The sequence below is a fragment of the Theropithecus gelada genome, chromosome 14 (assembly GCF_003255815.1).
Source record: "Theropithecus gelada isolate Dixy chromosome 14, Tgel_1.0, whole genome shotgun sequence".
NCBI classification, from domain to species: Eukaryota; Metazoa; Chordata; class Mammalia; order Primates; family Cercopithecidae; genus Theropithecus; species Theropithecus gelada.
The window spans coordinates 64,062,519-64,131,555 of record NC_037682.1 but is presented as its reverse complement, the minus strand read 5'-3'; the positions used below and the strand labels follow the sequence as shown (position 1 = coordinate 64,131,555).

At 49.2% G+C, this 69,037-nt stretch overlaps 4 protein-coding genes and 1 pseudogene across 12 annotated transcripts; 2 read left to right on the top strand and 3 right to left on the bottom strand.

The window, feature by feature from the left end:
- Positions 1-18,790: 18,790 nt before the first annotated feature.
- LOC112606180 lies at positions 18,791-20,673 on the top strand (annotated as a pseudogene). The gene has a single exon (XR_003115607.1). The product of XR_003115607.1 is annotated as a docking protein 1 pseudogene (transcript).
- Positions 20,674-25,910: 5,237 nt separating this feature from the next.
- On the top strand, positions 25,911-30,886 carry PHOX2A (paired like homeobox 2a). Its single transcript, XM_025356319.1, has 3 exons — positions 25,911-26,299; positions 28,792-28,979; positions 29,762-30,886. Exons 1-3 carry the CDS (start codon positions 26,083-26,085, stop codon positions 30,209-30,211), a joined length of 855 nt encoding a protein of 284 aa, XP_025212104.1. The 5' UTR covers positions 25,911-26,082; the 3' UTR covers positions 30,212-30,886.
- Positions 30,848-46,041, bottom strand: INPPL1 (inositol polyphosphate phosphatase like 1). Of its 4 annotated transcripts, XM_025356318.1 has the most exons (29): positions 45,960-46,041; positions 44,786-45,172; positions 41,615-41,678; positions 41,370-41,520; positions 41,021-41,141; positions 40,644-40,784; positions 40,316-40,409; positions 40,120-40,209; positions 39,854-39,949; positions 39,602-39,752; positions 39,405-39,511; positions 39,013-39,115; positions 38,722-38,918; positions 38,295-38,412; positions 37,580-37,676; positions 37,152-37,290; positions 36,942-37,041; positions 36,753-36,841; positions 36,394-36,475; positions 36,172-36,261; positions 35,546-35,659; positions 35,326-35,414; positions 34,751-34,838; positions 34,504-34,659; positions 34,197-34,275; positions 33,961-34,101; positions 32,151-32,823; positions 31,767-31,900; positions 30,848-31,679 (listed from the first exon to the last, which is right to left on the bottom strand). In XM_025356318.1, the coding sequence occupies exons 2-29, from the start codon at positions 44,965-44,967 to the stop codon at positions 31,589-31,591; spliced, it is 3,777 nt and encodes a 1,258-aa protein (XP_025212103.1). In that variant the 5' UTR covers positions 44,968-45,172; positions 45,960-46,041; the 3' UTR covers positions 30,848-31,588. The 4 variants fall into 4 exon arrangements, with proteins under 4 accessions (XP_025212103.1, XP_025212101.1, XP_025212102.1 ...); XM_025356316.1 differs by having other exon boundaries at positions 36,172-36,475; XM_025356317.1 differs by having other exon boundaries at positions 30,848-31,900.
- A 1,922-nt stretch (positions 46,042-47,963) lies between these two features.
- On the bottom strand, positions 47,964-53,364 carry FOLR2 (folate receptor beta). 5 transcript variants are annotated; one of them, XM_025357221.1, is made up of 5 exons: positions 53,208-53,364; positions 51,150-51,323; positions 48,840-49,028; positions 48,587-48,722; positions 47,964-48,428 (listed from the first exon to the last, which is right to left on the bottom strand). In XM_025357221.1, the coding sequence occupies exons 1-5, from the start codon at positions 53,232-53,234 to the stop codon at positions 48,136-48,138; spliced, it is 819 nt and encodes a 272-aa protein (XP_025213006.1). In that variant the 5' UTR covers positions 53,235-53,364; the 3' UTR covers positions 47,964-48,135. The 5 variants fall into 5 exon arrangements, with proteins under 5 accessions (XP_025213006.1, XP_025213010.1, XP_025213008.1 ...); XM_025357225.1 differs by having other exon boundaries at positions 47,964-48,365; XM_025357223.1 differs by having other exon boundaries at positions 51,150-51,311; positions 53,208-53,352.
- A 3,051-nt stretch (positions 53,365-56,415) lies between these two features.
- Positions 56,416-57,603, bottom strand: LOC112606582 (heterogeneous nuclear ribonucleoprotein A1-like). The gene has a single exon (XM_025357220.1). The coding sequence runs from the start codon at positions 57,601-57,603 to the stop codon at positions 56,641-56,643; it is 963 nt and encodes a 320-aa protein (XP_025213005.1). The 3' UTR covers positions 56,416-56,640.
- Between the last annotated feature and the right edge of the window lie 11,434 nt (positions 57,604-69,037).

Below are 69,037 nucleotides of genomic sequence, written 5' to 3'. Positions count from 1 at the left end.
TTTTTTTTTTTTTAATTTCTAGAAGAAATTAAACAAGGGTCAGGTACAGTGGCTCACGCCTGTATTCAGAGCACTTTGGTAAGACCAGGCAGGCAGATCCCTTGTGCCCAGGAGTTTGAGATCAGCCAGGGCAACATGGCGAAAACCCGTCTCTACTAAAAATACAAAAATTAGCTGGGCATGGTGGTATGCACCTGTTGTCCCAGCTACTCAGGAGGCTGAAGTGAGAGGATTACTTAAGCCCAGGAGGTCGAGGCCGTGGTGAGCTGTGATAGCACCACTGTGCTCCAGCCTAGGCGACAGAGCAAACATCCTGTCTCAAAAACACAAAAAAGAAATTAAACAAGGAAATTGTGAACAAGGAAATGTTGAACAAGGAAATGTTCACGAAGATTTCCTTTTGAGAGAGGGACTAGGGAAAGGAATACTTCTCACTTTTCATTTCAACTTTTTATTTCTTTATTTATTTTTAATTATCTGGCCAGTGCATGTAATTGGGAATTATCTAGTCAGTGAAATTATAAGCTGTCTTTTCTCTCTAATATGCTTCCATGCTCTTAAAAATGGAAAATATGAAAAATGAATAGAGAAGTCAGCAGAACTAAGAAAGGTGCATACCCAATAACTACAGAGGGGATGTCAAAAAGAAAGAATCAAATTCATAACACAGAACCCAAGAAGAGTTCAGGAATGCAAAGCACCAGGTGCTCTGAGAATGTGGGATGCAACATAGGGCTGAAAATAGGGGCAAGGATTGAACGTTTATTTTTATTTTTTTATTTTTATTTTTTGAGATAGGGTCTCACTCTGTTGTCCAGGCTGGAGTGCAGTGGTGCAATCCCGGCTCACTGCAATCTCCGCCTCCTGGGTTCAAGCGATTCTCCTGCCTCACCCTCCGGAGTAGGCACACGCCACCATGCCAGGCTAATTTTTGTATTTTGGGTAGAGATGGGGTTTCACCATGTTGGCCAGGCTGGTCTCAAGCTCCTGGCCCCAAGTTAAGTCACCTGCCTCGGCCTCCCAAAGTTCTGGGATTACAGGCATGAGCCAGCAAGCCTGACCAGAGCATTTATTTTTAAAACACTCTAAGATTTCCATGTCTCTTCCTCCACTCTGGTCAGCTGATGATGCCTTCTCCACAGGCACAGGAGTCTAAAGCTTTAGCCTGTGGATGAATCTACCCTGAAAGCCTCCAGGCTCAGGACCTAGGAACAGCAAAAGGCAAGAGCTGTGCCAAAAACAGAGAACTGAAAACAAGCCTACTATAACACCCTAGCCCTTCTGGCACAAGCTCCAAGCACAGTGGCAGCCAGGCATATTTCCTTCCTGGGCAGAACACTGAAAATTTGTCTCTGAAGACATTGAATGATCCTAGAGAAAAGAGCTATAGATAGGACATTTTACATCCTCCAGCAAAATGGCTGAGTCCCTATCCCATCACCATACATTAACTACATTTCAGAAACTCGGCACACCCACACAGAACTTCTGAGAAACTTTGTGGTACCACACTCTTAAATGAGAAAGGAAAAGAGAGTCACCAGACATGTAAGGAAAGGTTGAACATGAAAGACCAAAAATATAACCAGGAAAAAGAAAACTGACAGGAAGCAGAAACAACACAGGAAACCTTCCCCTGAAATCTATACTACCGAGAGAGAGAAAAGAAAAAATAATATGACCATCAAACAAAAACAATATGCTTTTTTTTTTTTTCTTGACAGAGTCTAGCTCTGTCGCCCAGGCTGGAGTGCAGTGGCACGATCTCAGCTCACTGCAACCTCTGCCTCCTGGGTACAAGCAATTCTCCTGCCTCAGCTTCCCCAGTAGCTGGGATTGGAGGCATGTGCCACCACACCCGCCTAATTTTTGTATTTTTAGTAGAGATGGCATTTCGCCATATTGGCCGGGCTGGTCTTGAACTCCTGACCTCAAGCAATCCACCCACCTTGGCCTCCCAAAGTGCTGGGATTACAGACGTAAGCCGCTGCACCTGGCCAATATGCCCTTTTTTTTTTTTTTTTTTTTTTTTTTTTTTTTTAAGGAACACTAACAGAATCGAATAACTTTTAGAATTTTAAGACATGTTAGCTAAATTTTTTTAATCCATAAAACAACTGGAGCTGGACAAGGTGACTCACACCTGTAATCCCAGCGCTCTGGGAGGCCGAGGTGGGCAGATCACGAGGTCAAGAGATCGAGACCATCCTGGCCAACATGGTGAAACCTCGTCTCTACTAAAAATACAAAAATTAGCTGGGTGTAGTGGAGCGCGCCTGTAGTCCCAGTTACTGGGGAGGGTGAGGCAGGAAAATCACTTGAACCCAGGAGGTGGAAGTTGCAGTAAGCTGAGATCTCACCACTGTACTTCAGCCTGGTGACAGGGTGAGACTCCATCTCAAAACAAAACAAAACAAAATTGGAAGATAAACTTAAGAAAATCTCCCAAGATGCAGAACCAAAATAAACAGAAAATGTAAGAGAACATATAAAGTTAGAAAAGTAATTAAGGATGACCAACATCCACATGATAGGCGCTTCAAAAAGAAGAGATTAAGTGAGCGAGGGAATATTATCAAATAAATAGCACAATAAATGTTTTCATCACTAAAAGACATCAGTTTTCAGATCCACTGAATGTCCAGTGGTTGAAAATAGATTCTGAGCCAGCCATATCATGAGGAAATATCAGAATACGCAGGACATAAAGAAGATTCTAAAAACTCCCAAAGGAAAAATAAGTATATTAGTTGGTTTTCGCACTGCTATAAAGAATTACCCAAGACTGGGTAATTTATAAAGGAAAGAGGTTGAATTGACTCACAGTTCCACATGGCTGAGGAGCCTCAGGAAACTTACAATCATGGCAGAAGGAGAAGGGGAAACATGCACCTTCTTCACAAGGCAGCAGGAAAGAGAAGGAACACAGGAGAAATGACCAAACACTTACAAATCCACCAGATCTCCTAAGAACTCACTCATTTTCACAAGACCAGCAAGGGGGAAACTACCCCCATGATCCAATTACCTTCACCTGGACCCTCCCTTGACACATGGGGATTACAATTTGAGATGAGATTTGGGTGGGAACACAGAGCCAAACCATATCAAGAAATCACATGCAAAGATTAGGAAATCATAATGCATTCCTAAAAAACAACAAGCAAGTTGAAAGACAACATAGGAATGCCTTCAAAATCCTGAGAGAAAATTACTTTCAACCTAGAAATCCACACCTAGCCAAATTATGAATTAAATGTGATAATAAAGTGAACACGTTTAGATATTTGGCATCTCAAAAAATATTCCTACCATTGCACTAATTCTCAGGAAGCTATTTGAAGATGGGCTTCATCAAAACGAGGAAATAAACTGAGAAGAAGGAAGTCACAGAATTCAATAAATGGGGGACCCAACCCAAGAGATAAGCAAAGAGATATCCCAGAACAACAGCTCTGCAGAGCAACTGCTAGTCCAGATTGGTGCAGGAAGGCAGAAGCTATATCGGTTTATTAGTCTGTTTTCACACTGCTATAAAGAAATACTTGAGACTTGGTAATTTATAAAGGAAAGAAGCTTAATTGACTTACAGTTCCACAGGGCCGGAAGGCCTCAGGAAACTTACAATCATGGCAGAACGTGAAGGGGAAGCAAGGCACCTTCTTCACAAGGCAGCAGGAGGGAGTGAGGGAGGGCAGAGGAAAATTCTACTTATAAAACCATCGGATCTCATGAGACTCACTATCATGAGAACAGCATGGGGGAAAACCTCCCCCATATCCAATTGCTTCCCTCCCTTGACACCTGGGGATTACAGATGAGATTTGGGTGGGGACACAGAGCCAAACCCTATCAATTGGTCAGTGTTTTCTTTTCTTTTCTTTTTTTTAAATATTATCATTTTCTTTTTTTTATTTTTTTATTTTTTATTTTTTTATTATACTTTAAGTTCTAGGGTACATGTGCACAACGTGCAGGTTTGTTACATATGTATACCTGTGCCATGTTGGTGTGCTGCACCCATCAACTCGTCAGCACCCATCAGCTCGTCATTTACATCAGGTATAACTCCCAATGCCATCCCTTCCCCCTCCCCCCTCCCCATAATAGGCCCCGGTGTGTGATGTTCCCCTTCCCGAGTCCAAGTGATCTCATTGTTCAATTCCCATCTGTGAGTGAGAACGTGCAGTGTTTGGTTTTCTGTTCTTGTGATAGTTTGCTGAGAATGATGGTTTCCAGCTGCATCCATGTCCCTACAAAGGACACAAACTCATCCTTTTTTATGGCTGCATAGTATTCCATGGTGTATATGTGCCACATTTTCTTAATCCAGTCTGTCACTGATGGACATTGGGGTTGATTCCAAGTCTTTGCTATTGTGAATAGTGCCTCAATAAATACATGTGTGCATGTGTCTTTATAGCAGCATGATTTATATTCCTTTGGGTATATACCCAGAAATGGGATGGCTGGGTCATACGGTATTTCTAGTTCTAGATCCTTGAGGAATCACCATACTGTTTTCCACAATGGTTGAACTAGTTTACAATCCCACCAACAGTGTAAAAGTGTTCCTATTTCTCCACATCCTCTCCAGCACCTGTTGTTTCCCGACTTTTTAATGATTGCCATTCTAACTGGTGTGAGATGGTATCTCATTGTGGTTTTGATTTGCATTTCTCTGATGGCCAGTGATGGCGAGCGTAGTAAAAGGAAACCTCAAGATCTCGGTGGCTTAAGACAACAAAGATGATTCATGTTCTTGACTCTGCATTCTGACGAGGGTTCAGTCAATACAGCTGGACCCAGTTGGGCTTGGCTCTAGAATGAGGTTCCTGTTAAGGTCTTTTCCCCATGTTTTCTCATTCTCCTTGAACCAACATCTACCCAGGCCTTGTACTTGTCATAGTGAACTGCAGAACCTCAAGAAGCAAGCCAGGTTACACAGGCACATTTTAATCCTCTGCTCCTCTCGTGTCTATTACCATTCTTGGCCCAAAGCAAGTCACAGGGCCATGCTCACCATCAGTGGAGCAGGGAAATATACTCCCCCTACTCTAATGGGAGATACTGCAAAGTTCATGGCAAAAAGCATGGGCGTATCATTCTGTAATAGAGAGGAAGTGAAGAACTGGGAATAATAATCCAGCTGACCTCAGAAAGCTCCAGAAGAGAAGTCTCCAGGAAAAAAAAGGGGACTGATAGAAGACCTAATACGTCTGACTGTGTGGAAAAGAGTATCTCTAAGGGTTTACAATTCCTTAGAAGAGTGATAATGATAGCAACTTAGAAAACTAAGCAAATTTTTAAAAGACAACTATTAATTCCAGGAAAAGCAAAAATTGGTACAAAGAAGTTAAAATAATCATGGTAAATATATGATACATATATTTAAGACATAAATATTATTAAGACATAAAGTACAACTAAATTTTGATAAAACTGGTATACGACTACTGTTTGTTTCATGGATCCCAAGACACATGTGTTATCAAAACTGAAATCTGAACATCTGAAATCGAGAACCATCAGAATCACTGTTAGCCAGGAAGTGGCCATGGCAGAGATGCCACTGCCACGCCTACATGGGATTGTTATTCCTGGTGGCATGACTGGATAACTGCCACTCCTGAGCATTTTAGTCCACTTAAGGACCATTCGAGGAAAGAATATGAGTGTTGTTTATTGTCTAGAAAGTTTTCACACATACCTTCTGATAAAATCAAGAAAGTGCCAGAATCAGAACTTGTAGAATGAATATTAGTTGTTTGGGAGAAAATCTCACTGTTAATAGTGGATCTCTCTTTTTCAAGAGCATCACCAATAGTCTTGAAATTATGAAGTAGGATATTGTGTTTTAAAAAGTATGGCTAGGTGCAGTGGCTCATGCCTGTAATCCCAGCACTTTGGGAAGGTGAGGCAGGTGGATCACCTGAGGTCAACAGTTCGAGACTAGCCTAGCCTGGCCAACATGGTGAAACCCCATCTCCACTAAAAATGTAAAAAAATTAGCTGGGCATGGTGGTGTATGCCTATAATCCCAGCTACTCAGGAGGCTGAGGCAGGAGAATTGCTTGAGCCCAGGAGGAGGAGGTTGTAGTAAGCAGAGATCGCGCCACGGCACTCCAGCCTGAGTGACAGAGTGAGACCTTGTTTCAAAAGGAAAAAAAAAAGCATGGGCAACAACATTTTGGAGATTAAAAAATGATTAAAAAGAATGGGACTCTGGGCCGGGCATGGTGGCACACGCCTGTAATCCTAACACTTTGGGAGGCTGAGGCAGTAGGATCACTTGAGCCCAGGAGTTTGATACCAGCCTGGGCAACAGAGTGAGACCCCCATTTCTATTTTATTTAAAATTAAAAAAAAAAATTTTAATAACAATTTTTAAAAATGGGACACGAGGAGCGGTGGCTCACGCCTGTAATCCTGGCACTTTGGGAGGCCGAGGCAGGCGGATCACCTGAGGTCGGGAGTTCGAGACCAGCCTGACCAACATGGAGAAACCCCATCTCTACTAAAAATACAAAATTAGCCAGGCCTGGTGGCGCATGCCTGTAATCCCAGTTACTCAGGAGGCTGAGGCAGGAGAATCACTTGAACCCAGGAGGCAGAGGTTGTGGTGAGCTGAGATCTCACCACTGCACTCCAGCCTGGGTGACAGCACGAGATTCCGTCTCAAAAAATAAAATAAAAATTAAAAAATAATAAAAATTAAAAAATAAAATTTTTATTTTATTTTATGCAAAGGAGTTTTAGAAATACTTTTACCAATTAATTTGCTTTTATTTTTATTGCATGCATGCATAAGAGTGATATATAACAAATTATACATCTAAAGTCTAAAAGAATTCTTTCAATAAATGTAAGACAAAAATTCTAAATGATAAGAAAGTATTGTGCTTTTTTGTAATTTTTATCTTTCTTAGTGGTATATAAAGGTGTGTCTTATAATCCATGATGTCTTAGACTTAGTGAAATATGGCATATTGGGATACTAGAGGGAGAAAAACTTATGGCTTGGGTGATGTGAGTGAAAAACATTCATAATTGGAAGTCAATATATAGAATAAATTTACATATCAAGATGTATCTTTCCTCATACTGAAAGAACATGCTGCGTGGGATTAAATCCCAGTTCTGCCATTTGCTAGCCCCTAAGACATTATGTAAATCACCTAACCTCTCTACAACTCAATTGTTCTCATCCCTAAAATGGGAATAGAAATAATACCTGCAAGACTGGATGCTGTGGTTCATTCACGCCTGTTAATCCCAGCATTGTGGGTGGGAGACCAAGGTGGGCAGATCACTTGAGGCCAGGAGTTCAAGACCAGCCTGGGCAACATGGTGAAACCCCATCTCTACTAAAAATACAAATATTAGCCAGATGTGGTGGCACACACCTGTAATCCAGCTACTTGGGAGGCTGAGGCACGAGAATCGCTTGAACCTGGGAGGCGGAGCTTGCAGTGAGCCGAGATCACACCGCTGCACTCCATTCTGGGCAACAGATGAGACTCTGTCTCAAAAACAAAAAGAAAAAGAAAAAGAAAAGAATAATATATGTAAATGGACCAGACCTAAAAATAGAATGCAGGCCGGGCGAGGTGGCTCACACCTGTAATCCCAGCACTTTGGGAGGCCGAGGTGGGAGGATCATGGAGTCAAGAGATTGAGACCATCCTGGCCAACTTGGTGAAACCCCGTCTCTACTCAAAATACAAAAATTAGCTGGGTGTGGTGGCATGCAACTGTAGTCCCAGTTACTCAGATGGCTGAGGCAGGAGAATTGCTTGAATCCGGCAGGTGAAGGCTGCAGTGAGCCGAGATCACACCACTGCACCCCAGCCTGGAGACAGGGCAAGAGTCCATCTCAAGAAAAAAAAAATGCAAAATTATAGAACTCCTAGAAGATAACATAAGATAAAATCTAGATGACCTTGGGTTTGGTGATGATTTTCTAGGTATTTATTTATTTATTTATTTTACTATTTTTAAAGTTTACTTACTACTATACAAATGAAGATGTTGATGATTTTTTTAATACAACACCAAAAGCACAATTCATGAAAGAAGAAGTATATGTTAGACTTTACTAAAATAGAAGCTTCTATTCTGCAAAAGATGCTTTTGAGAGAATGAAGACAAGCCACAAACTGGGATAAAATCTTTGTAAAACACATATAAAGGACTAGTGTCCAAAATATACAAGAACCTTTCAAACTCGACAATAAAGAAGCAATCACCTGATTTAAAAATCAGCAAAACATAGAAACAGACACCTCACCAAAGGATACGTGCAGACAGCAAATAAATACATGAAAAGATGCTCAACATTATATGTCATCAGGGAATTGCAAATTAAAACAATAAATGAGCTATCACTATGCACCTACTAGAATGGCTTAAATCCAAAACACTGACAACAACAACTCACTAAGGCATTCAGGGTACCCAGTACTTTCTGATATTTAGGATTTATCAGCACTTTATCATAATCATAGCTCACCAGTGTAATGTGCTATGAGACTTTAAGATTATCAAAGTCCCTGTGTACTAAATTGTGGCACAGAGGCAGACAGCTGACATAGTTCTTGAAGCAAAATAGTGGAAATGTACTTCTGCCCCTGCCAAGATAAACAAAATTACCTCTGGTCTTCTTTGCTTCTTGAAATAGGGAAAAAAACATTTGCAAGTTAATAACTTTATTGCAGGTGGCAGAGGCGCTGTTGATTTGCTCTAGTGGAGAAACTACATCTACAAGAGCAATGCAACTGGAGTCATCACCTGCCTTAACCTTTCAATCATCCACCGTCATTCTCTTTGTTTTTTTTTGTTTTTTTTGTTTTTTTGTTTTTTTTTTTGAGACGGAGTCTCGCTCTGTCGCCCAGGCTGGAGTGCTGTGGCCGGATCTCAGCTCACTGCAAGCTCCGCCTCCCGGGTTCACGCCATTCTCCTGCCTCAGCCTCCGGAGTAGCTGGGACTACAGGCGCCCGCCACCTCGCCCGGCTAGTTTTTTTTTTTGTATTTTTTTAGTAGAGACGGGGTTTCACCGTGTTAGCCAGGATGGTCTCCATCTCCCGACCTCGTGATCCGCCCGTCTCGGCCTCCCAAAGTGCTGGGATTACAAGCTTGAGCCACCGCGCCCGGCCCATCCACCGTCATTCTCAAAGGCCCTTCCGACTTCTTCATGAGCCAAACAGGTAAATTAAATGGGTAAGTAACAAGAATTTTCACTTCTAAATTTTCAGATCTTTGATGGTTGCACTAATCTCGCATTTCCCCCAGCAAGACATTATTCCTCTTTGTTTATAATTTCAATAGGGAGGAAGGTTTAGTGCTTTTGCTTGGCCCTTTCAACCATAGTGGCCATATTCCATGGACTGAAGAAACATGGGGATTCTGCTGTTTGCTGAATATATCTAGTCTAACTATACACTCGGGAACTAAAGAAATCATGGGAAAATGGGTTTAAGAACTGGGGTGACAGTAAGGTAGACTAAAATCAAAATTTGCAGCTGGGCACAGTGGCTCACACCTGTAATCCTAGCACTTTGGGAGGCCAAGGCAGGAGGATCACTTGAGCCCAGGAGTTTGAGACCAGAATAGACAACATGGTGAGACCCCATCTTTAGAGAAACTGAAAAAAAATAAAAAACAGTAGCTAGCCATGGTGGCACACACCTGTAGTTCCAGCTAATCAGGAGGCTGAGGCAAGAGGATGGCTTCAGTACAGGAGTTCAAGGCTGTAGTGGACTATGATCATGCCACTGCACTCCACCCTGGGCAACGTAGCAAGACCCTGTCTCAGAAAAAAATCAAAAGTCAATTTATCACTTGACTCCATAAGTCTTCATTCACTCTGAGTGATTCATTAATCACTGTGCCAACTACAACTCCAAAGATTAGCATTAGAGCCAATGTCCAACACTCCCAAGGTCACAGTTACTGGATCCATTTCCTAGGGCTACCATAACAAAATACTATACACTACGTAGCCTGAAACAACAGAAATTTATTCTCCATCTTCACATGGTGTTCCCTCTGTGTCCAAATTTCTCCCTTCTTATAAGGTTAAAAACAACAACAACAACAACAAAAAACTTCTAAGGAGACTGTCATTGGATTAGGGCTAAACCAGTATGACCTCACCTTAACCTGACTGCATCTGTAAATAAACTATTTCCAAATAAGTTCACCTATTTCATAGGTACTGGGGACCAGAACTTCAATATATCTTTTGGGGAGACACAATTAAACCCACAATAGTTATCCTGGAAAATGACCAGAGGCCTTTCTGAGGATGCCTATAAGGAATACAAAGGGGGCCAGGCGCCCTGGCTCACACCTGTAATCCCGGCACTTTGGGAGATCAAGGCAGGCAGATCACTTGAGGTCAGGATTTCTAAACCAGCCTGGCCAACATGGTGAAGCCCCGTTTCTACTAAAAACACAAAAATTAGCTGGGCGTGGTGGCGGGCACCTGTAATGCCAGCTACTCAGGAGGCTGAGGCAGGAGAATTGCTTGAACCCGGGAGGCGGAGGTTGTTGCAGTGAGCTGGAATTCATGCCACTGCACTCCAGCCTGGATGACAGAGTGAGACTCTGTCTTTAAAAAAAAAAAAAGGAATATACATGGAGGTATTTATAAATCCTTCTTGCTTCACCCCATTCATGAGGCTCTAAGTCTGTGAACTAACCCAGGACAGGAAATTCAGTGAGAGATCATAACTCCATTATTCCCCACTCTATTGTCTTAAGTGAGTCCTCTTCACCAGTTCCAGAGAGTTTTGGGTTTTACAAGTCAGTTAGAATCTTAGTGAACTGCCCATATTCTTTAGTCCTAGGGACTCAGTGATCTCAAAATGATCAACCAGCAAAGATCTCTGCAGGTCAGACCACTCAGAGCAGCTGGCAATCAGAGTAACCACACCCAGCTTGCCCCTGGCAGTGAAGGACCCTACCCCACCCTCACAACCCTAGGGTGCCATCATGCTGGTGGAAATGAGGACGCCTACGCAGTGAGTGGTGGCTCATGCCTGCAATCTCAGCACTTTGAGAGGCTGAGGCAGGAAGATAGCTTAAAACCAGGAGCTCAAGGAAAGCCTGGGCAACATAGCAAGACCCTGTCTCTAAAAAATATATATATGTTTAATTAGCTGGGCATGGTGGTATGCACCTGCAGTCCCAGCTACTTGGGAGGCTGAGGTAGGAGGATCGCTCAAGCCCAGGAGGCAGAGGTTGCAGTGAGCCATGATCATGCCATTGCACTTACAGCCTGGACAACAGAGCAAGATCCTGTCTCAAAAAAAAAAAAAGAAAAGAAAAGAAAGAAATCAGGGAGGCCGTTTCATCTGTAGTGTCTTCCCCCAATATCCCTGACCTACAGAAACTGGTTATTACAGCACTTTCTGAAGATACCATCACTCTCACAAATATATTTCTCAATGCCTTGGTGAAGAGAATGTCCCCTGGGCCCTCCCAAGGGACAGAGCTAGGAGTAAATGAGTTACACTTATAAACCCACACCAAATTCCCATCTCCCTAATTCTTTGGATTCTTTCTTCCACATTTTACCAAAGGATTCTTGGCATCTCAATTTCATTTAACTTCATCATGGAATTCGGGTTTCAGTCAACCAACTGAAAAAGCAATTAAATCCACTATACATATCCATCAGAATGAATAAAATTAAAAAGACTGACACTATTTAATGTTCAAGAGGATATGAAACAAGAATTCACATACATCATTGGTAGAAGTGTAAAATGGCACAACCCTTTAGGAAAAGGTCTAACACTTTCTTAAAGCCAACAATTTTTCAACATAATAATATGCACACTGAAGTATTTAGAGGCCAAGCACATGGATGTCTGAAACTTACTCTGAAATGCATTCAAAAAATACAGTGGATTGACAGAAGAATAGGTGGATGAATATGTGATAAAGTAAATAATAAAATGTTATTATAGGCTCTAGAAAACAATTAACTCATCCTTTTTTAAAAAGTCATTAGACCGGGTGTGGCGGCTCACGCCTGTAATCCCAGCACGGGAAGCCAAGGCGAGTGGATCTCTTGAGGTCAAGAATTTGACACCAGCCTGGCAAACACGGTGAAACCCCATCTCCACTAAAAATACAAAAAATATTAGCCGGGCATGGTGGTGCACACCTGTAATCCCAGCTACTACTTGGGAGGCTGAGGCAAGAAAATCACTTGAACCTGGGAGGCGGAGGTTGCAGTGAGCCTAGATCGCACCACTGCACACCAGCCTGAGTGACAGAATGATACTCTGTCTCTAAATAAATAAATAAATAAATGTTATTAAGACTACCCCCAGCTATTAGAACTGACACATGGAATCCAGACTCTTCGGTAAGTGCACCCAGTTGCAATAGTGTGATCATAGCTCACTAGCAGCCTGGAACTACTGGGCTCAAGCGATCCTCCTGCCCCAGCCTCCTGCATAGCTGGGACTACAGGTGCATGCCACCATGCCTGGCTAATTTTTATACTTTCTGTTGAGATGGTGTCTTGCTATGTTACTCAGGACCTCAAACTCCTGAGCTCAAGTAATCCTCCTGCCTCAGCTTCCCAAAGTGCTGGGATTATAGATGTGAGCTGCTGCACCTGGCTAGTAATTTACTTCTAAGGAGCAGAATATGGCAAAAATGACAGGATGTGATTTCCAAGATTAGGTTACAAAAGGCCGCCTTCTGTCTTGCTGGCATTCCCTCTGACCCTTCTAACATGCTTGTCCTGATGGGGAGGTCCACAGTGCAAGAAACTGAGGGTGACCTCTGGCCAACATTTGATAAGAAACAGAGCCATTCAGTCCAATTGGTCTTGAGGCACTGAGCCCTAAAAAGAGCCATGTGCATGAGCTTAGAAGCAGACCTGGCCTTAGCCAAGCCCTCATTTGAGACTGCAGATCTGACACCTTGATTGTAGCCTTGGAAGAGACCCTGAAGAAGGGTACTCAGGTAAGCTGTTCCTAAATTCCAGATGCACAGAAACTATTACATAATAAATGTGTATTGTTTTACACTAGTAAGTTGTGGGGTAATTGTTATGCAGCAATGGGTAACATCCCTGCCTGATAACCATTCTCTCCTTATTCCTCAGCAATGAAGACCCTATTTCATTTGGGATACTAATGTGCCCAGTTAAAAATCATGCCTTTTTCTAGTCTCCCTTTCATTTTGATATGCTCATACGACTAAATTCAGGCAAATACGAAGTAAACATTAGTGCTGCACGGAGCCTCTAAGAGCTTCCTTATGGGGATATGTCTGACTGAGAGATGTACTTTTTGCTTGCTTTCTTCTTCATTCTGGCTTCCTAGAATGTGGATGTAATGGCTGGAACTCCAACAGCTATCGTAGAACATTAGGTAAGCTTGAGGATAGAAACTACACTCTAGGAAGAGAAAACAAAAAGAAGGAAGGAGTAGGAGGCGCTAATGCCCATGGAATAGCCACACCAGCACTGGAATCCCTACCCACAGATTTATTTTTAATGAAGAAGAAGAATCTATTATTTTGTTCATACCATTGTTATTTTGGATTTTCCCTTAGGTGGTATCCAACCTAGCCCTAGCTCATAGAAGCTCAGAGCTCTCAGTCATCCAAATTCTCCCATACATAACCACCCCATCATGTCCCTCTTCCAAACAACGCTCTAGTTCTCACACAGGACAGAGTGAGAGCAAACTTTGATGTTTTCATTCTCGCTTTAAGCTGTCCACACCACCTCACAATCCATTTGTTCCTCATTCCCTTCAGACTCATGTCAGACAGTCCCCCAAGTCTGTATTCTCAATGGACACTTCATTCCAGGTAACCACTAGTAATAAGTGGATGAGCTATTTTGCCACCAAGTGCCACCCCATCTCTGGATTTTCATTACCTTTAGTCCCCATCAGGCCACACAACCATTCCTAGATTCCAGCTATTTCTCTGAAAGTCCGATGCCTTCAATCAATCTAGTACCAATTTATATATTAGTCAGAGTCATTAGTTACAAGCAACAAAACCAACTCCATCTTATTTAAGCAAAAAAAAAATTTATTAACTGTATAAAAGATATTAGGTAGCTCAGAGAATTACAGGAACTAGAACCAGATAGAGAGCCACACATGAAACCAGAACAATGCCTTAAATTAAGCGCAGGGTTTTCTCCAGGAGGACAATGCTGCCACCACTGCCCCTTCCTGCTGCCAAGAGCAAGCGCTGTAGGGTCCCTGCTGCCTCTAGAACTAGGTCTTACTACAAGCCCATTGTCCCTGGAGGGAGTTTTGAGGGTCTCTGAATCCTCACTTCCTTAGCTACAGATTTCTTAGCTTAGTCTGTGATCTGTGTATGGGACCGGCTGAGAAAAGGTCAAATGTCTACACCCTGGTTGTGAGGGAAGTTCAGAAAACAAGTATCTGGTATCTATTAGATGGGGAATTTCCCTACCTTAGAAGTGGTTTCAGATGCCAGATGCCAAAAAAAGAAAAACAAATGTTGACCCGTACTGTCAGGCCAGGGTGCCAAGCGGGAACTGGGAGAGTCACAGGTCCCTGATTCCTCTAGCTTATCCCAGATATCCCCATTTCAGACAGTCCCCCTTTCTTATTCAATGCATTCACTTTAGGGTGTGCACGGAATCTGCCTGCAGCCAGTCTGCAAAGCACATGATTATTCTCCTGCAGCCACGTTGGATTGCCGGCCCCAGGCAGAGGAGGCCTCACCAGAGTTACAAATTGTCATGCTGCTAGTCATGTGCTTGTCCCTCCCTGGAAGCATCTTCCTGGGGTTGCCAAGTGTAGACAATGTGCTCCAATATTTTGCCATGTTCCTACTGAATCCTCTGAAGCTGCAACCACAGGGTAGAGACAAGGGAGGTTGTTCTAAAAGACACCATGCAGTCATTTCCCCAGCTGCTTCAGTCGTCACTTAACAAACAGCTCACTTCCAGACTCGGGATGGAGGGACTCTTACTGGATCCCACCCTCAATATCAACAGGGCCAGTTCCATATTTTAGGTTCTGCCATGTGCACCACTCCATACCTTGTACCGATTTTTAAATTGGGATTCCTTTGCTTGGAAGTGACAGAAATCCAACGTGAACTAGATTAAACATAAAGAAAACTGTATTAGGTAATAAAATCCAATAAAGGGCTGAACAACTAATTTGCAAAAAAAAAGCAAGGATGTCTCAGGAATAACTGGAACTAGGGACTTAAATCCTAATAGAATTGTCTTTATCTTTTGCTTCAACTTTTTATTTCTGCTTTCTTCACTGCAGAGCACCTTTCTTCTCTTCATGATGGAGAATATGCTTGCAGACAGTTCCTGTTTTTCATATTTATAGCTTTCACCATTCAAAAAAGAATGGCTTGGGCTAGGCATGATGGTCCACACCTATAATCCCAGGGAACTGGGAGACCAAGGCGGGAGGATCACTTGAGCCCAGAAGTTTGAGACCAGCCTGGACAATATAGCACAACTCTACAGAAAAAAAAATTTTTTTTTAATTAGCTGGCTGTGGTGGCACATACCTATAGTCCCAGCCACTTGAGAGGCTGAGGTGGGAGGATCCCTTGAACACAGGAAGTCAAGGCTGCAATGAGCTATGATTGCACCACTGAACTTCAGCCTGTGAAGTCTTAAAGACTTCAGTCTTTAAGAAAGACTCTATTTCTTAAAAAGCAAAAACAAAGAAACAAACAAAAAACAAAAGAATGACTTGTTTCTAAGTTCAAATAAGAAAAAATGGTAAGGAAAGGTTTTATTGACCCATCTTTGAAAAGGGTCCACACCTAGGCCAATTATGACTGAGGGAAGGATTATGTAAAAGCAATGGTCCCTGGGGAGCCATCTAGATGGACGTAACAGTTTCCAAGAAGGAAGAATGGTGCTGGATAACCACTCCATAATTGTTCACTATGGCAGCCCATTGGCAGGTTCCTTCCCATGTACAATAACTTGGTGTATTAGTCTGTTCTCACACTGCTGATAAAGACATATCTGAGCCTGGATAATTTATAAAAGAAAAAAAACTTTTTTTTTTTTTCTTTTGAGATGGAGTCTGACTCTGTCACCCAGGCTGGAGTGCAGTGCCATGATCTCAGCTCGCTGCAACCTCCGCCTCCTAGGTTCCAGCGATTCTCCTGCCTCAGGCTCCAGAGTAGCCGGGACTACAGGCAGGGCACCTTCATGCCGGCTAATTTTTGTATATTTAGTAGAGATGGGGTTTCACTACGTTGGCCAAGCTGGTCTGGAACTCCTGACCTCAGGTGATCCACCCGCCTCAGCCTCCCAAAGTGCTGGGATTACAGGCATGAGCCACCGCACCCAGCCAGGAAAGAGGTTTAATGGACTCACAGTTCCACATGGCTGGGGAGTCCTCACAATCATGGCAGAAGGCAAATAAGGGACAAAGTCACATCTCACATTGCGGTAGACAGGAGTGCTTGCGCAGGGGAAACTCCCATTTATAAAACCATCAGATCTCGTGAGACTATTCAAGAGACCTATTCACCACAAGAACAACACAGGAAATACCTGCCCCTGTGATTCAATTACCTCCAGTCGGGTCCCTCTACAACACGTGGGAATTATGGGAGCTACAATTCAAGATGAGATTTGGGTGGGGACACAGCCAAACTATGTCACCTGGATAAGCTTGTCAGAGCATGGCAAGGTTGGTAGGGTTAAACTTTTTCTCTTTCCCCTTTTTAAAGGAATCAACAAAACTTCTCTGTACCATTCTCTTACACCAACAACTAAGACATTCTGAAGAGAAATCCCCCCTCTCCCCAGATAAGTTCCCATGTGCCCAACAGACTGGGAAATCCTTAAAGAAAGCATCCCGCCAGCATGGTGGTTCATGCCTATAATCCCAGCACTTTGGGAGGCTGAGGCGGGTGTATCACCTGAGGTCAGGAGTTCAAGACCAGCCTGGGCAACACGGTGAAACCCCGTCTCTACAAAAAATACACAAATTAGCTAGGCACGGTGGCGCGTGCCTATAATTCCGGCTACTCAGGAGGCTGAGGTAGGAGAATCGCTTGAGCCAGGGAGGCAGAGGTTGCAGTGAGCCGAGATTGTACCATTGCACTCCAGCCTAGGTGACAGAGCTAGACTCCATCTCAAAAAAAAAAAAAAAAAAAAAAGAAAAAAAGAAAGAAAAAGGTAAGAAAGAAAGAAAGCATCCAAGATGAACATATTCCCATGTGTCCAGTGCCTCATGAGGGTCCATCATGGATTGGACACTCAAAAAAATGTTTGTAGAACTGGATTAAGGTCTTTCCTCATTCTTCAGGGATCCCTGATGGCTGGCCATTTGGGGGCCTGGAAAGCCCTGATGCTAGAAGCTAGAAGCTAAGAACAAAAAGGAAGACTGTGTGACCTAAGGTACTGGTAGGGAGAATGGTCAGCAAGTGTTGTCCTCATAACAGAGGGATGAGCAAAAGACTATGGATTCTGATAGAAAGGTCAGGATCATACACAATAGATGTGTTTGCTTCTCACCCTCCCTGGACCAGATAGTCCCAGCAGCAGAGAATAGAGACTTGAAATATGGCTGCTTATGAAGTTGGTAGATAGATGGGGGGGGGGGTAAAAGTTCTTGTCCTTAAGCAGGACCAGACAATGTGTTAACTTTTCACTGATAGAGAAGTTTCATGACTTGGCCGGGTGCAGTGGCTCATGCCTGTAATCCTAGCACTTTGGAAGGCCGAGGTGGGCGGATCACCCAAGGTCAGGAGTTTGAGACCAGCCTGATCAACATGGAGAAACCCCATGGAGAAACCCCATCTCTACTAAAAATACAAAATTAGCTTGGCATGGAGGAGCATGTCTGTAATCCCAGCTACTCGGGAGGCTGAGGCAGAAGAATCGCTTGAACCCGGGAGGCAGAGGTTGCAGTGAGCCGAGATCGCACCATTGCAGCCTGGGCAGCAAGAGCAAAACTCCGTCTCAAAAAAAAAAAAAAAAAGGAGTTTCATGACTTAATAGAAGTTAGATTGAACGTCTGATCAAGCTCGGCTTCTGATCATAATTGAATAACAATGACACTGAAGACATCATTTTGGAGGGTACAAAGATGCATTTCGGTGGTAGGGAAGAGCTGCTACTCTGTGTGCTCCCCCAGAGGGCTGACAGGAGTGCACTGGAGTAAGAAGCCAGCGCGGTGGCCACACTCTGAGCCCAGGACATTCTTGCTCAGAGTTCTGAGGGGAGGCTAAGATCAGTGTTGCTGGCAGAAGTAAGAATAAGGTGGTGGCACCTGGGAATCCCCAGGATACCACTCTCCAAATGAACACTGGCAGAAAGAGTTCTCCAGGACAGGGGTCCTTCCTCATCTGCTTCCACTGCCTGAGCTCACAGACTAAGTTAATGTCATAGCAGGGACCAAAGCAGAAGATCCAGGGCCGTCCCCACTGTATCTGTCCCCAAGAATCCTCTTACGTGCCGTTCCTGCTGTGGGGGACTCCTCCTCTGACACATGCTCATTGGTTTTACTTTTACTCTTTCTATGGGATCCCTCGCTGGGCCTTGGTCTCTTCGTCTGCAAAAATGAAGGCATCAGGCTGGGTAATTCTGCAGGGCCCTGATGCCTTCTGAACTCTTTCAGGTAAAGGTGATGCTGTGGTGCATCGTGTCTGGGTTATATATGCAAGCGTCAGGAGTAACAGATCAGAGGGAGCCTGGCCAGAGTCTGGTGTGGATCTGTCAGTGCCATAGTACTCAGTCACTTGATAAGAGGGAGAAGCGGGGAAGGAACCGCTGGGGGCCATGGATGGAGCTGTGATGGAAGGGCCACTCTTTTTGCAGAGTGAGCACTTTGGGACCAAGAGGTGGAGGAAGACCTGGGCTGTGCTCTACCTGGCCAGTCCCCGTGGCGTAGCGTGGCTCAAGTTCTTTGACCATAAGGGGTCGAGCTCTGGGAGCAGCTGAGGGAGCTCGTGCTGCCTGTACTGCAAGGTGATCCATCTGGTGAAGTGTGTGAGTTTGGCCCCCGTGGCTGTGGAGAGCCCCCCTGAGCCCAGCGCCACTGCCTTCCTCCTGGACACTGCACAGCACTAGCACCTGCTGGCTGTTGATGTGCTGTCCAGTGCAGCCTGGATGCAGACACTGCCAAAACCCCTTTCGGAAAGGCAGCTGGATTCTGGAACCTATCAACAACCCACCTGAGCTTTCTGCCCTGGAGATGCTGGAGAACTCCTTGTGCAGCCACACCTGGGAAGGATCCCAATTCTGGGTAATGGTGCAGAGGACTGAGGCGGCTGAGCACTGTGGCCTGCATGCCTCTATTTGCTGAGGGTTGGAGGCTGAGAGGGTGACTCTCCCAACCATGGGGGCCCAGAGTCAGATACTGGAGCTGTCCTGTCCTGGCCCTACACTCTGTTGCATTGCTATGGCCGGGACAAGGTCATGTTCTCTTTTGAGGCCAGCGCCACTGCCTCCTGGGCCCTGGAACCTTCACCTTCCAGACAGCACAGGGAAATGACATCTTCCAGGCAGGTGAGACTGCCATCCACTGGCAGAAGACCCAGGGAAAGGCCAGACAGGGTCAGAATGTTCTCAGAGCTGACTCCCAAGAAGGGGAGGTGGCAAAGGGGAAATTCCCTTCCCTACCTGGCCCCCAAGGGCTTCTTGACAGCCCCCCAGCCCTGTATGCTGAGCCCTTAGACTCCCTGTGCATCGCTTTAGGCCCATCCCAGCACTCCCTATACTCAGACCTCTTGGACAGCACCCTTGCTCGGGCAGGAGAGGGAGTACAATGGAAGAAACCTCTCTATTGGGACTTGTACGGACATGAGCAGCAGCAGTTGCTGAAGGCCAAGCTGATGGACTCCAAACAGGATCCCATCTATGTTGAACCTGAGGGCCTGGTCCCAGCCCTTCCCCAGAGCCTTTATGATCTGCCTTAGGAGCCCAAGGATGTGTGGGGATGCCAAGCTCAGGTGAAGTAGGAGAGCTATGAGCTCCCCTACAACCCTGCCTGATGACTATGCTGTGCCACCCACCCAGAGCACAAAGACCCTCCCTGCTCCCAAGTCCCAGGGCCCAGCCTTCCCTGAACCTAGTACTGCAACTGGCAGTAGCAGCAAAAGCCACAACTCAGCTCTGTACAGCCAGGTCCTGGAGAGTGGGGCTTCAGGGAGCTGGGACTGTGGGCTCTCTAGAGTAGGGACTGACAGGACTGGGGTCAAGTCAGAGGTCCCTACCTGAGAAGGAGGGCGAGGCTGAAGTTGCTGAGGAGGACCATGGGGAGGTGGCACTAGGGATCAGAGAAAATGGTTAGAACCAGCAGAAGCCAGAGGGTGGGAGGGGCCATGCCATGTGAGACCAGGGGACCAGAGGGATGGGGGAGTCAAGGGAAGGACAGTCAATCCCAGGAAGTCCTAAGAAGTGGGGCAGATGGCATGGCTGAGGGATGGACTCTGCATCCCCCTAAAGCCATCCCTTCCCCACTTCCCCAAAGGAAGGGACAGCTGCGGGACCAGGTCTGTGGAAGGTGGTGCATGGTCAGAGTGGGTACAGTTTGAGGGGCCTGTGTGGAGGCCTCAGAGAGATGTTAGACTGTGCCTAGATCCTTACCCCTGCATTATTCTTTGCCAGAGATATATTTAAAAATTTTTAAATTCCTATTAAAGTCAGCTTGGGTTTAAAAATAAAAATTTTTTTAAAAATTTAAAAAGAGGGAGAAGGGGTTGTCGTGGTGGTGGTGGTTAAATAACTGATTTATTTAATGTGCCAGGCACTATTCCAACACTTTATGTACTTTAATTCATCTAATCATAAAATAAACTAATTTAAGCTGGGCATGGTGGCCTATGCCTGTAGTCCTAGCTACTGGAGAGACTGAGGCAGGAGGATCACTTGAGCCCAGAAGTTCGAGGATGCAGTGATCATGCCACTGCACTCCTGGGCAACAAAGAGACATCCTGTCTCTTAAAAACAAACAAAAACTAGTTTACAGATGAGAAAACTGAGGCACAGAGAGGTTGAATAACTTACCCTAAGTCACACAGCTCATCAATGGTGGAACCAGAGTTGGAACCCAGCAACCAGGCTCCAGAATTTGTCATCATTCTTGGAAGTGAAGCTGTCCTGCTCTGCAAGGAGGCTTCGCAGCAAGATTGCAGTGACAATGTTTCATGCCAGAGCATTTTTAGCTCCCCCAGGAGTACACACATTTTGGGGGTGGAGGCCTTAGTCAGGATGAGCTCCCCATATCAGACTCTCAACCACCAGTCGCTCTGGTATGAGGCCCTTGCAGAGTCCTTCCCACTCTGCCTGTCTCCTTCTTCTCTGATGGTGAGTTCTCAGGAAGCCCCTTTGCCTACCCCTATCTCACACACACACACACACACACGCACACACGCACACACGTGCACATGTGTGTAGGCTGGCTTCTAAAGTTCCCTCACCTCTGCCATCTGAAAGACCTGTCTATATAGGTCTGAACCCAATAGCGGACATGGTTTAAAACACTTCTTTGGAATGCTTCTCAGCTCCTATGCCGATCAGCAGATGCAAACGGATGCCTGCAGGGACAGAAACCCCAACTCCACATCCTGAGGCCTGGAAAGGTCAGTTCCTGCCCAGCTGACCCTGTAGCATTTTACAATAAAGCTTCTAATCACCACTACCGTTTGTTTGATTACCTATAAATGTGTTAAGTCTTTAAAGATTGTATTGATCAGAACTATTGGTAGCAAGTGTCAGAAGCCCAACTAAAAGTAGTTTAGATAGAAGGGAATTTATTGAGTCAAGGACCAAACTGTAGAAATGACAGGGCTTAAGCCGGGCATGGTGGCTCATGCTTGTAATCCCAGCACTTTGGGAGGCTGAGATGGGTAGACCACTTGAGGTCAGGAGTTCGAGACCAGCCTGGCCAACATGGTGAAACCCCATCTCTACTAAAAACACAAAAATTAGTTGGACATGGTGGCAGGCGCCTGTAATCCCAGCTACTCGGGAGACTGAGACAGGAGAATCATTTGAACCTGGGAGGCAGGGGTTGCAGTGAGCCAAGATCATGCCTCTGTACTCCAGCCTGGGCAACAGAGCAAGACTCTGTCTCAAAAAAAAAAAGAGAGGAAAGAAAGAAAGAGAGAAAGAAAGAAAGAAGGAAAGAAAGAAAGAAAAGAAAAGAAAAGAGAGAAAAGAAAAAAGGGGGGGGAAAAAAAAAACAAATGACAGGGTTAGATCATGGTCTCTGAGACAGTTGGAGTCAGGGCCTTAGGCAGCACTGGGACTCTGCCTCCCCTCATATCTCTGCTTGTCCCTGAATGCAAGCTTCAGTTGCTCCTAGTGCTGGTCAGCTTCACTGGGGAAGGAGTATGGCCACCTGCAGGTTCCTCAGATGAGGAAGGACTTTCTTCCAGGCAGTGGTTGGAAGAAACCTCTACCCACAAGGGAAAAAGTTTCCCGTCCCTGGAGAGAGGGGAAATGAAGAGGGCAGGATGATCCCTCTTCAGAGAGTGCAAAGTGGAGTCAGGGGATGAGAATTTCTTCCCTGGAAGCGAGGACAGAATTTTCCAACACAAAGATTTCAGAGTAGCCTATTCCATTCATTTGACAAACAGATAAGAGAGGACCTATGACATGCAGAGTGACGGGCTAGGCACCACGGTAGGGCTGGGGAGTGAGTGAGAAACAAGATGACATAGTTCTGCCCTAAGACCTTGCACTGTATTGCAAACACTTCAACAAGGTCATTTGAGTGACCAAAAGAGAGGAAGTACTACTGTGGGACATGGCAAGGATGCCCAACCTAGTCTAGCGGCATCAGGGAAGGCTTCCAGGAAGCAGTGATATCCAAATTGAGACCCAATGGATAAACAGGAGTCAACCAGGCTTGGGTTTGTTTGTTTTTGCTTGTTTTGCATGGGAGGGCAGGGAATGAAGTGGGCATTCCAGCCAGAGAGAACAGCTCTGAACTAAAAGATTAGTGTGTGACAGCTGCAAAGAAAGCCAAGATGAGGGGGAGGCAGGCTGGAGCGCTAGCATCGAGGACATGGCCGGCCAGCAAGAGCTTGAACTTGATCATGAGGGCAATGGAGAGCCATGGGAGGGTCTGAGAGCAGTTACCCCATCTGATTTCCCAATTCTGAGATCCCTCGTACTCCCTGTAGAGGATCTATTGAGGGGGAGAGGTGCACCTCTCACACCAGGAGGGAGAATCTTTTGAAGCAGCTGAGCTGGCAGGTCTCAATCTCTACAAGTTTAGACCCAAAAAGTCATTTGAGAAAAACAGAAATTAACAAGTGTTGGCAAGGATGTGTCGAAATCAGAATACTGGTGCATTGCTGGTGAGAATGGAAAATGGAAAAGCCTCTGTGGAAAACATTGTGGCAGTTCCTTGAAAAACAAAAAGAGAATTACTGTATGATCCAGCAATTCCACCTCTGGGTATATATTGAAAAGATTTGAAAGCAGATACAAACATCTTAAGCAGATATGTGTACACCCATGTTCACAGCAGCATTATTCACAACAGCTAAAATGTGGAAGCAACCCAAATGTCCATGGATGGATGGATAAGGAAAGGGGGTATATAAAAGGAGTATAAGTCAAAAAGACAAATACTGGGCTGGGTGTGGAGGCTCACTCCTGCAATCTCAATACTCCGGGAGGCTGAGGCGGGAGAATCGCTTGAGCCCAGAAGGTCAAGGCAGCAGTGAGCTGTGATCCCACCTCTGCACTGCAGCCATGGTGACAGAGTAAGACTATCTCAAAAATAAATAAGTAAACAGACAAATACTGTGTGATTCCACTTATACGAGGTCCCTAGTCAAAATAACAGAGACCAGCCTGGGCAACATAGTGAGACCTCCAACTCTACAAAAGATTTAAAAATTAACTAGGCATGGTGGTGTGCACGTGTAGTCCCAGCTACTCAGGAAGCTGAGGTGGGAGGATCGCTTGAGCCAAGGAAGGCAAGACTGCACCATGATCTCGCTGCTGCACTCCAGCCTGAGTGACGGAGTGAAAGACTCTGTCTGAAAAAAAAAACACAAAATCATAGAGACAGAAAGAGGAATGGCGGTTTGCAGGAAGGATGGGGAAATGGAAGGTATTGTTTAACGGGTACAGAGTTTTGATTTTACAAGATTCGAAGAGTTATGGAGATGGATGTATTAATACATAAATATGAATGTATTTACTACCACAGAACTATAGCTTAAAGTGGCTAAGATGGTAAATTTTATGTTATGTGTATTTTGTCACAATAAAAACATTTGAAAGGAGGTAATCTGAGAAACCTCGAAGAAATCCCCTGGCATGGAGTGGTTCCAGAGATTGGGGATGGAGAGGCCTCCTGCGAAGCCCAGAAGGGATGATGGGGGAGGGATTACCTGAGGAAAGATGCACTCCTCTCTGACCTGACAAACCTGGGGAGAATTCCAGGAGTCCTTATATCAACCCCCAAGGACTTCAGCTGGAACCAAAGACACACCCTTCCCGCGGCTTCTCCATGGGTCTCAGACTCCCCATCTACAGGACCTGCCAAGATCGGTGGAGGAAGCTGGGGGTTGAGTGGACGAGCTCCCCAACGGTAAGGATTCTGAACGTGTCCCGCTGTCCCACAGCATGGGAGAGCTGGTGACTGAATCTGTGTAGGGATGTCGGGGCCAGGTGCAGACTGAGTCTAGGTGGTTTCCCTGGAGAAAAAAAGGGGGGGCCGTGGAGAACAGGGGTAAGAGACTGAAGAACAATAAAGAGGTCACGGGGTACGCTCCCTTCCTGACATCCATCACATCCTGAGCCCAAGGTCACAGGAGAGGGTCGCATACCGCAGATGGAGCTGAGGGAACTGGGGGAGGGAGAGGCAGGCGGGCCCTGAAGGTGCAGGGTCGTGTGGGCCTCAGGACAAGTCAGGGTAGAAGGACCTGGCTCCCACGACCCTCCCTCCCCGCAGCACCCCAGAGCCTCCAGCACCATCCCTGGGCCCCCTCTGCGTTCCAGCCCTCGTGTCTAAGCTCCCCGGAGGCGTTTTCTCTCCGCCCTCAGCCCCTGCTCTCGCGCTTATGGCTGTCCCTGGCCCTGTCTCTCTGAGACTGTCCCTGGGCATATGTGTCTGTCTCACGATTCCTGCCTCTGTTTTGTCTCATCCCTCCCCTGCTCTCCACCGCAGTCCTGGTTGCCGTCCATGTCTCATCCTGACCCCTTCTGTCTCCATGCCTACCTCACTCTCTTTCTCGTCCTCCTCTGTCCCTGTCTCCTCCTGTCTCTCTCTTACCCTCATCTCCTGTCTCTGCCCTGTCCCCGCTCCATCCCGTCTTTCGCTGTGTATGTCCCGTTCTTGTCTCCCTCTGTTTACCTGTATCTCTTGTCCCTGTCTCCATCACTGTTTCTGCCCCTTTTTCTCCCGGTCTCTGTTTCCTCTGTCTACCCACGTCCCCTCCCTGTCCCCATCCCAGGCTCCGTCTCTTCCCGGTCTCCATCCCCCTTCCTGGGCCGCCTCCGCAGTCTCCGCCGGGATGGGACCTCGCTGGGGGCGGGGCTGAGGGGCCAGATCGGAATAACTCGGTTATCAGAACGAATTGAATTAACTTCTTCACACGAGCGCCGCCAGGCCTGCATCCCCGCCCTTCCGCGGGGCCGCAGGTGGGGAGGCCCGGGAAAAGGGTCAGTACCCTCTGGCTTCGGACGCTGTGTAGAGACCGAAGGTCTGGTCCGGATTGGGGCAGGATAGGCACTCCTGGGATAGGGTCCCGCGCATCCCAGCTCCACACCTCTAGAGCCCTAAGAGGGCGGCTGGGACCCTTCGGGGTGGGGGTCGGGGCGGCTGGGGGCGGGGTCTGTGCGTCCCAGGCCCCGCCCCGCCGGAGCTAGCCCCGCCTCGCCCCCCCTCCGCGGGGTCCTGCGCGTTAAAAGGCGCGCGGGCCGGGCCGGCTGCACTTGCGTAGCACCCGGGCTGAGTGCGGCCGCGACGGGGCGGGCGGGCTCTCGGGCGCTCAGAGCTGGCCTCGGGTCCTCGGAGCCTGGCGCTCGAACCTCCCTTCCGACCACGACCCGGACCCAGACCCCGACCCGGCCTGGCCCGGCCCCCGCCCCCGCCCCCCGGGCCGATGGACTACTCCTACCTCAATTCGTACGACTCGTGCGTGGCGGCCATGGAGGCGTCCGCCTACGGCGACTTTGGCGCCTGCAGCCAGCCCGGCGGCTTCCAATACAGCCCCTTGCGGCCCGCCTTCCCCGCGGCAGGGCCGCCCTGCCCCGCGCTCGGCTCCTCCAACTGCGCGCTTGGCGCCCTACGCGACCACCAGCCCGCGCCCTACTCGGCAGGTGAGCGCAGCCCCGGCCCAACCCTCCCTCCAATTCCTGCAGAATCCCCGGGCCCGCTCGCCAAGTGAATGCGACTGTCTCCCTCAGCCGCCCCCATTCCTGCCTTGGCCAGACCCTCTAATGCCCCGAGAGACCCCCAGAATACGAGAGGTTCTCCTCCGCAGGAATGAGCCTCACCCTCTCATCTCTCCTGTTCCTTTTTCTCGTTGCCAAATCTCTGTCTCGTGCCCTTCAGGTCAAGGAAATGGATCCCCATCCAGCTCTGGGCCCCTTACCAGGCCTTCCCCTCACCACCTGCAAAGACTGACCGCTAAACCTTCCCCTCACCACCTGCAGAGACTGACCACTAAACCTCTACAAGCCCTGGATCTTTGAAAAAGGCTCCCAGCTCAGCCCTGTCACCACTTATCACCCCACGCCGTCACCCCTGCCCCACAAGATGCATGACCCCCAGCAAGGACCTCTGCAGGCAGCTGAGCTGCCCAGACGGGAAGCTTCCTAGAGCCCCCCGTGGCCATCAGGCCCTTCCTGCCCTGTCTTGGACCCATGCTGCCTGGGCCCGAACCCTTCTGTAGCCACCAAAACCAGATCCCGTAGCCCGCAATAAAGGGGCCCGGGTTTTTAAGCCACTTGTATTTCCCCATTCCCCCACAAACTCTCCCAGCTAGAGTCCTGTAGAACATGGAAGCAGCTCCTGCTCCCCAAGCCTTTTGATCCAAGTCCCTGTCCAAACCCTCAACCTCACTGAGCTTCTCAGTCATCTCATCCCTCTGATTACAGTCCCAGCCTGCCTCATGGAATTTTATCTCCTTCCCTCCTGGGAAGACCACTGGGGACCGAAGTAGAAGACTGGGGCCTAAGGGCCAGGCACAGTGGCTCACGCCTGTAATCCCAGCATTTTGGGAGGCCAAGGCGGGTGGATCACTTGAGATCAGGAGTTCAAGACCAGCCTAATCAACATGGTGAAACCCCATCTCTAGTAAAAATACAAAAAAAAAAAAAAAATTAGCCGAGCGTGGTGACCCACGCCTGTAATCCCAGCTACTTGGGAGGCTGAGGCAGGAGAATCGCTTGAACCTGGGAGGCAGAGGTTGCAGTGAGCTGAGACCATGCCATTGCACTCCAGCCTGGGAGACAGAACAAGACTCCATCTCAAAAAAAAAAAAAAAAAAGACTGGGCCCCTTAGACTGGGAGCTGGGGGAGAGATACGAGAAATGAGAACCTGGATTTGGAGAAATGAGAACCAGGGTGGGGAGATTGGGTACCCTGAGCCAGATGAGGGTAGGGATTGGGAAGAGGGGAGACAGGCTCCAGAGATACAGGGTTTTGAGACCAGAGAGATGGGGATAAGGTACAGAGAGATGGGAGCAGAGGTGGAAGCACTGGAAATCCTAGGAGAAATGGGGACTCAGGGTTGGGGAGATAGAGATAACAATCAGGCGATGGGGACCAAGGAAGATTAGAAGTAGAGATGAGGAAGATGAGAATACAAATGGGGTGCTGGAGACAAGAATCAGGGGAGATGGAGGCCTGGAGAGATGGGGCAAAGATGGAGATTGGAGACCTCTGGTGAATATGAAGACTTAAACCAGGGTTAGAGACAGGGAAGGGAGGTACTGTCAGAAACACTACCTATGGGGCAGTGGAGACTGGGATGGGTATAGGAAGAGAGTTAGGGGGCAGTGTTGGCTTTGGAGGAGATGGGACATGGAGAAGGTGCCTGGGGAAGAAGAAGAAGGGCAAAGAGAAGATGGAGGAAGTCTCAATGGGCACAAAGAGAAGAATGGCCCAGAAGTGGAAAGTTGAGGAGAGATTCAAATGGAGGAAGATGAGGAAGAGGAGAGGGGGACATCTAGGGGAGAATGAGGGTCAGGGGAGTGGGGCAGGATTGAAGAAATGAGGCTTGGGAAAGGGGGAGGTTGATGGGTGGAGGGACCCAAATCTGTATACAGCTGAAAGCCGGTGGGATGGCTGGTGGTAGGGCTGAAAGGAGAGCCGGCGGGAGGTTCTCTGTTGCAGAGCCTTGGCCCAGAACTGGTTAGTGGGAAGCCTGGCAATGCTGATGAGACTTGACAGACATCCAGGGCCAGGGTAAACAGAGGGAGCAGACGGGCTGAGAGACAGGAGGGGAGGGCCGGAGGCAGGGGTTGAATGGGGGTGCAAGGGGAGGTGGAGGGAACAGGGCTTGGGAGGAGGGCGTTGACGGGGGTGGGGTGGGGGAGGGGGTGTCTTGGTTGGAGTATTGGATTATGCTTTCCCCTTGGCCGCTCTTGGGGCTCGGGTCTCCCTGATCTCCATCTGCCTTTATCCCGCGGGCTCCACTGAGTGATAGGGTGAACGCTCCGCCCCAGGCTGTTGGGACCAAGACGAGGGACCAGGCCAGGGACAGGGGAAGCGTGTGATTCCCTCGGAGCTGGAAACAACGGGTTGAACTCTGCTTCTCACTCCCCTATCCTTGTTGCTCCCCCATCCGCCCTGCACACACCCGCAGTGCCCTACAAGTTCTTCCCAGAGCCGTCCGGCCTGCACGAGAAGCGCAAGCAGCGGCGCATCCGCACCACATTCACCAGCGCACAGCTCAAGGAGCTGGAGCGCGTCTTCGCTGAGACCCACTACCCCGACATTTACACGCGTGAGGAGCTGGCTCTCAAGATCGACCTCACTGAGGCTCGCGTGCAGGTGCGTATATGCACGTGTGTGTACGAGAGTGTGTGCCCATGGAAGGAGGAGACCCGATCTCCCAAGGTAGCTTCAGGCTATCTCCGCTCTGTCTCCCTCCTAGGGCAGAACGTTCCTAGAGATGCTTGAGAAGCCAGGAGGGAGGCCGAGGGGGTAGAGGGAGAGACCCAGGCGACCTCGGGGCCGAGCTGAGGAGTGGAGGGAGGCCAGTCAGCACCCCTGGGGTTCCCTATCCCGGCGCTGCAGCTTTGAAAACCCGGAGCCCGGGAGGCTGAGTTTGTGGCAGGCACAGGACCTAAGAGAGCCGGGCTAGAGCAGACTGTTGTCTATTTGTACAACTCCGTGTACAGATGTTCATTTGGCCCACCTTGACTGGACGCCCTAGACAAAAGGTTTTCCTGGTGCCCTAAACTGCTCTCCACGGCCCTGGAACGCTCCAGGAGGGAAGTCCCAGAGCTTCCTAAAAGAAGGAATTGGGGGAAGAACTTAGGGTGAGGAGAACGGAGGCAGGGTCCCCTCCAGGAGACCAAGAGTGCTGGGAGGCAGGGGAGTCAGCGGGTGAGTGGATCCCAAGGGCAAGAACCCAGGGATCTGGAGGCAGGGGCCAGTGGAGCGCGCAGAGGGCAGCGGGCTGAGTGCAGGAGGGCCGAAAGCCCCTCCAACTAGTAAGAACCCGGGCCCGGTTCTCTCCGAACCAGGATCTCACTCGAGCCTTGCGACCGCGGGCTGACCCCGTGCGTTCTCCGACCCTCGTCCAGGCTGACTGGCCCCTGTGCCCGCAGGTCTGGTTCCAGAACCGCCGGGCCAAGTTCCGCAAACAGGAGCGCGCGGCCAGCGCCAAAGGGGCGGCGGGCGCGTCGGGCGCCAAAAAGGGCGAGGCGCGCTGCTCCTCAGAGGACGACGACTCCAAGGAGTCCACATGCAGCCCCACGCCGGATAGCACTGCATCGCTGCCGCCGCCGCCTGCGCCCGGCCTGGCCAGCCCGCGCCTGAGCCCCAGCCCACTGCCCGTCGCACTGGGCTCCGGGCCGGGACCCGGGCCAGGGCCACAGCCGCTCAAGGGCGCACTGTGGGCAGGTGTGGCGGGCGGTGGGGGCGGCGGGCCCGGCGCAGGCGCGGCCGAACTGCTTAAGGCTTGGCAGCCGGCCGAGTCCGGCCCCGGGCCCTTCTCCGGGGTTCTGTCCTCCTTTCACCGGAAGCCCGGCCCCGCCCTGAAGACCAATCTGTTCTAGCTGCCAGCCTCTGGAGGCTCCGAGCCTGCCCCCAGAGACGTCCCTCCCATCCTGGCCACCCACCTGGAAGTCCCCATCTGTCTCCACTCCCTACTGTCTCACCCCTGGGTGTGTCCTCCCTAACTTTGGAGACCAAGTCAGGGCCACTCTCGTCCTCACCTACCCTGTACCAGCAGAGCGGAATTCTTTTCACCGGGACCCCCTCCAGGAGAACCCCGGAGCCTCTTCTAGCTTGGCCTTCTTTGGATGCGGTACCACATGAGGCCTGTCCCTAACACAGTGCCCTCAAAGTGAAGGTCCTCAAGGAGGAGCGGCACAGCCCCCTTCCCTGGCTCTGCAGTGGCTGGGTCACCCCTTACGTTGGTGACCAGGAAAGTCTGCTGCCCCACCCCTCGGGCCCACCCGCCTTAACCCCACCCATACAGAGGCTGGTGGTTGCGGGATAGGTTGCGGGATAATCAGAGGCCACTGCCAATGCGTCCCTCACGTGTCTCCTCTCTTCCCTAGCCCGTCTGGCACAGAGGGTGGACCTGTTGGAGGAGTGGAGGGGCTGCCCAGGGAATGGGACAGAGGTATTTCCTTTCCCTAAATTTTTTGGTTGTCCTTTTTCTTTGAAAAACTTGTAATTTATTGAAGTTTTACTCAATCCAAATAAAACTTAATTTATTGAAGACATCACGCCGCAACCCTTCCGACTGCCCAGGAGACTGCCTGCAAGACCTTGTCCTGGGCTGAGACCTGCGAGGAACCTCCCTCCCCAAGCCCGCCGCCATGCATCCGCAGCGCAGGGCAGCACGGACAAGGAGACAGAACTAAGCAAACTGGCACTTTATGGCTGAGATCCTGCCCCACCCCAACTAACCCCAATAATATTAAGGTGCCCTCCCTCCCCAACCCACACAGAACAGTTTAAATAAACCCCAGCCCGGTCCTCGGGCTCTTCCTTCATTTCCGGACGGACACCCGCCCCCACCCCCAGCGGGGGTGGGGAGGTCTTAGCGAAGCACCTCCCATGTGGTTCAGGCCCGGTGGAAGGCTGCAGAAACACTGGTGAAAGTGGGGGCCCAGACGTACCCAAATGGGCCCCCACAGGTACCCCTGGGGCTGGGAGGCGGAGTCCAGTAAAAGGACAGCACCAGAGTAACCAGGGTCCTCGGTAACCATGGCAACTGACCTTCCGACCTGAGCCTAAAAGGCGAAGGGCAGGATGCCCTAATTAGGGCATTGCAAATGATTGGGCAGCGGGGAATGCTGATCCCCAATAAATAGGCAGAGACATACTCCCCTGACCCTCATAACTTTGCAACCCTGGGGCCATAGCTGGGCCTTGGTAGCAGGGAGGGGAGCTGAGTTCACAGCTTCGTGGTGCCTCCGCTATCACTTGCTGAGCTGCAGGGTGTCCAGAAGGAGGCGCTTGTGAGCCGGGTCCTGCACCCCAGCCTCCTCCAAGTCCTCCTCGGTGATGTCACTGTGGAGTAAAACAGGCTGGGAAGTGAGATGGGCTAGCGGGTCCTGAGGGCCCCAGCTCCGCCCCCGGGGCCAGCCCCTCCCCCACCTGAGAAACTCCAGGTCGTCCCAGCCATTATGCACCAGGCCCTCCTCATAGCGCTCCAAGCCGATAGCCCGCAGCCAGGCGCCCATGCCTGCCTCGCCCAGCCCGCTGGCCCGCCCGCCCTGCGGGCACGGAGCCTAAGAAAACAGGGCATGTCAGGGGGAGCTCAGTGTCCCCCATAGAAACACCTGCAGACAGTCACAATCTGCTGCATGCTCTGGGGAAAAGGAAGGGAAAGGCTGGGCTGATTCATGTGTCTCCCAACTTCCCAGTGCTCGGTTCAGGGTAGCGGGGACACCATGAGAGCTGAATGGTGGAGTGAAAGGGTACCAGTCTGTGGGCAAGCACACTCCTCAGGCACAAAGACAGCCACCCTGCTCCACACACCTCCTCTGCCAAGTCTTCCTGGATGCTCTCCCGGATGCGGGGTGGAGGGAAGCTGAGGGGCCGGCCATAGTCCGAGGACAGTCCCCGGTGTGGCTGCAGCTCCAGGGGGCCTGGGAGGAGTGCTGAGCGTGCGGGCCCAGCAGGGGCGTAGTCCACCTCGCTCAGCGTCTTGGCCATCTGCAGCACCGAGCAGGACCGGTCATCCCCACCGGCCACTTCGCCCAGGAAAGTGCTGGCTGGTGAGGGGCCTGGGGGCAGTGGGGGCCTTGGATGGGCCTTGGGAGGCGGCGGGCCACGGGCCTCACCCCCTCCACGGCCCCGGACCACTGGCCCTGGTAAAGGATCCAGGCTAGGTGACAGGAAGATGGCTGAGTCCGGCAGTGGTGGAGGTGGAAAGTCTGGAGGGGGCAGCGTGCCTCCAGACTCTTCATCTGAAGAACTCCCCTCTCCCACACGAGGTGGCCGGTGGCGCCCAAGCTGTGGAGCAGGCACTGTAATGGCCACTTTGTTCTTCGTGGCAGGTGGGACAGGGGCCCTGGCAGGCGAGGGTGGCTCCGGGGGCAGCAGCTGGTGTGGGACCCCTTCAAGGACGTAGTAGGCAGGGTTATTGAAGCTGTTCTTGGGAGGGGGGGCGGCCACCCCTTCTGGTTCAGGAGCTCCCTCTGGCTTCAACCTGGGTGTAGAAGCAGAATGACTCCAGGATCCAGGAACCCAGGTCTAAGGCAGTGGGAGCAGTGGAGGGAGAACTAGACAGGAGTCAGAAAGGCCCCTGGTCCTAGACTTTCTCATGACCTTGAGCACATCAGCTGCCCTTAGTTTCTTCATCTATAAAGGTCAGCGGGAGGATAACCCTTTGAATGGATAACCCTTGACTCACTTGCTAAGATTCTTAGATCTTTCATATCTTTGTCTGTAGCTGTGAAACCTAAGCTAAATGGTTCAGAATAGAGGTGCCAGAAGACAGGTCAAGTAAAGCCTCCAATGAGAGGCCAGGTTTGGAAAGCCTCTCAAGGCACCCACAGTCAATCCACTGCAGAATCTTTCTCAGAGATTCAGGTGGGTCTTATTCAAACCTGGGGATAAAACCCGGGTGACTGACAACAGCTGAAGATGAGTAAAAAAGCACCAACCTGTACCTAGGAATTTATGTAAGTTTAAGCAACCATTGGATATAATTAGAAAGCAAGCCTCACTTTCCCAAAGTGTGACACAGAGCACTAATTCCCCAGGACGTTAATAGTTACTATGTGGAAAATAAGTTTCCTGGCCCATTAAGTTTGAGAAACCATATTAAACAGAGCTGAAAAGAGGTTTCCTTCCTGTCCACATGCTCAGAGCTTTTGGTAATACTAACGTGCACTGGGAATGTCTAAGAAAAGAAACTAGAAAAAAGCATTTCCCAAACTCATTTGACCACAAACCCATTTCAAGTGGGGCCTCTTGCAGGACAGAGTTCCAAAGAAGGTACCCTGGGAAATCCCAGGCCGAGCCGTGTGCCTCCTCTAAACAGAAGGCTCAAGCTAGGTCTGTTTACATGGAGGGAGCTGTCTTAAAAACAATTTCACATTCCATTTTTAAAGGCGGAATTGAGAGGAAAGGCTGACTGCTCCCTTTGACTCAGAGCCACACCTAAGGGTGGCCTGGCTGGCCAGAGTGGCCACAGGCATAAGGCTGTGGCACCTTCAACCACAGGGTAGCAGGGCACCTAAGCAGCTGACGATCCCCAGTCCAGCCCTGAGACCCTGCAGGGGATAGTGATGGATAGAGGTGGGCAGGGGAAGCAGGGGCAGTGACAGGTTCCTCCTCTCACCTGGGGGTCAAGGGCTCCTCCCGGGGAGCTGCTCGGGGTGGGGCTGGGGGCCTCCCAGTTGGTGGAGGTTTCTCTGGTTCTTCGAATAACCTGGAGAGCGGGCAGGAGGCCTCTGTGAAGGCTGGCTTGCGGCTCCCTGACCTGCCAGGGATGCATAGGAGAGAGGAGATGAAGTGGGGTTGACCAGATGCCCCCAGGTGCCCTTTCATATGACATTCAACACAGCCCTAGCTCACCTGGGCTCCTGGATCCCTCGGGACACAGAGGGGGCTTTGCTCTTTGCTCCTGCCTCATCCTTATCAATGCTGATCCATTCTGAGGGGGCAGGAAGGGAGACTCAGAGGAGACCTGGGGTCCTGGATCCCACAGACACCCACGGAGCCTTCCAGCCCTTTCCCAGCTATGCCTTGGGGCAGACAATTCCCAGCTGTGGCTGCAGAACCTCCAGGTATCCCAGAGGTTCCAACATGCCCCCGACACCCCAGTCCTGCCCTCCTAGATCTGTTCACACCACCCTATCTCATGTCCCATTGAAGTCCCCACCGTAGAGCCGCTCACGGGTGCCCAGGCGCTCCGTGGGCACCCGCACCTTCATGGAGCCTCTGATATTGCCTGTCTCCTCGCCACGGTGGGACAGGAAGGTCAGGAACTGTTGGGCCGTGCTGCCAATCATGGACTTGAGTGCAACCACACATTCCCCTGAGGGGCAGATGGGACAAACCAGCAAATTACCAAGCCAATCTAGGCCCTGCCTGGCTTCCTGTTCCCCTCAGCACCCCTCACTCCTCACCATAGGATTCATAGCCATCCATGGACTTGACTGTGAGCAGGAGGTGCTGGTCCTGCAGGTACTCGATATCAGCCAGAATTGGTTTGAGCTGGGAAGCAGGGAGGCCCAGTGAGGAACAAAGCCCTGCCACTTCCTCCTGCCCCTCCCACATGCTGCCCCTGACACTACTCATTCTCCACCCTCAGGTCATCTGTGCTCACTCACACTCAACTCTTCAGAGAAGAGCCAAATCCTTAATGCAGAAGACACAGCCCTATACAGGCCTTTTACAGCACTTAGCATCACTGTAACTAATTAATTTTCTCAGTAGCTAACACAGGACCTGACATTTAGCAAAAGCTCAAGAAGCATCTCCTGAATGAATGAACAAACTGCAACAAGGTTCCACACTCCCAGAATAAAGCAAAGGCCTTTATCCTCACTCACGCCCATATACACATACACACATACACACACACACACACACACACGCTCTGCTGGCCCCACACTCCCTCCCAGGCAGGCTCCTCAATAAACTCTTCTGCACCCCTCTCTGTGCCCTCACCCATAAGCAGGGGCCCTGCCCACAGCCTCACCGTGGGCAGCTGGCGTGAAGACCACTGCACTTTGAGGAAGTTGATGTTGTCACTGCTTTGGGCATCATTCTCAAAGCTCTTCTTGTATTCTGGGTGGGGGTGGGAGACACCCAACTGAGTACCACCTCTCAGCTTCCCTTCCCACTAAGTAGGGGGCTGACTGCACCCTCTGGCCTCCCATCCTCCTTGGCCCACACCCAGCCCCTGACCCGCCTCTGACCCTCCAGGCAGGTAGAGTAGAACTCGATGAAGAACTTGGTGCGGCTGGCTGTCTTCACAATGGCCTCGATGCTCTCAAACTCAATGTAGGCCTGGTCTGAAGTCTTCGAGAGCCCTGAGGGGAAAGGGAGAAGAGCAAACAGGAGGGCTGAGAGGATCATAGGAGGAATGGGACAGAGAAGCAGGGCCCTGGGACATGAAATCAGGGGTCCAGAGCAAGGAGGCAGGGCCACCAACAGGGAAACTCCAGAGCCCAGACCCTGGACCAGAGCAAAGAGACAACCCAAGAATAAAATGCCCATTGAAGAGGATGCTGGGGACGAGAATGCCTGCGGGATTGCCACATGTCCAGGCATACTCAGGGACACACACGTGGGCCCAGACAGACACAGGCACATAGATACGTGTACACTCACGTATGTACACACACAAGCATGGGCACATAATTCTTGTGATGGCCCCAGCACACAGACACCCTGACACATCACACCTTGAGAAGCACTCCTGCACTCACTGGTACACACATCGACACACACACTTACATAGTCAAACCTATGTATATCCCGAGGCCACCAGCTGTGCCCACTCAGATTATGCCACATCCACAAGCACATCTGGAACAGTCACCTTTCTTGGAGATGAACTGGGAGGTAACTCCAACCTCAAATGTCCCAAACACAGGGGAGTGGTCACTGGTGACGATGTCATCAGTGCAACCTGGGGAGAGGCAATAGGAATGGGGACTCAGGGAGAATATTCCCACCCTCTGCACCCACCTCCCAAGGTTAGGGCAGAGTCCAGATGGTGACCACCCCAGATCTCCCATCACTCTGTCCGGGAGGCTCTGACCATAAGAATTGCAGATGATGTGAGTTTCAGGGTAGGATTTCCACAGAATCCGGTCACACCATGAGGGCACATTGGTCCGGACCTGGGGCAGGGGATGGCAGCATGGTTAGAGCTGACAGCTAGGGGGCTGCTTGGCATGGACCCCACTCCAGAGCTGATAAGTCCCCACACTTCTATTACAAGGGGCCCCAGCACCCACCTCCCTTCTCGGATCCTCACAATACCCAGGATCACCCAAAGGCCTCAGAGGGGCCATGGAGGCTGGAGTGGAAGCTGCAGAGACCCATACCCTTGACCCAAATTCTTGATTCATCGCAGGCCTGGGGTCCCCCAAGGCCCATGCCATTTTCTTGGCTCACCCCAGTTGGCTTCTGCTTGTGCCAGGCATATGTGTCCCGGGAACCCCGCTCATAGCGGTAGGTGGGTGGGAAGGAGATCTCCTCCTCACCTGAGGAAAGCAGGGGACAGGTGGGGTTCAGGGCCCTGATACCCAGGGATACTGCAAGCCTCCTAGCCCTCAGATCACCACCTGCCGGGCCCACACTCACTGAATCGAAGGAAGACCTTGTGCTTCTCCCGCTCCAGGTTGAGCTGGTCCACCCTGAGGAGGGGCTCAAACTCCTTCCTGCTGATGTAGTTCAGGATCTCCTGGGGTGCAGGATGCAAAGGCTGGAAACTTTCCTCCTGAGCCAGAGCCAGGGGTGATAGCCCATGTGACCCTTAGTCTCCCTACAGCCATGGCAGGGCCCTGCTCACACCTGGATATCCATGTCCAGGCGGTAGTTGAGGTCCCCAAACCAGAAGAGGTGTGTGAAACGCAGAGAGATGTCAAAGGCACTGAGCTGCCGGTCGCCCAGCGAGAGCAGCCGCAGGATGTCCAAGTAGTTCTGGTTCCTCCTAGGGTGAGGGGTGTGGGGTGGGGAGGGGTAGATCCCCAGGGTCAGAGCCAGAAGTCAGGGATAGGCGTAAAGGGAAGAAGTCTCAGGAGTCAGGGATGGGATAAAGATCCGGACCCCTGGGGACAAGGTCAGGGTCAGGAACAGAAGGGTCTTGAATTGGGGTAAGAGAGCAGGGGGTCTCTGGAGACAGGCCTGTGGGAGGGCCATGGGCTGGGATATGGGAGCGGGAACAGGCCTCAGGTGAACAGGATGGGTGTAAAGAGACCATGGGAAAGGTGCCCCCTCACCGAGCCGTCTTCTCATTTCCTGAGGTAAGGTGACAATTCACAAAGCCAAATGAGGTGCCATTGAACATGAAGGAGACTCCCACAGCCCCCTTGTTCCCTTTTAGGACAAGCAAGAGAGGAAGGCCTGGGTCACCCTCAGAGGGCTCCCAAGTCTCCCTTCTGCCTCTCAAAGCTGCAGTGAGAGGATCCTCCCACTGAGCCACCAGACGCTGTGACACGGGCAGGCCCCTGCACACACCCACACCTTCCCTGGGGGGGGGTCCTCATTGGGCACACATGGTCTGTGTGGATGGCCTGAGTCTGTCTGCAGGTGTGAGCAGAGCCCCTGGAGATCACAGGGGACCCCAAGGGTGAAACTGAAAGGCCCTGCAAATTCTGAGCAGAATCTCTCCTGGGAGAGCACCAGACTAAAAATCAGGAGACCTGGGCACAATGCCTGGCCCCACCACTTACTTGCTATGTGACCTTGGGCAGGTCACTCAACCACTCTGGGTTTGAGTTTTATCATCTGTGAAACGGGGGTAATTATCCTGGCCTTGCCTTCCCAGTGGTGCTGGGAGAGATTTGGAATATGAATATGCTTTTCAAAGTTCAAAGTACCCTATATATGGGAAAACTAAGATCACCAAAAAAGGGGAATACTAGGCTTGAGAGGAAGCAGAAGCCATGGACAGAGGGACGCTGCCACCCTTGGGCACCTGCCAGCCCCGCTTACCCAGGGTATTGGCGATGCCAGTCTTCACACTGGACGTACTGACGTGGCTGATACGGTTCTCGTGCTCTGGCTTGACCAGCACTGCCACCTTGATATTCCACAGTGATTGCATGGCAATCTGGGTAGAGAGTGCATGGTCACCACTGCCCTGCTGCACCCACTGCCTGCATTTCCCCCTGCACTGTAAATAGACTTTTGTGTCCATCACAGGATAGGAAGGCTTGCCACCCCTCTTCCTGAGGGACTGGAGATAAATGGTTCCTCTCGTGGCATGAAGGACTCAGGTCAGATCTCCCAAAGGATATGCTCAGGGACCAGAGAAAAAGCCAGTGAAGCTGTGCTCCTGGGGTTGCCCATGAAGTCAAGTAGGATAGTTTGGAGGTGGTGTGTGAGGACAGGGGCCTGGACAAGATGACCCCCTCCTCACCGGGCGGTAATCCAGATCCGTAAGCTCCTTGAGGCCCCCGCGCAGTAGGTCCAGCCACTCGCGGTCACCCACTGAGTTCTCCTGGGTCCCAAAGACATAGATGTCATGGGGTATGGTCACTGTGACCTCGTCCAGGGTCTTCCCCAGACCCTTCGATGTGAACCAGGATGTCACATTTTTTGGAGGTGGTACACTTCCTGGAGGTGAAGGGGGTAAGTTGGGTCTGGAGGGGTTAGGCACCTGCTCTGGAGCCATCCCTCTCTCCCGCCCCAGCCCCAGCCCGGGCCTGACCCATGTTCCAGGTGCCTATGAAGATGGAGATCATGTCGGGCTCATCCTGCTTGGAGTGTTTGTTCTTCATGAGCTGCAGCAGCTGGCAGAAGGCCTCCCGCTTCTGGGGGGACAGCAGCCACTCAGGGGCAAGTAGGCATCCAGAAAGCCCCCCTTCCAGAGGAATACCCTGCCAGTTGGCTCATGTCCATGAGGAGAGGGTCTGTCTGGTTCTCCACTGTATACCCACTGCTCAACCACCCGTTCTCAACACCCTCTACGCTGTCAGACCCACCCTTGCCAGGAGGGATGGCATGCCTACATCATGTGTTCCCTCTCTTCCCATCCAATGGGAAGCACCCATGTGGGGGACTCCCGCAGTCCCCAGTGGCCGGGCCCAGCCTGCTGCTCACCCGGGCACTGACAAAGATGAAGTCCTTGCGCTGAGTCCGGTCCTTCTCCTTCTCAAACACAACACCCAGCTTGTTCTGGACACGCTGGGACTTAATGAGCTGGCGGACTAGGGCGTGGAGGACGGGTCACACAGGCCTGTGCCCCTGGGCCAGGGGCTCCACCCTGCCCACCCCTCCCAGGTCTGGCCCTGGCTCACTGCGGTCGTGCGTGAAGGTGGTCCAGTCCTCCTGGGAGTCCCGCTGTCTCCGCAGCAGCACCAGCCGCCCACCCTCCACATCTACGCTCAGTGTGAACTTCTGCGACTTCCCAATCTTGGTCAGGTCACCCAGGGTCACATCTAGCTTCACCTGTAGGCCAGGTGGGGAGGCTGCTGACAAGATCTTGGAGCAGGCAGCACCTTGGTCACCTCCAACCACCCTTTGCCCTGTGAGGCCCCACTGCCATGTACCTCAAAGGCCTGCACGGGGATGGTCTTGGCCTTACGTGTGGATGGCTGCGGAGCCGGGGGTGCTGTGGAGCTCATGTCCTGTAGGGCCTTTAGGGCCTGGAGGGAACAGGGCAGGGTGGGGCCAGGGGACACACTGAAGGCTGGGGCAGGGAGGGGCACAATTGACGTTGGGGCCAATGTTAAGTTGCAGACTCAGGGTTGAGATCAGTGCTAGGCCAATGACAGTGGCCAGTGAATTGGGGGTCAAGGGTCAGAGGTCATGCTACCTTCTTCTGGATGCCTGACAGGAAGTCCTTTAGCACTGACAGCTTCAGCACCAGGCTCTCTAGTTCCTGCTCCCCTGTCTGTGGCAGGTTCTGGCGGGAAGGAAGAACCAGGCTTGTACATGAGTCACCTACACAGAGCCTCCCACCCAGCTCCAGAACACGAACCCACCTCCCAGAGGTCTCCCTACAATCCTACCTGCTGCTGCAAAAGGCGGGTCACCATGGGCGAGCTCTGCTGGTCAAACACCTTGGACAGGATCTCCAGGCCTGACAGGACTTTGTCCACCTCACTAGAGGAGACATCAGATCAAAAGAACCCCCACCCCGGCCTAAGTATAGGGAAGGGGGCACTGGGTGTAGCCTCCACCTCACCACAAGGATAAAGGGTACTGGTGAGGAAAGTCAAGAGGCAATGGCTAGTTCACTGTTCAGGGTCAGAGATCAGGGCACCTGTACAGCCAGGAAGCAGGTGAGGACAGGTCAGAGGTAAGAGTGTAATACATGGGGTTGGATGTCCCAGATACCTGTGCAGCCTCCGGCATGAGGTGGCGAGGGTACGAGTGAGGTGGGGCAGGTGGCTGGCTCCACCCCGCACAGCCTCCAGGTCCAGCCCGTAGCTGCCTTTCAGGTACTCGTGCGAGACGGTGCTCAGTCCATTGGGAGCACTTTGGGGAGGGGTTAAGAAGTCAGTGGAGGTCCTGCTGACCTGTCCCACACCTCTGCCCCATCCCTAGAGGAGACAGTACCTGTGGCAACCAGGATTGATCGGGGTATCTGCCTCTGGGCTGAGGTGGGGTAGGGGTTCCTAGTGGGGCCTTAGAAGGCCTCCCCACCCTTGGTAGGGAAATAGTTCTCAGAGGAGAAAAGGTCTCCTGTTCAGTGAATGGGATGGGGGTCTCACCTCTCAGCAGCTGGAGTTGTGGGAGTCTCAGGGACTGACAGGGGACTGCTGGGCCCAGTGGTGGCAGAAATGCTGGTGGAGCCAGAGCGCGGTGGCAGCGGGGGCTTCTCATCCTCCCCATCTGTAGGCAGGGGTCAGTGGGCAGCCGTTTGGACCTCCCACACTCAGTGGAGTAGGAGGCACGATGCAGCTGTAAAGTGACTTCCATGGAAAGAAGGATAAAGGGCCCCGGCATCATGGCCAAGGAAAAGGGGGTTACAGGAGAGGTGGGGTTGAGAAGTGGGGATGGGAAGAGGCAGGCAGAGCCAAGGGACAGGGGCAGGGAGGGGACCTGCACACTGGGAAGTACCTGAGGCATCCCGGTCATCCGGCGGGTCCGGCTCTCGCTCGCCCTCTACAGGAAGAAGCAGGGCGCACACAAGGCCCTGGTTGGGCTGGGCGTACAGGCCGATGAGCTCGCCCAGGGTCTGGAAGCGGCGCACAGGCACACCCTGCGAGGTCTGTGGGCCAGCAAGAGGGGGAGGAAGGGTCAGCCAGCAGGTCCCCAAGCCCTAGGCTGGATCAAGATCAGGGGTCAGGGACCCAAGCTCCTACCTGTACAGCCAAGAAATCTTCTCCATCAGGCAGAATGCGATACGTGTGCACATGCTTCTGATACCTGATGCCAAGGCAGGGACAGAATCTGTCACCCCCAGGCTGGGGTCTAAGACCCAAAGCACCCCTTCCTCCTGCCAGCAGGCTCAGCACACCGACCCCCTCTGCTTGGTTTCCCTAAAACCACCTCACAGGGTTAATGATGGGGCTGGTCCACTTCCACCCTCCTGGTGTTGCCTATTGGGCAGGAATGACCAGAACACCCCCCTCTCCCCACCAGACCTACACAGACTCCACATTCACCACAGGGCAGGGCCCGGGAAGCAACAGGGAGATCTTTTGTGGCCTCCACAGCTGTCTAAACAGCCCCTGTGGGCTGTGGTACCAGTCTGGGCCCCCCGCCAAACTAAGAATCTTCAGAAGCCTGGTTAGCCTCTGTTTGCACACACGGGCAACATGCTAACACGCGTGTGTGCCTCCCGTGTTTACGCTGCTGTCTGGCTCTGCTGGAGTCGGGTATGTCTAGGGCACTTTTGCCGAGGAGTGTGGGGACATCACCCTAGGCTTTCCCACCAAAGACGGCCCCCATGGGAAACCCGGGCCTCTAGAAGCCCCAAGCCAAGGAGGGGCAAGAGGGGTGCTGACAGACAGAAGCCCAGCTGAGCAGGTGACAGCTGAGCCAGGTGCACAATCAGTGGGGTATGGAAGATCCTCTGCCTCCGCACCTCAGGGCATGCTTCCCCAAGGAGTCACCCAGGAATCACCCTAGGTATTTGGCAGGAGGGAGGTGAGGACCCCCATACCGTGGCCCCCTCAGGGGCTCTCCTGGCTGCTTATGCTGGGTGAGTGTCTGTCACTGGGTGTTCCTTTGTAGACTATTATAAACACTATCTGTGTTTATTACAATAGCATACCATTAACTGAATCCTATCTGTGACACGCTGGGTACCCAGTGTCCTATCAATCTTACTTAATTCTCACATTTCCAAACAGATATTATTATCCCCATTCTCCAGCTGAGGAAATAGGCTCAAAGAGGAAAAATCATTTGCCTAAGGTCACAGAGTAAGTAAAAGGTGGAGTTGGGGTTTTAAACCATGGCAAAAGCCAGGGCCAGTATCCTAGCCTGCTGGTCTGATTGCCTGTGCCTGCTGGGGCAGGGACGTGTCTTGCATGTTATCCATGAACACCCGGAATGTATAAAGGTAAGCAAGTATGTGTGTATTTGGCAAATCTAAGATATTGCCCATGTCTGATCGTCCACGTCTGATCCTTATCCCCAGGCTCTTGAGATGCAGGGAGGAGCCAGAGTCAGCTGGCAAACCTGAAGCCCCCACTCACAGACAGACCCCTCACCCCATTCACAGCCTCCCCTGGCAATGGGGCCAGGATTCTACCCCTCCTGGGACAATAATGTTCCTCACCCAGACACAGGCCTCAGCTGTCCCCCTCCCACTCAACAGCTGACCCAGCACCTGCCTCCCTCCCCAGCCTAATTAGGGGGTATGCCTTAGAGGGGGCTGGGAGGCAGGACTCGGGGATATTCATCTGCCTAGTCTGTCCCTCCTTAGTCTCCCTCTACTGGGCCTCAGACTTGAGGCCTAAGCTGAGACTTATAGGGCCCCTTCCTTGTTGGGTCAATTGACTAGGCTAGAGTTTTTCAACCTCCATACCACTGACATTTTGGATTGCACAGTTCTTTGTTGTGGGGGACTCTCTTGTGCACTGTAGAATGTTTAGCAGTATCCCTGGCTTCTACCCACTAGATGTCAATAGCACCATCCCAGTTGTGACAATTAAAAATGTCTCCCCAGCTGGGTGAGGTGGCTCACACCTGTAATCCTAGCACTTTGAGAGGCCGGGGCAGGTGGATCACTTGAGGTCAGGAGTTCAAGACCAGCCTGGCCAATATGGTGAAACCCCATCTCTACTAAAAATACAAAAATTAGCCGGGCTTGATGGCAAGCGCCCCTAATCCCAGCTACTCACGAGGCAGAGCCAGAAGAATCACTTGAATCCAGGAGGTGGAGGTTGCAGTGAGCCGAGATCGCACCACTGCACTCCAGCCTGGGCAACAGAGCAAGACTCTGTCTCAAAAAAAAAAAAAAAAAAAAGGCTCCCGTGGTCTAGGCTAATGTGCCCCCCCACCAAAGATGTCAGGAGAACAAAGGGGTAAGCCGGGCGGATGGCGTGGGGCAGCGGGCGCGGGCGTTGCTGAGCCCTGCTCGGGCCATGGCCAGGACAGCCAGACAGGAGTTTGGGAGGGGGTTCACAAGGCCAAGAAATATCTAAATAAAGATCTAAATAACTGATCTAAATAAAGCAGCCCCCCCAGTTTCCCACTCACTGGGCCCACAGAAGCCAACTCAATGTCAAACTGCAGGGCAGGAGGTACAAAGCAGGTAGAAGGCTGCAAAACCAGGAGTGCTAACTCACTCCGGCACCACTACCACACTCGGCTGACAGGCACAGCCACAGGACCTGGCCCACTCAGAGAAGGACGAAGTATGGCTCTGCTCTCAGCACTCATAGCTCAGGGCTAGGGCAGCCAGATAACCAGGGCTCCAGCCCAGAGCCAGGGCTCACTCACTCATTGGTTCAGAAATAATGGCAAGGTCCCATACAGCCTCAGCCTCTGCTTCCCCAAGCCTTCCTCTCTACACCACCCACCACCGCCCCCACCAGCCATACACGGCCAGTCAGAACCCCAAAGCACAGAAAGGGGCCCTAAGGAAGCTGCCAGGCATCCCCACACACCCCGTCAGTCCCTCTGCCCCGACTCCCTCTCCTGCTCACCACTCAGTCCCTATCCAAACGGGACTGCACACAACGTAGAATGCACATCCTCTCCCCTGCTCACTTCTACCTGGAGGATGCCTGAAGGGGTCTGCCGGGGAATGCCCGAATTTTTCGTCCATCACAGTCACACTGGGCCGCAGAACCCCATATCCTCTGCCCTCAAGGCTCCTGAAAGTGCCCCCAGACACACAGCAGGAAGTGCCCCTGCGTTCCTCCTCAGACCCAGGAGAAAGCCAAGGCTCCCACTCTAGGGGGTGGAGGCGGGTCTGGCGTCCCGCCGCCCCACGCACCCTGCGCCGGGCCCTCTCCACACCCCGCCATGCTCGCGCTCCCTGTCCACGCCAGCCCGCAAGGAGCCCCCGCCCCACTCACAGGACGCAAAGCGCGAAGGCCCCCGCCACGCTCTCGCTGTCTCGGACCAGGAAGCTGCCATCGCGGCCCGCCCGGGCCAGCAGCTCCTCCGCGGCCGCGCGGCTCAGGTCGCGGTGGTACCAGGAGGGGGCCTGGCTGCCCAGCGCGCCCCCCGGGCCCGGCGCCCCGCAGGCCGAGGCCATGGCCCGCGCAGGGCTCAGCACCGCCCGCGCCCGTCTCCCCGCGCCATCCGCCCCGAGACGCTCGGGGCTGAGGCTGGGGCCGGGCCCGGGGCCCGGGCCTGAGGATCCGTGGGCCGGACAGAGCCGGGGATCGGGACTCAGCACTCCGCCGCGCAGGCCGCCTCGTTCGCCGCGCAGCCGCCGCTGCCTGCAGCGCCGGCCTCAACTTGAAGAGAAAGAAAAGTTTGTTCAGAGGCGGCGGGGGAGGGGCGGGAGCGGAGCGCAGTGCCGGCGGCCGCCCCCTCCCCCTCCGCTCGGCCCGCAGCCGGGGCCGCCCCTGCCCCCAGCTCCTCCTGCGGGGACTGTGCCCCCACCTTCCCGCAGGGCCCGGGACCTCCCCGACCCCACAATGATCCTGCCCCCACCATTCACCCGAGGAGATCCAGTCCCCAAACCCCCATCGAAATCCAAGTCCCCCAATCCCGGCCCGACACTTCGGGATCCAGGCACCCCCTGGAGAATTCAGCGCTTCTCAGTTCTCCCAATGATATGACCCCTAAACCCCATAATGGTCTGATTCCACTCCATGGCTCTTCCTCTCGGCCCCCGTACAGCTTGGCTGCATCGAGTTCCCCAAACCTGCGAAGGATCCAGGACGACCCCCCAACCCATTCCCTCCACCCAGGCAGGCAGGGCCCCCAACTCCCGCGAAATGCAGCCCCCTCTTAGATCTGAGCCCCCAACTCCATGGGGACCGTTCCCCGGCAAAGCCTGCGGGAAGATCCGCTCCCCCACACACCCCCAGACGAAGTGCGACGTTCTCGAGCCCCTCACGCAGCCCCTCCCAGCCCGGCAGAGCCCTTCCCCCTCTCGGCCAAGTTCCTCGGCACCACCCCCCACACCCGCAGGCCAGGCCTTGCGGGGGTTCAGCAGTCCGAAGCCAGTAGGAGCCCCTGGCCCGTCTAGGAGAAAGTTCCCTCCCGGGATCCGGGCCGCCGCACGCAGACCCCCACCTCCCGGGCTGCTCCGGCGCCCCTTCCCCGGACAGCGGCCCTGGGCTCCAGGCGGCCACTTAAGATGGCCATCCGCGCTCGCCCCCGCCCTCCGCGCCTCCCGCCCCGCCCCGCGCCGCCCCGGGGAGCTGGGGGCAGCACCGCGCCCCGCCTCACCCCGCCCCGCGCCTCGGTCCGGGAGCCGCTGGCCCACTGGGTGACCTCGGGCAAGTCGCGGCGTGGGGCTGAGCTCGGCTTCCCGCTCTGGAAAATGGGGATCCTGTGGCGAGGACCGGCCCTGGGGGCCAGGCTCGTACCGCGCTCGGCACCGGGCCTGGCGCCCCGCCCGCGCTCCCGAACGGCGGCTATTTTTATTATTAATTAAGGAGGAACGAAGGTGACAGCTGTGTAAACTGTAAAGCGCGGCTGCGGGACGAACGGGTATTATTAGCACTCGCCCCCGCCCCAGCGGCTCCCTCCGAGTCAGCAAACTCGCGCCTCCGCGGGCCGGACGCCCAGCGGGGAGCTCCCAGACGGGGTCCACTTCAACGACCCCCTGGCTCCCTCCCCTGACGCCGTGAGCGGAAAGGGGACGCGGCCGCTGGAAAGGGGGCGGAGTCCATAAAAGGGTCTGGCCCGCCCCCTCCCAAAAAAAGACCTAGCCGGTGGCGGCGTCTCCGGGGAGTCGTCTTCCTGCCCCGCCCCTCCGCCCCCTGGCTCCTTAAAGGCGCAGGCCTCCAGTCGGGCTCCCGCCGCTACCATCTCCTGGGCCGCCGTGGGAGAATCCCTTTAACCTGGGAGAGAACTTTCACTTTGCTACGTTGAACCTGTTGACGGAGCCCGGGTCAGTCCCGCGAGCTCCTTCGTCTGTTTCAAATATGCGTTGACTTAACCCAGCTGGAACAGAGCCTGGGACGTGGAAGGGGCTCTGTGGGGCCTTCCACACTAGATAAATGTAATAACTAAGAGATCCGCCCACCCACCCAACAGTGCCTCCAGAACCCAATAACTCATCCAACAATCTGTGCCACCTTCCTCATCAGCCACCTTTTAGTATAAGAAAAGATGAGCCTGATGTGAGGGGACTCCTTGGTAGTGGGGGAGAGACCTGGACTAGGAGTCTGCACACCTGGGTTCTAGTCCTAGCTGGGCCACCTACCTGCAGGGTGTTCTCAGACGCTTACCTGTGCCTCTCTGGGGACAGTTGTAGTAGGAGTGTGCAAACAAAGACTTATCCAAAGGGAAAGGGGTGTTGGGAGACCCAGAGATAACTCAGGCCCAGCCCCCGAGGGCTTTGTGAAGACATAGCAACCCTGTCAAGATAGGCATATCTACCAATCCTAGGAGGAGACAAAGGTGCCAGAGGCTCCTGACCCCGGGAAGCCCTAAAGGTGTCTAACTCTTCCAGCCACACCTCAAGGACACCAAAGCGCTGGACCAGTTCCAGGCTGTTGAATATTCCACTCCAGGAACCCCCTAGACTGCCCTCTCCAATTGGCTCTGTTCTTCCTCTGAGAGTCCCAAGCCCCAACTCTGCTCCTTCAATGTGCATCACATTTTTTTCATCCCGCTGGCAATCCGGAGCCTTTCCTGGACTCCCATTCCCAGCTTTTCTGTTAGAGCCGAGCACAGAGCCAGGCAGACAAGGGCTGGAGGACCAGGAGGCTGTTTGGAGACCAAGACAAAACAGCTCAGGACCTGGCTCCCACTTGGGGCAACAGGAGCAACAGGATCCCTGAAGACTATTAATGTGCAGACACCGGGCTCATGGGCTTTCTAGGCAACAGCTCCTCTATATTTCACAAGCCTGAGGGCAGGACTATTATCCTCTTTATATCTGGGAGGAAACAAAGGTTTAGAGCAGTGAAGCAAAGTGTTTCATTTTCACAAAGTAAGTAGCAGAGCTGGGATTCAAACACAAGTCTAGTTGCTCTAATTTGAAGGAATCCAGAAGCCATAGAATCTGTCTCCCACCCGCCCCCCTACAAACTCACAACCAAAATAATTCCACAGACATGGATGTGTCAGTCTGTTTATTAGAAATGACTGTTGGCCCCACCATGAAGCAGTGACTGACCGGGTAACAGAGGGTTAGGCGACTTATAGAAGCATGCTTAGGACGCTGTCTTTTGTGGGAGCTGAGCTGAGCCCAGCCTGGTTATCCAAGCTGAGGGCAGGTAGTCTGGGAGAACTGAACTCAGCCAAGGAGCCAGAGTTGCAGCATCAGGGCCAGGCTGAGCAGGAGACCCCCAATCCCATGAAGCATCTCGCCAGCATTTACATGCATGACTGCAGCATAGAACCTCGCCACTTCCTCATTGGGGTTGCCCTGGGCTGAGTCAAACCACATCTGGATGCAGCGGCCGCTCCCTCGGCTGTAGTTGCTGACCTTGTATGAGTGACTCCAGAGGCCCTCACAAAGGGCGACTGGAGTGGGGAAGTAGGACTCAAAGGTGAGGCAAAGGGCCCCAGCTGGGCACTTGTTAACTCCTTCAGGGAGAGACATGGTGGACACCGACATTCAGCCCCTGGGCCCAAAGCTCACTTCTTGCCACCCCCAGAAATCTTCACCCCACCCCAAATCCTGGAGGATCTTCCAAACCCCACCTCAATCTCCTTTTTCCTAACCCCACCTCAATCGCCCTCACCTGAGGTCCAGTCCCATCCTCTGTGCCAGTTACTCTTGCAGGTGTGGGAGGTGTGACAATCCTCCCACCAGCGCTGACAGTCCTCTTTGCATAAGGGCACATCCAGGAAGCGTTCTTTGCGCCAGCTCTGATTCACCTGGTTGGGAAGTGGGGAGGCAGGGCTCCACTCAGCCAGGCCTGCTGGCAGCCATCACCTTGAAGTGATGGAGGGGGATGGCAGTCTGCTGGGGTGGGTCGGGGGGAGACACGCTACCTGCCGGATCCAGGGCCCCAGGTTGGGTGAGCACTCATAGAGACAGGTGTCCTGGATAAAGTGGCGCTTGCAGGCGGGCTCCATCTTACCACAGTGGTCCCAGTTAAAGTTGTACAGGCGGGAGGTGTCCTTGTGCAGCTCCTGGCTGGTGTTGGCCGTGCAGCAGGCATTCTTCTTCCAGGGACTGCACTGGGTGGGGAAGACACAGGACTAAGTGCCATACCCTCCTCCTCCTGCCACCTCCTGTCTCTCCCCCATTTGGTTCTTACTCCTCTGCCCTAAGCAGGTTGCCCTGGGAACACTGACTGTGATGGACCCTCTGTCCCAGGCCTCCAGGAACCCCTTTCTTGGAGGAAACACAATTACAACCATGTGATCAGGGGACTGTGGGAGCCCAGGGAAACCCTGTCTTGAAAGTAATAGCTGTCATTTATGAGGCACGTAACACTTCATAAAAAGTTCTTTCACATACTCATTTAAAAATTATTGAGCACCTTCTTTATGCCAGTCATGCTTATAGATGCTGGAAATACAGAAGAGAACAAATCAGACAGAAATATGTGTTCATGGAATTTTCATTCTGGTCAGAGGAGACAGACAGTAAGAAACTAAATATATATATGTATATATAGTATGTCGGGATATGATAAATGATATGGGAAAAGTTAGAGCAGGAAATGGTAATGTGGAATTGCTGAAATTTTAAATAGGTTAGGAAACGCCTCATTGATAGGTGACATTTTGAGCAAAGGAAGAGAGGGAGTGAGCCATGCAGTAATGGAGTTTGAATACATTTATTCTTCTTAGCATGTAGTAAGATCTGTGTCCCCAGTGGCTAGGCCAGTGCCAGACACATAGTAGGCCCATGAAAATATTTGCTGGAAAAAGTAAGCAAAAGCCAGGCTGGGCGTGGTGGCTCGTGGCTGTAATCCCAGCACTTTGGGAGGCCGAGGCAGGTTCCTGAGGTCAGGAGTTTGAGACCAACCTGGCCAACATGGTGAAACTTCATCTCTGGTAAAAATACAAAAAAATTAGCCAGGCATGGTGGCGGGTGCCTGTAGTCCCAGCTACTTGGGAGGCTGAGGCAGGAGAATCACTAGAACCCTGGAGGCAGAGGTTGCAGTGAGCTGAGATCACACCATTGCACTCCAGCCTGGGTGACAGAGTGAGACTCCTTCTCAAAAAAAAAAAAAAAAAGTAAGCAAAAGCCCTACTTTTTAAATCTATCTCTATCTTACATAGAGGCACATCATATTCTCACAAGATTATAATCTAGACTGGGTTTTCCAGGACTGCAAATACCATGAAATAGAAGGTTGTACTATGTGTTTTGTTTTACTAGAATTATTCACTATTTTAGAAAAGTATGACATCAACAGCAACATTGCTTATATTATAGTATCTTAGAATGTTTAAGTCACCAATAGAATATACCTGTATCAATCTTCATTTGTAGCTCCCCATTCATAATGATTTTATGACAAAAGCAAGCATGTGCTATTTCCTAATGCCTTCTAATGTAGTCATACCAGAGAACTGACATATTGAAATACGTATTATTTTATTACAAGTTACTTTCTGTGTGTTTCTCCTTTATATTACAGAGCATTATGTTGATATTTGCAAAAATTATGCATATAAATAGGTTCTTTGAATTTCATTGCAGGATAGAAAAAATAATCTAAAAAAAATCTGTCATAAAAGGGAGACATTGAATCTAATAGGGTTGCAATCCACTGGCATACATGTATATAGACTGTGTGAATGTCTAGCCCCTGTGCCTCAAATTACAGCCAGAAGGGCCTCCTCCTCTTCTCCCTTGGCACTCCATGGAACTGGCACTTAGTGAGGGTGGGAAAAGCCAGAGCTTCCCTAGTCTGTCGCCCACCAAAGGAGGAGCCTAACCCAGTCATATTCCTACCCCTCCACAGGGGCCATTCCTGTCCAGCTCCTTTGTGGGCCTATGTGCTTTTGTGAGCCTCATTTTCACTTACTTGTGTAATGTGGAGAATATCATCTACCTACATCAAAGAACCCCTGGGAATATGAAATTTTATACAAAAAACACATGACAATTGGCAGGTGCCCATCGAATGACGACTCAATATCATTGCCAACATGGTATCCACCTCTGGGGAGGGCCCCCCTAAAATCACCTCTCTACTCTTCCTACTCCACCTTCATCTTCTCCCATAGCAAAAATTCAGGGTGTGGAGGTATCTGACCCCTCAATCCCTCTCCCACCATCCTGACTTTCTCCTCCCTGTTAGAACCATCCCCCTCCTTAGTAGAGGCACACTCCAGCCATACTTGGTCATGCAGCTTGTCCTCAGGACCTGGCTTTGTCTTGTGGTGCTTGGCATCCATACAGACATTGAGGAGATCACTCCTGTCCTGGGCACTGCACATGGTGGCTACCCAGACCAGAAGCAGCAGAAGTGGCATCCATTTCCAGGCCATGTCTCTCTGTCCCTGCAGGGGGAGCTAGAGTAGGGAAACCAAATCCTGAGGGGAAAGGGCTCCAGGCTGGGAGGGCTCCCTCGCCCCCAGGCTTTAAGGGCTCAGGAGAACTGGCATTAGTGAGTTGAACCCTGGGGAAGTCTTCCCAATTTGGAGGAGATACTTTGTGCCCTCATCTTTTCTCTAGGCTTTATCTATGACAAGTAATTAAATTCTTCAGGCCTATGCCCTGCTTCCCTGAACAGAGCCAGGGACACATAATGTCTGTCCAGCAAGGGCTCTGTGGTTAGATGCTGGATCACCTGGGGTCTTGTGCCAGCTTAGAAACCAGGTTAGCCCTGGGGAAGGCAGTGACCCAGCTCTGCCGAGTTCTCAGATCAGCATGAGGATCAAGTGACAGAACCCACAGGATGGTGTTTGGTTAAATGATGCAGAAATGGAAAGAGCAGTGTTTTTTTTTTTTTTTTTTTTTTTTTTGAGACGGAGTCTCGCTCTGTCGCCCGGGCTGGAGTGCAGTGGCCGGATCTCAGCTCACTGCAAGCTCCGCCTCCCGGGTTTACGCCATTCTCCTGCCTCAGCCTCCCAAGCAACTGGGACTACAGGCGCCCGCCATCTCGCCCGGCTAGTTTTTTTTTTTTTTGTATTTTTTAGTAGAGACGGGGTTTCACCGTGTTCGCCAGGATGGTCTCGATCTTCTGACCTCGTGATCCACCCGTCTCGGCCTCCCAAAGTGCTGGGATTACAGGCTTGAGCCACCGCGCCCGGCCAAGAGCAGTGTTTTTAAGTAGTTTTGCTTCCTCAGATTTTTTCCTTCCCTTTTCTCTGAAAGCCATTTTCCTTTCCAGCTTCCTCAGCTGTCTCTGGGCTAATGCAGCAGACCTCACTTTACCTCTCAAAACACAAATGCAGATGAGAATGATATAGACTGGGGGTGGGGCAAGGTGAGGAGGGGGTGAGGAAAAGACCACATATTGAGTACAGTGTACGCTGCTCCGGTGGCGGGTGCACTAAAATCTCAGAAATCACCACTAAAGAACTTATTTATGTAACCAAAATCACCTGTGAAACGATCGAAGTTTAAAAAATTAAAAATAAATTTTTTAAAAATGCAGAGAGCCCCTTAGATCTGAGAGACAACATGAAAGTTTCCCATGTTGGAGCAGCCCGACCAGCACTTGGTATCCTGGAAGGCACTCAACAACAGGAGCAGCCCTCACCTCCTCTGTTCATTGCTGCCCTTGTCCCCACCTCCAGTCATTACAGAGCTGTTCCTTTGGGCTCTGTCACTACAGAGTGGGTAATGGAGACTGCTTCCTCTCCCTCTATGGTAAAGGTCCCTCCAAAAACTTACTGCCCATGACTCTACATTTAGTGTCAAGTCTTCCCTCTTCCAATTTCTTCCCCTTCAAGTTGCCTTCCCCACAGGAGCCAGCGTGATCTTACTAAAGAAAGATGTGGCCAGGCATGGTGGCTCGTGCCTGTAATCCCAACACTTTGGGAGGCCGAGGCAGGCAGATCACGAGGTCAAGAGTTCGAGACCAGCCTGACCAACATGACGAAACCCCGTCTCTACTAAAAATACAAAAATTAGCCAGGCATGGTGGCAGGTGCCTGTAAACCCCACTACTCGGGAGGCTTAGGCAGGAGAGTCTCTTGAACCTGGAAGGCAGAGGTTGCAGTGAGCCAAGATTGCACCACTGCATGCCAGCCTGGGTGACAGAGTGAGACTCCACCTCAAAAAATACAATACAATACAATACAATACAATACAATACAATACAATACAATACAATACAATACAATACAATACAATACAATACAGAAAGAAAGGTGTATTCCTCCCCTCTGCACAAACCCTCCAAGTCTCTCCACTGGCCTTGTCAACCTTCCCTCCTTTGGGCATCTTACCTGAACCTCCATTGCTGCTGGGAGCATACACGGCTGTGTCTGAGTTGGCCCCTCTCTAAGTGGGTAATAGATCCAGGCCCCTAGGCTGTCCCCACAGCTTCTGTCTTCAGTACAGGGTAGACAATGCACTCTGGTAAGCACAGAGTGAAATCTCCCGACTTAGCTATTCTCCTTCCTCTCTTCCTTCCCTTCCAGGCCCCACCCCCTTCTAGGCTCCCTAAGTCTGTCCATTTAGTCATTCCTCTTTGCATTCATCTCCTTACTTGTTAATTTACTCATTCCAGCATTCACACATTCAACTTTCATCAAAATCTAGAGAATTGCTCATCACCAGGGGGCATCTGGATTTTGTAGGTACTCCAAGTGGTTCTTAGGATAAGGCCAGCTCGATGGAGATAAGGTCTGGTGGAGACGAACCCAGGCTTTAGGGTCAGGCCAATGGGACCCAGTGAGAGCTCCATCTCTTGCACAACCTTGGGAAAAGTCACTGGACCTTACTGTGCTTCAGTTTGCTCACTAGAAAATTGTTCAGAATTGTATAGGGAAAAACCTGGCACATACTGAATAGGCTTAAGTGACAGCTATCGGGTTAATTTACGGGCAGCTAGGTGGACATAGGTAGAAGCTGAGGTATAGGCCGGGCACAGTGGCTCACGTCAGTAATCCCAGCACTTTGGGGGGCTGAGGCGGGCAGATCCCTTGAGGTCAGAAGTTCGAGACCACCCTGGCCAACATGGTAAAACCCTGTCTCTACTAAAAATACAAAAATTAGTGGGGCATGGTGCTGTGCATGTGCCTGTAATCCCAGCTACTTGGGAGGCTGAGGCACAAGAATTGTTTGAACCCTGGAGGCAGAGGTTGCAGTGAGCTGAGATCATACCACTGCACTGCGGCCTGGGTGACAGAGTGAGACTTCATCTCAAATTAAAAAAAAAAAAAAAAGAAGAAGTTGAGGTATAGAAGTCAAGGGTTACAGAAAAATTAAAATTGTCTCAAATCTGTTAAACAGCAATATATTACCATCTGGCATTTCTGAAAACATAATTAAGCAATTTTCGATGGCCTTTTTAAAACTGTGCTAAAAACACACATGACATACAATGTGCCATCTTAACCATTTCTAACAGTACAGTTCAGCAATGTTAAATAGATTTGCAATTCATACTGTTTGCAATCAATCTTGGAAACTTTTTCATCCTGCAAAACTGAGACTCTATATTCATTAAACAATTCCCCATTTTCCCTTTCCCCAGCCCCTGCCAACCACCATTCTACTTTCTGTCTCTGTGATGTGGACTACTGTACTATAAGTAAGTTCCTTGTCTAAGTGGAATCACCCAATATTTGTCTTTTTGTGATCGGCTTATTTCTCTAAGCATAATGTCCCTAAGATTTGTCCATGTTGTGAGGCGCATCAGAATTTAATTCCTTTTTAAGGCTGGGTAATATTTCATTATATGTATGTACCACATTTTCTTTATTTATTCATCTATCAATGGACCTTTAGGTTGCTTCCACTTCTTGGCTATCATGAAGAATACTGCTATGAAAATGGGCATCTAAATATGTCTTTAAGACCTTTCTTTCAATTCTTTTTGGTACATATTCAGAAGTGAAATTGCTGGATTATATAGTAATTTTATATTTAATTTTTGAACAGCTGCCTCACTGTTTTCCATAGTGGCCACACCATTTTACATTTCCATCAGCAGTGCACAAAGGTTCCAATTTCTCCACATCCTCACCAACACTTATTTTCTGTTTTGGGAGTTTTGGGTTTATAGTAGCCATTATATTGAGTGTGAGGTGATATCTCATTGTGACTTTGATTTACATTTCTCTAATGATTAGTGATATTGAGCATCTTTTCCCATGCTTGTTAGCCATTTGTATATTTTCTTTGGAGAAATGTCTATTCAAGTCCTTTGCCTATTTTTAAAAGTGGGTTTTCTTTTTGTTGAGTTGTAGTACTCTTTTACGTATTCTGGATTTACCCTTTATCAGGTATATGATTTGCAAATATTTTCTCCCATTCTGTATGTTGCCTGTTGATTATCCTTTGATGGACAGAAGTTTTTAATTTTGATGTAGTCCAGTTACCTATTTTTATTTTTGTTTCCTGTGCTATTGGTGTCATATTCAATAACTCATTGTCTAATTCAATGTCGTGAAACTCTTTGCCTAGATTTTCTTCAAAGGCTTTCATCATTTTTGCTTTTATGTTTATTTAAGTCATGGATCTATTTTGAGTTGCTTTTAATATTGTATAAAAATGTGTTTATACAAATGTATTACACCTGTGTAAAGCTGTAAGATAAAGGTCCAACTTTTTTTTTTTTTTTTTTGCATATGAATATCCAGTTGTGTCCCAGCACCATTTGTTGAAGACTATTCTTTTCCCCATGTTTTAATACCCTTGTCAAAAACCTGGACTCTCAGTTCAATTCCACTGATGTATGTCTCTCCTTATGCCACTACCATGCTGTCTTGATTATTGTAGATTTGTAGCAAGTTGTGAAAGTGAAAAGTGTTATTTCTTCAATTTTTTTCTTTTTCAAGATTGCTTTGGCTATTTTGGATCTCTTTCATGTCCATATGAATTTTAGAATCAGGTTGTCAATTTATTTTTTTTGTTTGTTTTTGAGACGGCCTCTCACTCTGTCGCCCAGGTTGGAGTGCAGTGGCGAGATCTCAGCTCACTGCAAGCTCCGCCTCCTGCATTCCCGTCATTCTCCTGCTTCAGCCTCCCGAGTGGCTGGGACTACAGGTACCCACCACCTCGCCTGGCTAGTTTTTTTGTATTTTTTAGTAGAGACGGGGTTTCACCGTGTTAGCCAGGATGGTCTGGATCTCCTGGCCTCGTGATCCGCCCGTCTCGGCCTCCCAAAGTGCTGGGATTACAGGCTTGAGCCACCGCGCCCAGCCCAGGTTGTCAATTTCTACAAAAAAGACAGCTGGGATTTTTGACAGGTCTTGAGTTGAATCTGTAGATCAGTTTGGGGGAGTATTGCCATGTTAACAATATTAGGTATTCTGACTGATGAACACGATATTTGTTTCTATGTATTTAGGTTTTTAATGTCTTTCAACAATTTTTTTTTTAAAAGACATTTATTCAGTGTCACGATCAGACTATTACATTTAGCAATCAACAGCATGGGTGCAAAAAACAAAAATCTACATTAAAATCCTTTGTTGGAATGCTTTACACTTTCCACAGAACAGAAACTAAAATAACCTGTTATACAATTAGTCACAAATGCAGTCCTCAATTTTTTTGCCCATACACATGAGTATTTGTCTAAAACATGTCTTCTTTGTAGCAGCTAGGCCCTGCCACCACTGTGCTTGGCTGAGTTCACAAATCTGTTGTAACCTGTAGCTTCCCTGTCACTTCTCTGGCTCTCCTCTCCTGCTAAGCTTTGTTTCCTAATTAAAATCTTCTGCCACTGCCGTAGCCACTGCTGCTGCTGGAACCGCCATAGCCAACTTGGTTTTGTGGTTTTGCAAAGTATTGGCCTCCACCGCCATAGGGGCCAGAGCTTCTGCCTCCAAAATTTCCTCCCTTCATGGGTCCAAAATTTGAAGACTGATTGTTGCAATTGCCAAAATCATTGTAGCTTCCACCACCTCCAAAATTGCTTCCATCATTACCAAATCCATTATAGCCATCCCCACTGCCACCATATCCACCACCACCACGGCTGCCACCAAAGCCACCACAACCATTGAAGTTTCCTCCACAACCAAAGTTGTCATTCCCACCGAAACCACCTCCACGACCACCACCAAAGTTTCCAGAACCACTTCGACCTCTTTGGCTGGATGAAGCACGAGCCATCTCTTGCTTTGACAGGGCTTTCCTAACTTCACAGTTGTGGCCATTCACAGTATGGTATTTCTGAATGACAGTCTTATCCACGGAGTCATGGTCATCAAAGGTTACAAAGGCAAAGCCCCTTTTCTTGCCACTGCCTCGGTCAGTCATGATTTCAATCACTTCAATTTTCCCATACTGGTCAAAATAATCTCTTAGGTGATGTTCTTCCGTGTCTTCTTTAATGCTGCCAACAAATGTCTTTTTCACAGTGAAGTGGGCACCTGGTCTTTGAGAATCTTCTCTTGAGACAGCTCTCTTTGGTTCCACAACTCTTCCGTCCACCTTGTGTGGCCTTGCATTTATAGCTGCGTCCACCTCCTCCACAGTGGTATATGTGACAAACCCAAAGCCCCTGGAACGCTTGGTGTTTGGATCTCTCATTACCACACAGTCTGTGAGTGTTTTCCATTGCTCAAAATGGCTCCTCAGGCTCTCATCAGTTGTTTCAAAGCTCATCCCTCGAATGAAGAGTTTCCTCAGCTGTTCGGGTTCTTTAGGAGACTCTGACTTAGACATGATGGCAGGGAGAAGAGAGACTTTCACGATGCTTCTTCGGCAGCGTCCACAGGCAGTCAACAATGTTTTATAGTTACAAGTCTATTACTTGTAACTTTTACTTTTGTTAAACTTATTCCTACATATTTTATTCTTTTTATACTATTATGAATGGAATCATATTCTTAAATTCATTTTCATAATTGTTCACTGCTAGTGTATAAAAATACAATTGATTTTTGTATTTTCTTTTTTTTTTTTTTGAGGCGGAGTCTGGCTTTCTTGCCCAGGCTGGAGTGCAGTGGCCGGATCTCAGCTCACTGCAAGCTCCGCCTCCTGGGTTCATGCCATTCTCCTGCCTCAGCCTCCCAAGTAGCTGGGACTACAGGCGCCCGCCACCTCGCCCGGCTAGTTTTTTGTATTTTTTAGTAGAGATGGGGTTTCACTGTGTTAGCCAGGATGGTCTCGATCTCCCGACCTCGTGATCCGCCCATCTCGGCCTCCCAAAGTGCTGGGATTACAGGCTTGAGCCACCGCGCCCGGCGATTTTTGTATTTTCATCTGGTATCCTGAAACTTGTTGAATTCATTTAGTGGTAGTGATACGGTTTTTATGAATTCCTCAGAATTTTCTGTGTACAATATCATATCATCTATGAATAAAAATAGTTTCACTTCTTGCTTTCCAATTTGGATACCTTTTATTTCTTTCTTCTTGAATAATAGCCCTAGCTACAACCTTCAGTACAATGTTAAATAGACACGGTAAGAGTGCATATCCCTTTCTTATTCCTGATCTTAGGGTGAAAACCTTTCACCATTGAATACGATGTTATGTGTTTTTTTCAGAGATGCTCTTCATTGGGTTTTGGGTTGAGTTCTCTTCTACTTCTAGTTTGTTCAGCGTTTGTTTAATCATTAAAGGATATTGAATTTTGTCAAACAAGATTTTCTTCACTAATAGAGATGATCACGTGGTTTTTGTCCTTTATTCTAATAATATGGTGAACATCAATTGATTTTTGGATGCTAAACCAACTTCCATTCCTGGAATAAATCCTGCTTGGTAATAGTATATACTTTTGACATGTTGCTGGATTCAGTTTGCTAGTATTTGGTTAAGAAGATTTACATCTTAATTCATAAGGAATATTGATCTGTGTTTTCTTTTCTTGTGATATCTGTGTCCGATTTTATAATAGGGTAATACTGGCTCATATAATACAACTTACAGAATGAGTTGAGAAATATTTCCTCCTTTTATTTTTTGAAAGAGTTTGTGAAGGATTGGTGTGAATTGTTCTTTAAACATTTGAGCCAGGTGCGGTGGTTCATGCCTGTCATCCCAGCACTTTGAAAGGCAGAGGTGGGAGAATCACTTGAGCTCAGGAGTTCGAGACCAACCTGGAAAACCTTGTCTCTACTAAAAATAAAAAAAAATCAGCCAGGCATGGTGGTATGCACGTGTAATCCCAGTTACTTGGGAAGCTGAGGTGAGAGGATTGCTTGAGCCCAAGAGGTTGAAGCTGCAGGAAGCTGTGATCATGCCACTGCACTCCAGCCTGGGTGACAGAGCGAGACCTTGTCTTTAAAATAAAATAAAATAAAATAAAATAAATAAATAAAAATAAGTAACATTTTGTAGAAACTACCACTGAGGCCATCTGGGTCTGAAATTTTCTTTGTGGGAAATTTTAAAATTACTAACTCAACCTCTTTACTTGTCACAGGTCTATTTGTATTCTTTTTTTTTTTTTTGAGACGGAGTCTTGCTCTGTCGCCCAGGCTGGAGTGCTGTGGCCGGATCTCAGCTCACTGCAAGCTCCGCCTCCCGGGTTCCCGCCATTCTCCTGCCTCAGCCTCCCGAGTAGCTGGGACTACAGGCGCCCGCCACCTCGCCCGGCTAGTTTTTTTTTTTGTATTTTTTAGTAGAGACGGGGTTTCACCGTGTTAGCCAGGATGGTCTCGATCTCCTGACCTCGTGATCCGCCCGTCTCGGCCTCCCAAAGTGCTGGGATTACAGGCTTGAGCCACCGCGCCCGGCCTTATTTGTATTCTTTACTTCTTGTGTTATCTTTGGTAGTTTGTGACTTTATAGGAATTTGTTCATTTTATCATTGTTATCTAATATGTTGCATACAATTTTTTATACTATTCCCTTATAATCCTTTATATTTCTGTAAGGTCAGTACTGATCTTCCCTTTGTCATTCCTGATTTTATTGATTTGATTCTTCTCTCCTTTTTTCTTGATCAATCTAGCTTAAGCTCATCAGTTTTGTTGATCTTTTTAAAGAACTAACTTGATTTTGTTGATTTTTGGTGTTTTTCTATCCTCTATTCCATTTATTTTTGCTCTAATCTTTATTATTTCCTTCTTTTTCCTAGTTTATTTTGCTCATCTTTTTCTGTTTCGTTTTGTTTTGAGACAGGGTCTCACTCTGTCGCCCAGGCTGGAGTGCAGTGCCATCTTGGCTCACTGCAACCTCCACCTCCCAGGCTCAAGCGATTCTCCTACCTCAGGCTCCCAAGTATCTGGGACTACAGGTACATGCCACCACGCCTGGCCAATTTTTGTATTTTCGGTGCTTCGCCATGCTGCCCAGGCTGGTCTTGAACTCCTGAGCACAAGTGATTCACCCGCCTCGGTCTCCCAAAGTGTTGAGATTATAGGCATGAGCCACTGCACCCAACCCTTTCTCTGTTTTTTTGTTTTTGTTTTTTTTGTTTTTTTTTTAAAGGTAGTAGGTTAGCTTATTGACTTAAGATTATTCTTCTTTTATATGACATTTACAAATCTAAATTTCTCTCCAAGCACTGTTTTAGTTACCTCTCATAGGTGTTGGTATTTTGTGTTTTCATTTCATTCATCTTAAAGCATTTTCTAATTTTCCTTGTGATTTACACTTTAACTCACTGGTTATTTAGGAGTATATTTAATTTATACATACTTGTAAATTTCCTAAATGTTCTTTTCTTATTTTTTAATGTCATTCCATTGTGATCAGGGAAGATATTTTCTTCTATTTCAATTATTTTTAATTTATTGATACCTTTTTTAATGGCTCAAAATATAGTGTTCCATGTGTACTTGAGAAGAGTATTCTGCTGTTTGGTTGGAGTGTTCTGTAGATATCTGATAGGTCTAGTTGGTTTATAATGTTGTTCAAGTTCTCTACTGCCTAGTTTTTCTAAATACTACTGGTAGTGGGATATGGAAATCTCCAACTGTTATTGTTGAATAATATATTTCTCTCCTCAATTCTGTTATTTTTTGTGTCATGTGTTTTGGGCTCTGTTGGTAGTTGCATTTATATTTATATTTGCTATGTCTTCTTGATGGATTGACCCTTTTATCACTTTTAAATGACTTCCTTTGTCTCTTAACAATTCTTGTCTTAAATTTCTTTGTCAATATCATTACATTACCTATACAGGTACAGGTACAAATTACACCTGTGTAGTAGAGACAAGGTCTCACTATGTTGCCCAGGCTGGTCTCAAACTCCTGAGCTCAAGTGATCCTCCTGCCTCAGCTCTCTAAAGTTAAATAATTTGTATTCTTTTTTTTTTTTTTTTTTTTTTTTTGAGACGGAGTCATGCTCTGTCGCCCAGGCTGGAGTGCAGTGGCCGGATCTCAGCTCACTGCAAGCTCCGCCTCCCGGGTACATGCCATTCTCCTGCCTCAGCCTCCCAAGTAGCTGGGACTTCAGGCGCCCGCCACTTCGCCCGGCTAGTTTTTTGTATTTTTTAGTGGAGACGGGGTTTCACCGTGTTAGCCAGGATGGTCTCGATCTCCTGACCTCGTGATCCACCCGTCTCGGCCTCCCAAAGTGCTGGGATTACAGGCTTGAGCCACCGCGCCCGGCCAATAATTTGTATTCTTAACAAAGTGCTGTAGCTTTACTTGTTTTAACTAGATTTTCTTTCAACTTTTTTTTTCTTTGAGACAGAGTTTCCCTCTTGTTGCCCAAGCTTGAGTGCCATGGTGCGATCTCAGCTCACTGCAACCTGCACCTCCTGGGTTCAAGCAATTCTCCTGCCTCAGCCTCCCAAGTAGCTAGGATCTTTCAACCTTTATCTAGAGATATAAAGTTGATTTACCTACTGCCATTATAGTATTTAAATATTTTTAATTTGACAACATACTTTTTTTTTTTTTTGGAGACAGAGTCTTGCTCTGTCACCCAAGATGGAGCGCAATCTCATGATCTCAGCTCACTGCAACCTCTGCCTCCAGGGTTCAAGTGATTTTCCTACCTCAGCCCTCCAAATAGCTGGAATTACAGGCATGTGCCCAGCTAATTTTTGTGTTTTTAGTAGAGGCAGGGTTTCACCATGTTTGCCAGGCTGGTCTCAAACTCCTGATCTCAGGTGATCCACCTGCGTCGGCTAGGATTACAGGTGTGAGCCACCACGTCAGGCCTGACAACGTACTTACTTTTACCAGTGAGTTTTATACTTTCATATATTTTCATGCTACTAAATTAACATTCTCTTCTTTAACTTAAATAACTCCCTTTAGCATTTCTCATAAGACAGATCTAGTGGTGATACATTCTCTCAGCTTTTGTTAGTCTGAGGAAGTCTTTATCATTCTCCCTTTTTGGGAGACAGGGTTACTTGGTATTGTACTTGATTAAAATTTATTTTTCCTATGAGGATTTTGAATATGTTAGTCTACTTCTTTCTGGTTTGCAAGGTTTCTGCTGAAAACCCACTGATAATCTTATGGGTTTCCTTGCGTGTAATATTTCACTTTTCCCTTGCTGCTTTCAGAACTCTCTCTTTGTCTTTAACTTTTGACAGTTTGATTATGATGTGTCTCGATGCGGGTCTCTTTGGATTAATCTTATTTGATGTCCTTTGGGCTTCCTGGATCTGGATTTCTATTTCTTTCCCCAGGTTTGGGGGGTTTTCTGCCATTATTTCTTTGAATATGTTTTCTAGCCCTTTCTCTTTGTTTTCTCCTTTTGACATACTGATAATGTGTATGTTGTTATGCTTCATGGTGGTCCATAAGTCTCTTAAATTATCCTCACTCTTTTTAAATTATTTTTTCCTTTTTGGTCCTCAGATTTTGTAATTTCCAGTAACCTGTCTTCAAATTCACTATTTTTTTTCCTACTTGATCTAGTTTACTATTAAACCCCTCTATTGATTTTTTTCATTTCAGTTACAGTATTCTTCGGCTCTATTATTTACTTTTTAAATACTTCCTGTCTCTTTATTGAAATTTTCAGTTTGTTCTTACATTGCTCCCCTGACCTCAGTAAGCATCTCCATGATCATTATTTTGAATTCTCTATCAGGTAAATCACATATCTCCACTTCACTCAGGTCAGTTTCTGGATATTCTTCTTGTTCTTTTATTTAGAACATATTCCTCTATTTCTTCATTTTCCTTGACTTTCTGTGTTGGTTTCTGCACATAAGATAAAATAACTATCTGTGTTGGTCCGTTTTCATACTGCTATAAAGAACTTCCCAAGACTGGGTAACTTATAAAGGAAAGAGGTTTAATTGACTCAAAGTTCAGCATGGCTGGGTAGGCCTCAGGAAACTTACAATCATGGCTGAAGGCGAAGAGGAAGCAAGGCACCTTCTTCACAAGGCGGCGGGAAGGAGAAGTGCCAAGAAAAGGGGGAGGAGCTCCTTATAAAACTATCAGATCTCCTGAGAAGTCACTCATTATCACAAGAACAGCATGGGGGAAACTGCTCCCATGATTCAGTTACCTCCACCTCATCTCTCTCTTGACTCATGGGAATTATAAAGATTATACTTCAAGATGAGATTTGGCTGGGGACACAAAGCCTGACCATATCACTATCTCTCTCAGTCTTGTCCGACTGGCCTCGTGTAGAAGAAGGCTCTCACCTATCTGTCTGACCAGAGATTTTAAGGTACCTCTCAAGTCTTTGTGTTTGTCCAGGCCTCTATTCTGTTTTTGGTGGCCCCCTGGAGTTTATGTCATATCATTTCAGTATTCTCAGACCAGGAAGGCAGGAGCCAGGCTCTGTAGATGTAGCTGGAAATGTTGGAGTGTTGTGTGTGTGTTTCAGCTACTTCTATCTTTATGGTAAAGCTGAATACAGGTGTCTATCTCCCATTCTGTCTCCACTAAGCTGAGGAGAAGATCTGTGGCAAATGCCTATGCTAACATCCAGGTTGTGCCTTCTGATCCTGGGGTAATAGCTGTTGGAAGCGTGCCTATTATATGTTCACCTCTTCATTTTCTGTGGTCTCAGCCCACCCAGCAATGCAAAGCTCCATTAACTTCAAGAGCTAGGTCATTAAGGAGACAGTCCCCAGGGTTGGAGCCATAGAAGTTGTGGCACTCAGTGCATGGCCAAGCTCCTTCCTGGAAGAATGAGTAGACCTGGATTTATTTAAGGGGTGAGCCAGAGGAAAGTTTCACGAAGTTCCCTTGCTAAAGCTGTAATAGGGCTATTGTTTGTTTGCTCCATGATCTCCCTGGTGCAAGTTTCTTCGCTGTTAGGTCATCAAGTAGCCACTGGAAGTGTACTGTACGCCCCTTTTGGAGAGAAAATGGGAACTAGATGTTCCCTCCCCTTTTCTCAATTGTTCCAAAGAAGCATAGCCCTAGAACTGTTTGTGCACCAATTTAAAACTATCTGTTTGTTCTGTGATCTAGAAAGACTCACATATGGCTGGGCGCAATGGCTCACGACTGTAATGCCAACACTTTGGGAGGTCAAGGCAGGCGGATCTTTTGAGGTCAGGAGTTCGAGATCAGCCTGACCAACATGGTAGAACCCCGTCCCTACTAAAAATGCAAAAAAAAAAAAAAAAAAAATAGCTGGACATGGTGGTGCATGCCTGTAATCCCAGCTACTGGGGGCAGGGGGATAAGGTAGGAAAATCACTTGAACCTGGGAGGCAAAAGTTGCAGTGAGCTGAGATCGCACCACTGTACTCCACGGTATTCCATACTGGATGACAGAGCAAGACTCTGTCTCAAAAAAAAAAAAAAAAAAAAAAACTCACATATACCTAGTCCCTTCTGCTCACAGACTTAAAAGGTTTAGGATGGAGACCTGTGGGAGGTAACTGAAAAGTTGTGCACTCGATGCATGCCAAAAACCCCTTCCAAATAGAAACAGGAAGTTGCTTTATATAGAGAGAGAGATGAGGTCTTGCTATGTTGCCCAGGTTGGTCTTGAACTCCAGGCCTCAAGTGAACTTCCTGCCTCAGCCTCCCAAAGTGGTGGAATTACAGGTATGAGCCACTGCACCTGGCTTTTTTTTTTTTTTTTCTTTTTCAGACGGACTCTCCCTCTGTTGCCCAGGCTGGAGTGCAGTGGCACGATCTTGGCTCACTGCAACCTCTGCCTCCCAGGTTTAAGCAATTTTCCTGCCATAGCCTCCCAAGTAGCTGGAAGTATAGGCACCTGCCACTATGCCAGCTAATTTTTATATTTTTAGTAGAGACAAGGTTTCACCATGTTGGCCAGGCTAGTCTCAAACTCTTGACCTCAGGTGATCCACCCGCCTCAGCCTCCTAAAGTGCTGGGATTATAGGCATGAGCCACCACACCTGGATTTCTTTTTTTTTTTAATGGGGGATGCATTTCTCTTTCTTTCTTTCTCTCTCTCTCTTCCTTCCTTTCTTGCTTGCTTCCTTCCTTCCTTCCTTTCCTTCTCTCTTTCTCTCTCTTTCTTTTTTTTGGGTCTCACTGTGTCACCCAAGATGGAGTAGAGTGGCCCACTGCAATCTTCGCTTCCCAGGCTCAAGCAATCCTCCCATCTCGGCCTCCGGACTAGTTGGAACTACAGACATGCGCCACCACATTGGGCTAATTTTTTTATTTTTTGTAGAGATGGGGTTTCACCATGTTGCCCAGGCTGGTCTTGAACTCCTGAGCTCAAGTGATCCGCCTGCCTCGGCCTCTCAAAGTGCTAGGATTACAGGCATGCACCCCTATGCCCTGCTGGGAGCTGCTTTTTTTTTTTCTTCTTCTTCTTCTTTTGAGACGGAGTCTCTCTCTGTCGCCCAGGCTGGAGTGCAGTGCAGTGGCGCCATCTCCGCTCACTGCAAGCTCCGCCGCCTCCTGGGTTCATGCCATTCTCCTGCCTCAGCCTCCCGAGTAGCTGGGACTACAGGGGAGCTGCATTTTTAAAAACCCTTTCTGTGCACCACCCCTGGGGGATGAAGCCCTTGGAAATACTTACATGCCCATATAAAGCTGCCACTTTTTTCCTGTCGTCTAGCTCCTCCCAGAGCTAGGAAGTTTAGGATGCAGTCCCTTGGGTTGAAGCAATGAAAGTTGGGGCAATTGATGTGTGGACAAACTCCTTCCAGGGGGTATTCATATACTTGGGGGTATTGCTGGAGTGAGCTGGGGAGAAGGATTGGGAAGTGCCAGTCTGCTTCTCAGGCTGGCTGCAGGTTAATATCTGTCTGAACCTTTAACTCCCCAGTGCAAATTAGTTAGAAGCCACACCATCAAGTAGCTACTGGAAGAGTGTGTCCCTTCCAGGGAGAAACAGGAGCTGCATTTTAAAGTCCCTTCTCTGCACTGATCACAGGGAATGAAGCTCTTGGCAATACTTAAGTGCTAATATAAAACTCTTGCTTTTTGACCAGGCCCAGTAGCTCACACCCTTAATCCCAGCACTTTGGGAGGCCAAGGCGGCAGATCACAAGGTCAGGAGTTCGACACCAGCCTGACCAACATGGTGAAACCCCGTCTCTAATAAAAATACAAAAATTAGCCGGGCATGGTGGTGCATGCCTGTAATCCACCACACCTATAATCCCAGCTACTCAGGAGGCTGAAACAGGAGAATCGCTTGAACCTAGGAGGCAGAGGTTGCAGTGAGCCGAGATCGTGCCAGTGCACTCCAGCTCTGGGCAACAGAGCGAGACTCCATCTCAAAAAAAAAAAAAAAAAAAAAAAAGTTGCTTTTTTCCTGTTGTCTGGAGAGACTTGTTCAGGTCTAATTCTCTCCACTTCCCAAGTTGGTGAATTAAGAGCCAAACAATGGAGCATTTAGAGTTAGGGCAGTAGATGTGAGGTTTAATGCCATCTCTTCACAGGGAGAAGCTGGGTGTTGGGATTTCTTTCCCACTTTTATGGTATAGTGCTTGGGGTGAGGTCTGTGCCCGAGTGTGCCTCAGCTTTTCCTATCCATTTGGTGTGGATGTTTCCTTAATTGCTCAATGGGTAGGAGTCTCTCAGCTGGCTCTCAGAGGAGTTCCCTCTAGCTTTCTGTCAGAGGTAAAGAGATTTATTTGGTATGTTCATGGGTAGAGGGTCAGGAGCTTCCTAGTCCACCATGTTGGTGACATCACTCACAAATATTCTGTAGATTTTTGAAATTTTTGGTTAGTTTTAAGAGTTCTAGAAAAGTTGTGGGGTTTGTTTTTGTTTTTGTTTTTGTTTTGAGACGGAGTCTCACTTTGTCGCCCAGGTGAAGTACAGCGATGTGATCCTGGCTCACTGCAACCTCCGCCTCCCGAGTTCAAGCAATTCTCCTGCCTCAGCCTCCCAAGTAGCTGGGATTACAGGCATCTGCCACTATGCCTGGCTAATTTTTGTACTTTTAGTAGAGATGGGATTTTACTATGTTGGCCAGGCTGGTCTCACGCTCCTGACCTCAGGTGATCTTCCCGCCTTGGCCTCCCAAAGTGCTGGGATTACAGGCGTGAGCCACTGCACTCAGTGAAAACAGTTGATTTTGACCATTTTTGCCAGTATTTTTCTTGCTTTTATGGAGGAATGAATTTTCAAACGTCCTTATTCTGCCCTTCTAAAAGTGCTTCTTCAGATGACTTCTGTTTTAAGAAATAGAAAGCTTTAAACAATACTGGCTGCTCATAAAAAATCATCTTTGAATATAATATTTGAGTATAAGTCTACTCTTAACATGAAGAAACAAAAGTTATTTTTTATTTCCTTTATGTTTTCCCCTGACAGCAGAGTTTAGGTCCTTACGTAAACTGAATGTGAATTTCACTTCTCAAAAAGCATGTTATTTTTCTTTTTTTTTCTTTCACTTTCCTGTTGTGCTGACTCATGTCACAGTCTTGGGTCATGATATAACATAAAACAAGAGGATTCTTCACCTATAAAGAAGTTAGAATTCCTAATGACAAGGTGGTTGTAAAATATAGTTTTCTTACACAGCCAAGATGAAGGCCTTTCCCAGAGAACACTTTTTTCTGTTGTCCTCCGAGATCAGGTCCTAATTCAGAATAATATAACTATCAGGGCATTTTTTTTTTTTTTTTTGAGACAGAGTCTCGCTCTGTTGCCCAGGCTAGAGTGCAGCGGCGCGATCTCAGCTCACTGCAACCTGCACCTCCCGGGTTCATACCATTCTCCTGCCTCAGCCTCCCGAGTAGCTGGGATATAGGCACTTGCTACCACACCTGGCTAATTTTTTGTATTTTTAGTAGAGACGGGGTTTCACCGTGTTAGCCAGGATGGTCTTGATCTTCTGACCTCGTGATCTGCCTGCCTTGGACTCCCAAAGTGTTGGGATTACAGGCGTGAGCCACTGCGCCCGGCCAAGGCATTTTTTTTTTTTAACAACAAAATCATCTCACACTTCCCAGACAGCTACTGGATTACACCAAAAATTCTCTCCCACACAGCATAGCACTCATAAGTAAAGAAGGATACAAGGAGGGATGCTAAAAATAATTAGGTATAATTGGCATGCTCCATATTTTAAAAATTAGTTTATCAGTATTATAAGCTGCCTTGTCCATCATGTCCACAAAGTAGAGAAAGATGTCAGACCAAAAAAAGGGGCTCATTCCCTCTAGACAGTATTTTTTTTTTTAGATAGGGTCTCACTGTCACCCAGCCTAGAGTATAGTAGCACAAACACTGCTCACTGCAGCCTTGACCTCCTGGGCTCAAGTGATCCTCCTGCCTTAGCCTCCCCAAGTAGATGGGACTACAGGTGTGCACCACCATGCCCAGCTAATTATTGATTTTTTGTAGAGACGAGATCTCACTGTGTTGTCCAGGCTGTATAGGTGTGAACTGCCACACCCAGTCAAGATTATTTTTATGCAAAGTAAAGCGTTGTGACTATGATTGTGGACCTTCCTGGAAGGATAAAAGTAGACTCATATTCATGTACAAAGCCTTACATTATGACTGTCAAATTTATGCCCATGTTGATTTTATTCCATAGTTTAACCTTGTATTATTGGTACCAATTGTAGTACACATGTTACAAAATAGACTATAAGGCCCTCAAGATTTGTAAATACATTCATTATCTATATCACCTGCAGAGCTCAGCCAAATAGAGAAGACACATAGAATTATCAAACATAAGTTAGGCTAGGCACAGTGGCTCACACTGGTAATCCCAACACTTTGAGAGCCCAAGGCAGGTGAATCACTTGAGGCCAGGCATTCGAGACCAGCCTGGCCAACATGGTGAAATCCCGTCTCTATCAAAAACACAAAA

Bases quoted from the DNA above. Each gene is read 5' to 3' on its own strand.
- PHOX2A (XM_025356319.1), top strand. From the start codon at position 26,083: ATGGACTACTCCTACCTCAATTCGTACGACTCGTGCGTGGCGGCCATG. The intron at 26,300-28,791 runs GTGAGCGCAGCC...ACACACCCGCAG, and splicing joins GCCCGCGCCCTACTCGGCAG to TGCCCTACAAGTTCTTCCCA. The intron at 28,980-29,761 runs GTGCGTATATGC...CTGTGCCCGCAG, and splicing joins TCACTGAGGCTCGCGTGCAG to GTCTGGTTCCAGAACCGCCG.
- INPPL1 (XM_025356315.1), bottom strand. From the start codon at position 44,967: ATGGCCTCGGCCTGCGGGGCGCCGGGCCCGGGGGGCGCGCTGGGCAGC. The intron at 41,142-41,369 runs GTACTTCCCAGT...CCCTGCCTACAG, and splicing joins GGATGACCGGGATGCCTCAG to ATGGGGAGGATGAGAAGCCC. The intron at 35,415-35,545 runs GTCAGAGGCGGG...ACCCCCACCCAG, and splicing joins CTACTCTACCTGCCTGGAGG to AATACAAGAAGAGCTTTGAG.
- FOLR2 (XM_025357221.1), bottom strand. From the start codon at position 53,234: ATGCTCCCAGCAGCAATGGAGGTTCAG. The intron at 51,324-53,207 runs GTAAGATGCCCA...TCCCTACTCTAG, and splicing joins CAGCAGCAATGGAGGTTCAG to CTCCCCCTGCAGGGACAGAG. The intron at 49,029-51,149 runs GTATGGCTGGAG...TTCCCCACCCAG, and splicing joins AGGACAAGCTGCATGACCAA to TGCAGTCCCTGGAAGAAGAA.
- LOC112606582 (XM_025357220.1), bottom strand. From the start codon at position 57,603: ATGTCTAAGTCAGAGTCTCCTAAAGAACCCGAACAGCTGAGGAAACTC.